General features: G+C 45.2%; 1 protein-coding gene across 1 annotated transcript; it reads right to left on the reverse strand.

Moving 5' to 3' along the window:
• Positions 1-1,856: 1,856 nt before the first annotated feature.
• LRRC55 (leucine rich repeat containing 55) lies at positions 1,857-9,284 on the reverse strand. The gene is made up of 3 exons (XM_053561424.1): positions 9,066-9,284; positions 6,622-8,163; positions 1,857-2,904 (listed from the first exon to the last, which is right to left on the reverse strand). Exons 2-3 carry the CDS (start codon positions 7,334-7,336, stop codon positions 2,669-2,671), a joined length of 951 nt encoding a protein of 316 aa, XP_053417399.1. The 5' UTR covers positions 7,337-8,163; positions 9,066-9,284; the 3' UTR covers positions 1,857-2,668.
• Positions 9,285-71,713: the final 62,429 nt, after the last annotated feature.

The following is a 71,713-nucleotide window of genomic DNA, read 5'->3' on the forward strand; positions in this document are numbered from 1 at the left end:
ATCTCAAGGGGCATTTGGTGTCCCGTCTGGTTCTAATCCTATGCAATAAAAAGTAGGTATCTTAAAATATATTAACTATATTTCAGTAAACAATAGTCCCTAAGAGATCATGATAGATGAATATGGTGTCCCTCAGTGGCAAGGCTTCCTGTTTTGTCAGGACTATTAATTCTAAATGTTCCTCTCGGAGCATTTGGCTGTCAGCTGCGCTGGGAGAGATCAGCTCAAGCCTTCTATCCTTGGTTGTCATGGAAGACAGCAATGCAAAGTTCTACTTTGGATGTCACGGGGCAGGGCTCTGGCCCAGATGTTGTAAGCAAGGTTCAAGGGACACAAGGCTCAAGTACCTCAGGTCTAGCAAAGTTGCTGAAGTCTCTTTTGGTTGACTAGCTCAGGGAAGTAAGGGTTACTTCTTGGAAGAAGACGTGTAATCCTCCTTCATTCCTTTCAGGCCGGCCAGAGCACTGCTGGAGCTGGGGGCGAGGCAGGAAGCCTCTGTTGTATTTCTCCTCCCCACCATCCCAGCCAGTATGTCACACTGCACTTTGACGTTCTCCTCTCAGCTGCAGGGGTGCTCACCTACGGTTTCCTTGCTCCCTTGGTATCTAACATAACACAGCAGGGCCGAAATAGAAGTGGTTAACACCGCTTCCTCTCCTGCTTCTCCAAAATCTTATTTTTTACATGATTGACCCCATCACCACCTGTTCTAATGCTTTATTTACACACTGTAAAGCAGGGGTCTCTGTTCAGATGTTACCTGTGAGGCCTCTGGTTCAGAGGCTATGATTTGCTCCACCTAACATGAGCATAGCTAAATCTGCACAGCAGCAGGGTTTGACGGCCCTCTGTTTTGCTGATCTACCAGCACGTTCGTGGCTACTAAATTCCAGGGCCCTCCAAGGCATTCTCTTCCCCAGGCACTCAGAAAAGCACTGGGAAGCTGAGCTGAGCTGCAGCCTTGCCACATAGGCAGGTCAGAGCCAATCCTGAGCTTCCGTTTTCTCATCTGTGAAACAGGATTACTGACATTCCCCTTGCCCCCCACACAGGGTTGTGGAAAGTCAAGGAGAATGATGCAAAAGTGCTTTATAAACTATCCAATGCTCAACAGATGCAGGGAAGGTGACCACAACGCCGATGACACTGACGATGAAGATGAAGATGACGACAGTGGTGATTGTGCTTTGCACATAAAGTTCCTTGAGTTTTGACTGACTGATTAGACGCAGTTTCCCTGAATGCAGACGCCTATCCCCTTCCTTCTAGGGTTTACCCAGACAACCTTGGCTAAGTTGCTCAGCTCTCCATGATTAATTCATCTGTAAAGTGGGCGCAATTAAAAACCACCAGGCAGTGTTGCTATGAGGACTGAAACAGGTGAGTCAGCAGTGCCCCAGACGAGCGTATGGCACTTCTACAGCACTACCTAAATTTGAATTTGTAACTTAGAGGGAATCGTGATGTTCCCCAACTTGCACGCGCAGACTTTATCTTGTTCGGTGAGTGACACGTGATTTCAATTTCTCTTAATTGCCTTGTCTGTGAAAAGGGAGAGGCCATGTTCACCTCTGGAGACTGTGGAGTGTGTCAAAGGGAACTGTCGGTGGAGAGAGCTGCTCACAGTGCCCGGCACTGGTGAGTGCTCGGTAATTAATGGCTCCCTCACCCTTCGGCTTACACAGATGAGTTGCTTAGAAGAAAACACAAACCCTCCTACAGTCCTGACTGTGGCGGCTTTGTCCTCCTTCAGCCCTGGGTACTGCCAGGCTATGGGTTTGTGCTCACAGTGCACTTTCCTGGGGAGAGCACCATGCAAGAACAGTCACATGACTGGGTTCCCAGGGTGGCAGGGCTCTTGTGCCAGTTTGCTGGACTTCCTGCCTCTCTCTGCCAAAGCCATGGAGGTGTCCATCCTCAGCCTGCTGCCAGGGGCCTCACCAGCAGGCTATGGCTGGTGGGCAGCTCCTGGGAGGTGGTCTCGCCAAGCAGCTGCTGGTGGAAAGAGGCCAGGGGGATGGCATGAAGGTGCCCTCAGTCCCTGGAGGCAGTGGTTGGCAGTGCTGAGGGTTGACAGTTTGGGCTATTGACAGTTTGGGTTAACTTGCTGAGGACAACCACACGCCTTCTATGCACTTAAGAGACGAGGAAATGTTCACTATTTTTCACACACCGTGCACAATCTGGCCTCCCTCTGTCATTTTTGGATGCCCTTCTTTGTCTACAGGGTAAAGTAGACATTTTTTGATGACCCAGCTCACACATCACTCCATTCCTGTAATGCTCTTGGACTTTGCTGGACACAGCTGATGGTCGCCTCTCTGGGCTTCCATAGCGATGTGCTCAGAGTGCCCATATACCTACCGTCTTACTGTGAACAGATTTTAGTAGATCTTTCTCCTCTACCAGAGGTGCACGTCTCGAGGGCTGGGTCTGGGTCAATTCCTCTGACACTCCCAGTTCTGTCTGACATGCGTGGTGCCTGGCTCAAAGCAGTTGTTCACACAACTTAGTTCACACTAAGTTAGTTTCTAGACTTTGCTTGGGCCACAAGTGAGACAGCCAGGGCACCGTGGAACCAGAGCGGGCAGTCAGGGAGGGATCCAGTGGTTAGTGGCAGCAGCTATGGGCAGCACGGGGGTGGGGGAACGGGAGGCCCCCACCCCTGTCAGATCTCTTCCTCTTCACTGGCCTTGCTCCAACGGTGGCAGCAGTTGGCTGTGATGCCCAGGAGGAAGTTGGTGGCCACGGAGGCGATGGAGACCACGAATCCCACAAATGCGATGAATAGGTAATCGTCCAAGCTCAGGGTCAGGTGGCAGGCCTTGAAGCTCTCCTCGGTGAGTGAGAAGAGCGGGGCACCCTCGACTTCAGGGGGGCCCCGGCACTCAGCCAGCTGAGAGTCTGCAACACAGAACCAGGGAGGGTGAGGCTCCGGGGCTGGGGGAGGAGCTCCCCACCCCTCCCGAGAGAAAGGAAGAAAGGAGTTTTTTCATGTGCCAAAAATTTTACTGTTCTTTAGTTTTCTCAATAGACCTAAGGCAAGCATCTTTATGTTTATTTTTACAAATGTGAAAATCACTGCATAAAGAGTTTAGCAATTTGCCAAATGTCCTACAGCCACTAGCCGTGGTAGATCTAGGGCTTTCGTGGGCCGACACTGAAGTCCTTACAATGGTCTCCCCACTGGTCTCTGGCTTCTGCCTTAAACCATTCAACCTGCTGATCCTTTCAAACCTCAAGCGCTGTCACATCACTGTGCCTGACACCCTGCTGTGGCTTCTTCCTGCCTTTGCACAGAGCAAAAGCCAAGGGCCTTGCCTGGAGATGGGAGACTCTTTCCCACCTCTTCCACTTTGCTCCAGCCATGCTGCCTCCTGGTCATTCTTCCATGACCCCAGGCAAGCCCCCTTTGGAGGTGGGCAGGGGGTGCTTCCGTACTTGATCCCATGTGAGGCAGCATCTCCCCTAAATCTCTGCACAGCTCAGACCCCCGCTTCCTGTGGGACTTTGCTCAATACCACCTTAGTGGTCACAGCCTTCCCTGTGACTCTATAAATAGCACACCTCCTTCCAGGATCCCCATCTTACCTACTCTGCTTTACTTTTCTCTGTAGTATTTTTTATTGTCTGTCTTCTCTCCTGGAATATAAGCTTCTCCTGCAGTATCCTTAGCAAGAGAACAGCATCTTGTCCATAGTAAACCCTCAATGAATCTTTGTTAAATGAGTACTGGACATCGTCCAGCTCCAAAGTGTTGGGTCTTTCTACGACCTGTGTGGCTTTTCTAGAGACACAGAACACAGAGTTAAGGGTATGGATTCTGGAGCTACCGGTCTGTGCTCAAATCCCCACCTTCACTTGTCACTAGTTGTGTGACTACAGATATGCTATTTAACCCCCCTGCATATAGGCGTCTTCATCTGTCAAATGAGGATAATTGTAACATGACCTCATGGGGTTGTAGTGAGGATTCAGTGAGTTAACACATGTAAATTATATGTTCCTGGTCCATGCTAAGCACTCTGGGAGCTGTTTTTATTATTGTTGGTTGGCTTCTCTGGACAGGTCATTGGTGGGGGGGGGGTCAGCTCTGCACTCAGGCTTCTGTAGGTTGGGGCTGTCCCCCGGTTGGTTACTGTTCTCTCCAGCATCTTTCCAGGGTCCCTTTTATAAATGCATGGTGTTGTCAATGTTCTCATCTCACTCTGCCTTGGAAGTAAGTGGCAGCAGGTGACAGTTCTGCCACTCAGTGCCAGGCACTAGCTTTAGAGCTACCAGTGGTTCCTTCCTCAGTTTAGTTGATAAATATTAATCAAGCTTTTTGTTAGATAAGTCTTTTTTTTTTTGCCTTTCTGGCTCTCATGTTCTGCCTCTATAGGAAGGAAATAATCCAACTAAATTGTCTAAGAGGTCAATGTCAAGAAGTTTTCTGGTGAATGAATACCTGGTGTTTAAATGCCAGGTATTCATTCTGCAAAGAGGGGCAAAGAATCAAATGATGGGTTTGGATGGACCTTTCTGAGAAATGGCTGAGCATCATTATCCTTAGAAGTGAGGGGCCAGAAGGAGTGTACAACCTTGCCCCAGTCACAGGCTGGGAGGTCTCTGCAGGCTGTGAGCCTAGGAATCGAGACCCTTCCCAAGCTGGGACCAGGTCCAGGGCTCCCCATGTGCTGCTGAACTCTGATGTCTATGGTGTATGTGAAGGGGGTAGTGGTGTGGGAAATGGGGAACTGGGGATGTGGGGACCCATCAGAGGAGCCCCCGAGGGCAATTGGCTGGGACTGCGCAGGATCCAGGATGGAAGGTGGGGGGCTGACAACACTCTCTGGTAAGTCTGAGCACCAGTCTTATAGCCATGTTGTATCCCAAGGGCTGGCTTCAGTCTCTTTTTGTGTGAATTTTTCCAAAGCAAGGATAATGGTGAGAATCTCATTAAAAAAAGGGGGAAGCAGCAGAGAAAGGCCTAGAGGGAGGAGCATAGCCTCATCTGCCTACACTAGCAGGGTTTTTCTGCAGCAGGATGCACTCTGGTGAGCATGGCCTGGTGTCAAATGTGCCTTTGGGCTCTGCCTGTGGCCTGCTTGCTCTCTCACTGTGGGCCTGTGGACAGCCACTGTTCCTTTTCGGACAAGTGTCTCGCCCATACTGATGTGTGAGGCTGCTCTAACGGGATCTTGAACCCATATTCTGCTCTCTGGGAGTCCAGGCTTCTTCTGCAGGTCAGCAGGGACCTCAGAAGTCACTGGGTGCTATGGCACCTCAGTTCCCGGAGTTTCCTTTCTGTCGCAAACGCATAGGAGAAGGAGGGCAGGAGGCCAGCAGGGGTTGGGCAGGTGGGGAGATTGTTCCAGGCAGCCTCTCCTCCTGCCTCCACCATCGCCCCATATCAGTCCCTAGTTATTTTGGTCCCAGAAAACCTCCTCCCACAGCTCTGTGGAAACACTAGAATCGTGACCCACAGCCCCCCCAAACTATTTTGGTCTTGGGCTCCCCACTCATCTCTCTGCTCCCTCCTGCCTCACTCAGCGTGTACTGAGTCTGGGTTCTGGGGAAGCCCTTGGGTGGTCCTCCCAGCGGTGCCACTGCTAGGCCCTAGTGCCCTGGACCGGAGCCCTAACACAGGAGACCTAGCAACTGGGGCCACACATCTGAGCATTGCCTGCCTCTGAGTCAGGCTCGGACAACACTGGGTGGGGACAGGGCCCATCAGACCTGTGTGATTTGGGCTCCCTCAGGCCCTGGCCCACCCTCCAGTTGGGATTGGCTGGTTGAGTTGCCATATCTTAGTCCTCCCAGCTCCTCACTGTGGGCCCAAACTTGGCACTACTCTGCTGAGTCCTTGTGGCCAGCCCAGAACTCCAGAAGTATTTGTTTGTCCAGGAGACAGCCAAGGACAGGCAGACTGCCAGGGCTTGAATCCCGATTTCATCACTCAGCAGCAGGTGACTTTGGGCAAGCTACTGAACCTCTCTGCACCTCAGTTTCCTCTTCTGTAGAGTGGCAATCTCATTAGGGTTCTTCTGAGGATAAGATAAAATATGGAATGTGGAATAGTGCCTGGCATAGAGTAAGTACTAACATGGTGTTAGCTATTACTGTGTAAATGGGAGTTTTCCAACACGTAGAACCCTTAAAAAGCAGCCTGGTCGAGTAGAACAGGGCTTGAAAGTCAAATAAATCTGCGTTTTATCCATGACTCTGCTACAGTCTAAGGGAGTCACTCTGGGCAAGTCCTTGCATTGCTCTAAATCTTACTTTCTTCACCTGTAAAATGGGGATGATAAAAATGGGAGATAAAAAGTAAGTATGCTGAGTTCTTAGGTCCTGGTGAAAGTGCAATCTACTCAACATACAATTGGCTGTTCTCTCCTGTTAACTATCTGTCTGCCTCATTCATTTATAAGCACCACAGTGGCAAGGAACTTACCTTTCAGAAATAAATGGGTCCCCAGGGCCTAGAATGCATTGCAAGGATCTGACAAATACTTTTTTGACTAAAAAAGCTGGTGTACAATAAGGCCAGCCCAGATCAGGGCATGAAGCAGGCACTCCAGAGCCCTTCTCTATCCCTCTTCTTTGGAGACTTTGCTTTGAACGCTCGGAGCCCTCCCTTACCTGCGGTGCAGCGCTGGATCCGGTTCCGAAGCCATTTCAGCAGGGGCTCCATGGTGCAGCCACACACCCAGGGGTTGCCGCCGATCTGCAGGGTCACCAACCCGGGCAGGCCCTCGAGGGCCTCGAGGCTGAGGAAGGCCAGGCCCCCGAAGCTCAAGTCCAGGTCTCGGAGCTGCACGAGGCCCTGGAAGGCCTGGGGGTGCACCCTCCGCAGCCACGGGTTGTGGCTCAGGTCGATGCGCACCAGCCCGTGGGCCTCCTGGAACATGTCGGCCGGCACGTGGCTGAGGTTGTTGTAGCTCAGATCCAGGTGTGCCAAGCGCTTGGCGTGGAGGAAGAGGCCCCGGGGCAGCTCTATCAAGGAGTTGTTACGCAAATCCAGCACCCGGAGCTCCATGTAGCACGTGAGGTAGCCGGGCGGCACCGCTGCGATGCGGTTGTGCGCCAGGCTGAGGTTACGGGTGTCCATGGGCAGGTCCGGGGGGACGGAGAATAGGCGCTGGCTGCTGCAGTCCACCACCTGGTTACGGCACGTGCAGAGGACCGGGCAGCTGCTGCTGCCTTCCGAGGGCATCACCCCAGACACCAAGAGAAGGGAGATCAGCAGCATGGCTAGGTGGGGGGGCCCAGGCCAGGGAAGCTGTGCCCAGGTGTCACCCATTTTAGGCAGCTGGCGGCAGCCGCGCTGAAGGGAGCCCATGGGGACTGTGTCCATGGAATGCAGTCAGTGACATGGGAAGGCAGCTACATCAGGGGCCTGAGCCCTTGAAGGTGGGGCTTCTGAGCGCCTGGCGTCATGGCTCAAGCCCTTCCTGGAGCCTCTGTGCACCAAAGGGCTTCCTGAGCTCCCCGAGAAGTCCCCCTCTGGAGCCCAGGGGGCTAGGAACCCAGGCGAAGTCCCCCAGGGTTTAAAATGATGATCAAAACTTGAGAAAGGGAGGGGACAAGGATGGGGCTGGACTGGCTGCCAGCAGGCCCTGGAAGGCTTCCTGCAGATCCGTTGTGTCCCTCCCAGTCATGCCTGCTGGGCGCTTCCTCTCCCTGCTATGTCTGAGAGACAGGAGGGAGGCGCTGAGGGAGATGAAAGGTGCCCTTTAAAGGTCCTGGCACTTCTTCTGAGAAAACTTAAGCCTTGCCTCAAGTCTGGGACTGATTAGGAAGCCAGGGTTGCACCTGGGTCTCCAGCGTTCAAGGTCTCAGAGGCCATTTCTCCTGGTGGCCCAGTGGGCTTGAGTCCAAAGGGGCCCATGAAAGGTGTTTTGGGAAGGCAGCCTGAAAGGAACTGAGTCTCCTCCATGGGGCTCCCAGAATCTCAGGAGTCCTTAGCCTCAGTGGCTGCTAGAATCCCCAGTGGGGGTCTTTGTTCTCCAGGGAGGGGAGGATCCCAAGTGGCACCTGCTGTCTAGGCCTCCAAGGATGAAAACAGTCTGGGTCCTGAGGTACAGGCTGGGGGTCAGCTGGAAGAGCTTTGGCTACTTCCCAAGCCAGCATCTCCTTCAGCACAGCTCTGCATTCATTCAGCAGGTCGGGGCCGAACTTGCCCTGTTAATAAACAAAGCACTCACAGAAAGTGGCTGCTCCACCACTTGGGCCCCTCACCCACGTCCCGGTTCCATCTCTCTCTCTCCTCCTCCTTCCTTCTTTGCCCTCAACCACAAAGCTCTCTGCTTGCTGTCTCTCAGGTGTGGGCCACAGTGGGCTCAGACCCCGGCCTCACACTATTGTCACCCACGAATCCTCCCCAGCCCGGCCTGTGCCATCCTTGTGGGTTTCTGTCCTGGGCTAGATGGCATTTTCTCCTTCTCCTCAAAGCCTCACCCCCATCAGCACCAAACACCCCACTCTTGAACATCTCCCCAAGAAAAATCTTCATATACACTCAAGCCCTTGGCACACCTCTCTTTCAAAGACTCTGAGTGCTCCTGTCTCTCTCACCCCCCCCACACATATATACCCCATTTTTCTGTAACTCCCCCATATTTTGCCCTGCCCTGGATGCAGGCCTCCCCAGTTCTCTCTCCAGCTGCCTTCTGCACTAGCACTCCTGCAGAGCCCCCTCCCCAGCTTGCCCCACCCTCTGTCACCCCCCCACACACACTCCCTGATCCCATCATCCTTTTCTGCAAACAGCTGCTCTCTCCTGCCCCCAGCTCGAGCCCACGCCCAGACTTGGCCAGGCAGAGGGACAGGAGGAGCAGTGCCACGCCCGGAGCCTCAGCTCACCGTGCACTCGCACACTCTGTGGCCCCTCTCCTGTCTCCTGCCCACCTGCTGTCTTCACTTGTCCTCCCCTCACCCCTTGGTCTGCCACTGCCTCTCTCCCCACTGCTTCAGCCTCAATCCCGCCTACTGGGAAATTACCCCAGCTCCCCTTCATTCAGACTCATTTTCCTGAGCCCCCAGGTACCCTCTACGCCCCCACAGGTCTTCATGAGCCTACTCACTCGGTTCCAAGGACACAGCCATCAATCTGCGGCAGACACGGGTCTCCCTCCCTCATCCTGGAATCCCGCTCCATCCGTGCTTGCTTCAGAGCAGATTGCCTCCCCGGTTCTTCCCCTCCCCCGGCCTCTCCTCCTCCATGTCTCCTGCATCCCAGGCCAGCATCTTCCGTGGCTTCCCGTCCTGTGATCCCTGCGCTCTTTCTTTTACCCAAAAGGGGAATCAGAGAGAGAGGATGCTTGAAGAAAGTTCACAGAATCAGAATGCTCCTTTCTGAAACTCAGCCGGTGCTGAGACTGCAGGGGTATGTGGCTTCCGCCAGAGCCAGGTCTTCCCCTCCCTCCCCCTCCCTCCCTCTCTTTCCCTCCCTTCATCCCTCTCCCTCCTCTCTCCCTTTTTCACTCCCCTTTTTTTTCCTCGAGGGCCAGGTACTGACGTTTCACTGTCTCTTAGCAACTGCCTCCACATCTCTGAGCAACAGGAGAACTGGCTATCGACCCCACCACTACAGGAGTGGAAGGAAGGATGCCCTTGGCAGAATTCATGTCCACTCACAGGCTCCCAGGGAAATGGCAGGGGGACAAAGTGGAGCGGAGAGTAGGGTGGGCTGGGCTGGACAGGGCCAGGGGCAGAGGAGCCGTCAGGCAGAGAGGGCAAAAGGGTCCAGCAGGGAAGTTGTAGGGTAGGGACCAGGCTGGGAGGGAGACTGAAGGGTATCAGACCTAGAAGGGGAAAATGAGAGATCTTGGAATGAGAAAGGGACTTAGTTGGGGGGGGGGGAGGATGGGGATACTGAAAACATGAATAAGGATGGAAAGAAAAAAAGAAGTGCACGTGACAAGTTCGCTCACTTTTTAAAAATTAGAGACACTTTTTGATTATTTTAAAAATAATTTTTGTTTCAAAATATCAGGGGGTACAATTGTTGTTACGTGGATGAACTGTACGATGCTGCGGGCATGGCTTTTAGCATGCCGGTCACAGGAATAGTGTATATTATACCCCATAGATAAGTTTTTAATCCCTCCCCTTCCTCGCCCTCCCCTTCTTGGTTTCCAGCATCCTTTACAGTTACACCACTTTATAGACCAGGTGTGTTGATCGTTTAGCTCCCGCTTACTAGTGAGAAATATGTGGTGTTTGCTTCCCCATTCCTGAGATACTTCACTTGTTCTTGTTACGTGGATAAATTGTATAAAGCTGTAGTCTATAATGGTTTCCAGTTCCATCCAAGTTGCTGCAAATGACATTGTTTCATTCCTTTTCATGGCTGAGTAATACTTCAATATATATATAATATGTAATATACATATTATATAAGAGGGTGCCAAAAAATGTATACACACATTTTCAGAAAGGAAAAAAACTGTATTAAAATTGTAATGCGGCACCTGTGGCTCAGTGAGTGGAGCGCCGACCCCATATGCCGAAGGTGGCAGGTTCAAACCCAGCCCCGGCCAAACTGCAACAAAAAAATGGCCAGGCGTTGTGGCGGGCGCCTGTAGCCCCAGCTGCTCCGGAGGCTGAGGCAAGAGAATCGCGTAAGCCCAAGAGCTGGAGGATGCTGTGAGCTGTGTGACACCACCGCACTCTACCGAGGGCCATAAAGTGAGACTCTGTCTCTACAAAAAAAAAAAAAAAAAAAATTGTAATGCTCTCTATATACTGATAACAAAAGATGAATATAAGTCATATTTTTGCCACCTCTTATAATTATATAAGTCAAATGTGGCTTGAGTATTAAAATTTTAATATAGCTTTTTCCTTTCTTAAAATGTAAGTACATTTTTTGAACACCCTCTATATGTGTATGTGTATATATGTAGATGTATGTATGTGTGTGTGTATATGTAAAACACATTTTCTTTACCCACTCATCAGCTGACAGGCATTTAGGTCGATTGCCTATCTAAGTTGGCTCACTTGATGGGACATATCCATTCAGTTGCAGCACAACATCATTTCTCTGGGTCTGAATATATTTTGGGCTCCAGTTGCCAGGTGACTGACTCAGGGCTTGTTAGAGACAGTCATAGGAGGTGTCTCCTGTTTTTTCTGTTCCTCGATTATTCCTAAGTCCTGACTGCATGAGCTCTCTGGGGCTAGGAAGCTTAAGGAGCCACTGGGATCCAAAGGGCCAACGGCCTGGGGCTCTGTGGACACTTGGATCCTGCAGCTCCTTCTTCTTTCTCCAGAATCCACAGACTCTGTCTGTTGTCCTGTCTTCAATTGTCCAAGTTTTCTATTTTCTCTACATTGTTAAAATGACTTTAGGGAAGGGTGAAAATTTTGCAACACCTCTTTTTTTAGCTGTCCTGTATTTTAAAAATTGGCACAAGTTCGATCAGAGGGTTTGGTCAAAGAGCTGGATTATTTCTTTGTTTTAATAAATATTTATTGAGCATTCACCCCATGCTGGGTACCCGGCCAGACGATAGGCTTACAGCCTCCTGGAGATTGGTATAGGCTCTTCTTTCATTTAGTTGATCTGTGCCTCTTGCATTTATCTATCTATCTATCTATCTATCTATCTATCTATCTATCTATCTATCTATCTATCTATCTATCTATCTTTGAAGAAGATATATTTTAAAGTATGGTATTGTAACACTTGTGTCAGATTTATATTACAATGGAAGTAGAATCACTTGACAAAGTTTAACTGTAAATTCGCAATTTAATAGTCTTTGAGGGGAAGGAACCCAAAAGTAGTCAAAAACAAGTGTGAAATTACCAAGATTCTGGGCATGTATAAAGTTCTCAGAATCATTGGCCATGTCTTCTCTAATGTGATTCTTTTTTCTTCTATGTTTATAGAAAGCCTGATTTCCTTCTGTGTTCTCTCGTATTGTGGTCATTTTGAATCTTTTATGTTCTACAAGGTCTAGTGCAGGGTAACATGGTAGCCTCTTCCTCAATTTTTATGTATTGAATTGACTGAGGTAAATGTAATTTTCACTACTCCCGTTACAGAAGACAGTGTCTGTTCAATCTCATTTGTGAGTTTAGAAATAAAGTATTAATCTTAACCCAGAAAGCACAACAGCACAACAAAATAATCCATTATAACCGAGGACTATTGGTGTCAGAAAAGGAGAGTAGCATTGCACTTTATTAACATGAACTAAAAAGTGGTAGAAAACATAATTATCTTACTAGAAATTAAGAAAGGTATTCAGCACAATTCAACATTTACTGTTGATTAAAGGTATGTTAAAAAATGGAAAAGAATGGAGAATTTCGTTCTTTTATGAAGTTTATGTTTACAACTAGACTCAATAATATGACTAAAAGCAAATATTAGTAGCAGTTTCCTTAAAAAGTAGGATTTAGGCAAGAAGGTCTCATTGTTATTTGGAACATCAGTTTTCTGATCTATAAAATAGGGGACTTTTTTAGGTGCATGAATCATTCTTATAAAACACTTAGAACAGTATACACTAACAAATGGGTTTGTTACATGGGTAAATAAAGTAAAACAAAATAAACAGCAGCATATAAAATTGCTGAAATTGTTATGCAGAAAGAAAGACAAATTGTACAAAAAAGGAAAAGTGAAGAAATATAATATAAAATATTATATTTGCAGATAACTTGAATGTATTCTTATGCAAAATAAGTTGTAAATTGAGATTACATGGTATCATTGCACACGCGCCTTCTATAAAAGTGAAGTTCAATGGGGCAGAAATATTTTAAATGACTTTTCACCTTTGATCATTCTATGAATCCTCTTTCTCCTCTTCCTCAGTTCTGACAAAAATATTAACATTGGGAACATTCCAGGAAATACTAAATAAAATTTATTATAGATCCTATGTACTCAATTTTGATATGAGGACAATTAATGACAATTAAGATTATGGGTGGGGAAAGCAGAAACAGGGACGGAGGGAGGGGGCTGGGGCCTTGGTGTGTGTCACACTTCCTGGGGGCAAGACATGATTGCAAGAGGGACTAACAATTGCAATCAGTGTAACCTGGCTTATTGTACCCTCAATGGATCCCCAACAATAAAAAAAAACAACAACTTTGCATTCAAAAAAAAAATAATAAAATTTATTATAGATTATCTTTTGCTTAAGAGACTTCACTCTAGGATTAGCAATTGGCTTTCTTTCACACAAAGAAAGGAAACTTGTGCCAGGTTGTTGGCTATTGTCTTTTGCAAAATGACTTTCTCCTGTTTGGCATCCTTGCAGTGGGAAGGATTCAATTTTGAGGCCTAGAAAAATGATGAATGATTATGTACCATGATCTTTTGGGGTCTCTTGCAAGTTATTGAAACTGTGATTGTTTTCAATCCATGAATGTCAAGGTTTTGCTCTACTGGGAAAATACACAGAAATCAATCAAAGCGTTGTAGAACGTAAAATGAGTTGAACAATTATTTTCATTATTATCATTTCCTGAACATATGCTAAATTAGTTGTGCCAGTGACAGAGAATCCTTAAACACATAATAATTAATTTAATCTACCACAGAAGAACTTAATTCAAGGAAAATTATGAAACTTTTGTAGAACGAGGATAGAGGGAGAAATGGAAAGCTAATCACTCTAGTTGGTGGAAAAGTTTAAAAATACGGAAGATGAATCTGCTTTCTTTATTATCATAACTCAATGAAGTAGTTAGCAAAATCTGATGGACTGGTTAGTGAAAGCTGTCTGGAGGAAACAATGGTAAGAATGCATAGATCATGTTCATAATTGTGAAGATGATGTTAGTGCTGACTGGAAATGCTTAAAAATAATGGTGATGGATTTTCCCAACTAAAACATTTAAAAAACATCATTGCAAAGTGAAAATCATTCAATGACATCATTCAGGATTTGTGCTTTGAAAAATGTCCACAGAATAGGGATAGACTATACCCTCTGGAAGTGAATCTCCCTACTAGAATATAGAATATGAAAAAACGGGAAACAAAAAAAAATATTAAAAGTAATCTCAGAATAAGAAACATTGTCGAGATATTAGCTGCATGCTTCATTTTTCTACATTGAAAAAAAATTCCCAAATGGTCCAAAGGAAGAAATAAACAATTAAAAAAAAAAAAACAGGAAGGCTCAGCTGCCATTGCACAGTGATTACAGCGCCAGCCGTATACACTGAAGTTGGTGGGTTTGAACCCAGCCCAGGCCTGCTAAAACAACAACTGCAACAAGAAATACCCAGGTATTGTGGCAGGTGCCTGTAGTTCCAGCTACTTGGGAGGCTGAGGCAAGAGAATTGCTTAAGCCCAAGAGTTGGAGGTTGCTGTGAGCTGTGACACCATAGCACTCTACCCAGGGTGACAAAGTGAGACTCTGTCTCAAAAAAAAAAAAAAAAAAAAAAATCGGGAAGAGAACTGAGTAGCATATTTATCCTAGCTGTGGAGAAAAGGTATTTTTCGGTGTGTTGAGGAGATGGACAATGTCATTAGTGGCAAGATGGCTCTTGTCAAACATGTAACATTGAAAGACAACAGGGTTTTAATGATCAAAAAATGATACAGAGAGAAAGGAAAGAAAGCCAATGGAAAAAATGTTTTGGACATAAATAATTTAAAAACACTTGCAAGATACATTCAGAAATGTTACACATTCTTACAAATTGATACAATACCTAAATTGCCCTGATGCAAATACAGAAAACGAAGCATTGTAGGTTCGATTCTAAGATGGGCCTTGTGGTGGATAGAATAGTGGTCCCCAAAGATGTGCATATTCTAATTCCTGAAACCTGCCCTATATGGCATAAGGGACTTTGTAGATGTGGTTAAGTTAAAGATTTTGAGATGGAAAGGCTATCCTGAATTATCCAGGTGGCTTGCAGTGTAAGGATAAGGATAAGGATTTTTAAAAGTGAAAGAGGGATCTGGGGTGGGGGGGAGTCAGAGAAGGAAGAGAAATGATGGAAACAGAGGTTTCCATAACAAAGTGTTATGATAGTCACTTTGAAGGTGGAGGAAGGGACCTGAGTCAAGGAATGCAGGTGGCTTCTAGAAGCCAGGAAAGATAAGGAAACAGACTAGGCCAGGTGACCCCTAGGAGGTTTCTGATCTTTAGCACCGTAAGATAATGAATTTATGCTGTTTTAAGCCACTAAATTTGGGGTCATTTATTTCAGTAGCAACAGGAAGCTAATATATCCCTGAAGATTGAGTTTGAGTAGAATCTGTGAACATGTTGGGATGCCACCCCTGTGGTTACTAATCAGTTGACTTCATGTTACCCAAATGGGGAACTACCAGGTGGACTTTACCTCAGCAGGTGAGTCCTTAACAGGACCTCGCCTTTCGCGAAAGGGTCTTTGACTGAACATTCTCCACCATTAGCTCCAAGGATGGAGGGGGCATGCGGGAAGACCTGAGAGTGGGGACTCCCATTGCTGAGCTTGACGCCTTCCACTTGCTACCCCTCTTTCTCTACCAGCAATTCTCTGTTTATTTGTCTTCTCTCCATTTCTAGACTGTGAGTGACTAGTGGTGGGAACTGTGCTTTGCTTGTTTCTTTTTCTCCAGTGTCTAGAATGTAGTAACTTCACAAGTAGTTGCTGTGTGGATTATGAATGAGTGAATTTGCTCAAGCATCAGGCCAACTGCACCTGCGGTTGGGCTTTCTTTGCTAAGAACCACCCTGGCCAAGGCAGGCTTGTGCTGGTTAAATGTCTATCTAGGGTCACTACTGTCCACCAGTAGGAGAGGTTTTTTTGGGCTGCCATAGAAAGGAGAAGTAGGTGTGAAGGCTAATACTGATAATTTCTAGCATGATGGGAGGTAGAAGCAGACCATGTTGTTGCTTTGAGGTCCTGTTGAGTGAGGTCAGATTTACTGTATTTACTGTATTGGAAGAGAGACAGGGGTCAGAGGAAAGGGACTTTTCCTTAGCTGACCAGAAAAGACTACCATGGGGAGAAAGGAACCAATACATGCTGAGTAGCTGTTGTGTACAGAGGGTGCAGAGAGGTGACTGAAATTCCACTTAACTAACACACTTTATTCACTGGAGCCAAGCTAAGCACTAGAGACAACATTTTTGCACAGAGAGAAGTGAAGCAGAGAAGACAAATCTTAAATCATTGAAAAGATACGAAGTGTTTCAAAGGGAGAACACAGGCTGCTACTCAGAGGTAAACAGCAGAGTTATCCGAAGGGAAAAGAAATCAGTTTGTGGAGGACCTACCTGCACACCCATGTTATTGCAGCACAATTTGCAATAGCAAGATACGGAATCAACCTAAGAGTTCACTGACAGATGACAAAGAGAAACGTTGTATATGAATATATGCAATAGAATACTATTCAGCCTTAAAAAAAAAAGGAGGAAATCTTGTCATTCTCAACAACATGGATGAACCTGAAGGACATTATGTTAAGCAAAATTAGCCAGGAGCAGAAAGACAAATACTGCATCAATCTCACTGATGTGTAGAATCTAAAAACTCAACTCCTAGAAGCAGAGAGGAGAATGGTGGTTACCCGGCCTTGTTGTGGGAAAAAGGGTACAATGGTTCGGTTAGACAGGGTGAATACATTCTGGAGATCTACTGCATAATTTTAGCAATAATAGTTAATAATGATGTACACTTCAAAATTGCTAAGAGAGTGATTGTAAATGTTCTCACCACAAAAATGTAAGTCTGTGGTGGGATGGATATGCTAACTAGCTTGATTTAACCATTTCATGATATATACATGTATCAAAACATCATGCTGTATGCTGTAAATATGTACAAGTTTTATTTGTTGATTTAAACAAATAACTAAATAAAAACCAAAAACTAAATAAAGCAAGGCTAACTTCATGAGGGGTGGTGAAGAAAGAGCTCCCTGGGAAAGCCACGCATTAGCCGAACAGATCTTATCTGTGTGCCTCTTTCACCCAGTGAGAGATGTTCTTTGCAAGCTCTTTGACTCTGAAGAGCATCATCCCTTCCTGTCTGGCTCCCTACCTATTCCTTCTTTAGTGGGTGTCTGTGGGGAGCTGAGCCCTTCCCCCCCCACTTCTGATGCTGTCCAGATGTGCTTGGCAGGCTCTTGACCCCCCCCAGCCAGGTCACGGAGCTGTTCCTATTACCGGCTACGGACTCTGAATCACACCTCTGACCCATTCATTCAGGGCAGATGTCTTCTCCCAGGCACCCTGAGAATTCTGGGAAGAGGATCTTGGGAGGGTGCCCAGATCCTGCCCTGGGATTTTCTGGAAAAAGGAGATCTGCAATGTTCAAAGAGGAAGAGATGAGAGGCAGGAATTGGGAAAAGCTGCAAGCGTTCTCCCCAGGCACTTGGGAAGTAAATGCTATTTATAGGATGATTGTCAATATGTCTTGCCAATCGAAGAAGCTTTGCCTGAGAATACCCTGGGATTGCAATGAGGTCCCGCCTGCCTTTGTGACCTATGCCCTTTTGCCTCCTATCTGTCTATGTGGATAAAGGTGAGCCACCTGTCTCTTGGGTCAGGTATAGAAAAGCCACCGCATCTGCCATGATTTATCCCTGCCTGTGTTTGTAAGGCCACCGTTGCTGATTTCTTGTTTCCTCAGCATTATTAGCCCCCTTGCCCAGGTGCTGCTGAATGGGAACCAGAAGACCTTGGTGGGAGCTGTAGCCCTGCCATTTCCTGGCTCTCTCCGCTGAGGACATCAGTGCATAGTGAACATTTATTCAGTGCCCCTTTGTGCCAGGTGTAAGGTTAAGTGCTTGTGTGGATCATTTCATCTTGTTCTATGGCAGCCCTATGAAGGGAGGTGTTTCCTTTTCCTTGATTTTTTAAAATCCAATTTTGCAGATGAAGACCAATCAAGGCTTAGATAAATTAGGTAACTTGCTGAAGGCGAGGCAGTAGGTAGGAGAGCCACGGCCGTCACTCAGGGAATGCTTGCTTTGTGTTCAGTGTCGTACCTGTGCCACTTTTTAAAATCCCTGCAATAATCTGAATTCTAAGCATAATAACCTCATGTTTTACACATATGGGGAAATAAAGGACTTAAGTAATAAAGAACTTAAGTAATTTGCCCAAAGTCGCACAGCTTGTAAATGACAGAGGAAAAACTTCAACCTAATCATTCTCCTGCCAAAGTCCCAGCCTATACTTTTTGAACTTCAGTCTTCTCCTCTGCTAAATGGGAATAATAATTCTCTTAGTTACTACATAGGGTTCAAAACAGGACATTTTCCTGTAGAAAGGGGAAAGGGAGTGGAGGTTCTCCTTCGTGATGAATGGCTCTGGGGGTGTGGATGTCTTCCAAGGCACCCCTTTCCATCTCTCAGTCTGCCCCAGGCCTGGTTTCTGCAGAAGATTGAGCCCGCTGTGAGCCCATGGAGACTAAGGTCTGGCACAGGGATGGTCTTTTTGAACCAGGTTGGATTTTCTTAAATATTCCAGAGGATATTAGATAAGCATAACATGGAACATGGCAGCCACTGGGGGCTCCTGCTTGATGAAGAGGAAGGCATTGCTCATAAGAAAAGATGGAGACTTTACCTGGATGAGTTGACACACATTCTTCTTAATCAAGTATCTCAAGAACGGAAAAAAAGTATCCAATGTACTCAATACTAATATGAAACCAATTATGAACAACTACACTCCCACACCAAAGAAAAAGCACAAATATGGTCTAGTTGAGGGGGAGGGGCGAGGAGGCAGAGGGAGGGGAAAGAAAGGAGAGTGATTGGGGGATCCCACCTAATGCTCACCACGTGAGGGTGAAGGGCTCAACTACAACCTGAATCTTACTTTAGAATGGAAAACAAAGTAACCTAAATATTTGCATCCTCTTATTAATCTGAAATAAACAAAACAAAAAAACAACAGGGAAAAGTATTGCTGAATCTACCCATGGCTAAAAAAGGAGAGATACTCAGGTGGCCTCACCACAGGGCAGCTGGTACAGCCCTGGGCCAGAACCCCTGGGCTGCTCCCTATCAGCTGTGTGGGCAGGGTTAGTCTCCCAAGCCCTCTGAGCTTGGGGGTCCCTCTGGGGAAATGGAAAAAGAGAATTGCTAAGAGCATTTTATAAGCTATTGAGCGCTTTGTACACATGATGCTAATTTCCTTCCTCCGAGTAATGAGTGAGGGATGCCGGGACTCTCAGTTGATAGGGTTTCATTGCAGCTCCAGGATCTCAGGACACACCCTGGCATGCAGGTCTGTCAAAACCTCAAGTAACTGAAGAAGCAAAAGGCGAAGGAGAAACAGAAGGTTCCACGATGGCTTCACTATAATCCCATGAACTGATCACCAACTGGCTATTTATTCACTCCCTCAATTGCTAATGCTTCTAGCACCTCCTATGCGCCTGGCCCCGGGGCTTGGCATTTCCAAGGAGGGGAAGAAAATCAACTGGTTTTGACTGGGTAGGAGTGTATGGTTTTAGGCGAGGAGGTAAGACCAACACTAACTCAGAATTATTAATTGTGGAATTCGATTCCCAGGCAAGCTGGATGGGGGAGGGAAGTGCACAGGGTCTGAAAAGGGAAACAGATGGAGGAGGGAGAGTAATCAGGGAGGCTTCTGGGCAGGATCCGGGCTTGAGAGGGGCCTGAGAGGGGCAGGGAAGGTGGCGGCGGCTGCAGTGACATTCCCTTTCACTCCATGTTGTGTGGACGTTGCCATCATCCCATCACTAAGAAGCACCAAGTGCTGACTCTGTCCTAGTCTCGGAGCCAAATCCTTTATGTCCTGGAAGCCTCTTGCCCCTTTAAGACTGACACCATCAGGGACAGGTGAAATAAAGTGTGTCCAAGCCTCCTACCTACTTGATGACAGTGTCTGATTCTACCTGATCTTTCGGGTAGACTACAAAGCTGTACATGGCGGGTTTCATAGTGGTGTGAAACACTCGTCCACCCGGACTGAGAAGGGAGGGGCAATGGAAAGAAGGATGGGGCCTGTTAGGAGCAGAAAAGAATTTCTTTCCTACCTATTCTTTTGTTTTCTTTCTCTCTAGGGGGACTTGGGGCCAAGACATTTTTGCCCAAGAGGTATCTTTTGCCTGGGGAGCTGGGAAGGACCGGGCTGTGGTGGAGAGGTGGAGGCTGGATGCTTGAGGCTATCTCAGATTCTGAATCCATAAGAGAGAGAGGGGCCCAAGGCTGTGTTGTGGAGTCCTTGGTGCCTGGAGGCGGGAGGAGGGCCTGTAGCAGGAGCCAGCCCCATAGTTATGGTGTGGCCTTTCTGGGGGAATGAGGGCATAAAAGGCAAGAATCGACCCAGCCAAGCAGGGCCAAGCCCGGCCAGCCCTGGGAAGGGGAATAAGCAGCAGACCACCTCCCCACCCCCAGGCCAGGCTGCAGAAGTCCTGAGCTGAGAAATCAGGCACTGCCCAGCTCGCCTTCACATTTGCTGTGGGGGCGTGGGGTAAACCCTGTCCCCTTGGGGGTGGGGTGGGGGGGGTTAGTTTCTTCATCTAATAACATGAAGCTTTTGGACCAGATCAGTTCTGCATTGGTTGGGTGACTCTAGAGTTCTAGTAAGGACAATGACTAAGCATTCGCCATGCTTTTACATGACATTGAATCATTTTCTTTGATGGGCTGATTCCCTACGGCCTGATTACTGATTACTTGGCTCTGAAGTCTCCTGACCCAACCTACATCAATAAGGAGTAGGAGAGAGGATGGAAATCTCCCCACCGCCCTGGGGAAGTGTGGACCCATAGGGCTGGGGTGATGGAGCAGCCGCTGCCTGCATCCCAGAATAGCTGCAGCCCTCCCGGCATCTGCCGTCCTGGCTGCAAACTCCCAGCGCATTGGCTGCTCCCTCTCTCTGCCGTCTGGCAGGGACTGCTTTCCAGGTTTTTGTGGCAGCGACTAAGCAGCTTTCCTTGTGAACTGCAGCATGCTGGCTTCTTTCTCCAAGTGGCTGGGATCATCACAGCAACCCTTCTCTGGTTCCCTTCGTCCTGCCCCCCTTCACCTTCCTGATTGAGGACAGAGGGGTAGTTTAGGATGGTGGAAAGGGGCCAGGGGTCTTAAGGTCTTTCTATAGACTTGCTATATAACTGAGTACAAGTCTAAACTTCTCTCATGGCTTCAGCAACTTACCCTGTGAAATGACAACAGTCAGGCTCTGGTTCCACTGCTGCTGACCAAGCAATCAACAGAGGTTCACAGATGGGTCCCTTTTGCTTGGAGAGTGCTCAGACCATACTGGTTGTCTAGTATTTGGAATATCTCCTTGGGGATAATAATGCCCAGGCATTCACACAGAACTGCTGTGAGAATGCAGCAGGGGTAAATAAAAGACAGGACCAAGTGCTTTGAAAACTGTGAAGCCATTATCAGGTATCTAATGCATCCATCTGTCCAGTACCTACTTGTCTCTTGCATCTGGGAGATAAATTTCACCTTAATTTCCCACTTATTCATCTTCAACCACAGAGTTCAGTTGGAGCTTCCAGGCCTGGACATGTCTTCCTCTGGTTCCAGTGACAGGTTAGGAAATGTACAAAAACAAGCACGCCTTCTCAGAGCCAATCCCAGGCAGGACCCAGACCTGAGCAATAGGAACACACATGTTTTCACTGTGGTAGGAGTTCAGGGATAAGCATGTGACCTGAGTTGGACCAATCAGATGATTTCTCTGAGATTATTCTCACTCGCATAGGGGGGAAAAGTCCCTTCTCTTCTAGGTTATGAGTTTGGAGGCTGTGATTCATGGCTCTCTTTCTTTCTCTTCCTTCTTTCCTTCCTTCCTTCCTTCCTTCCTTCCTTCCTTCCTTCCTTCCTTCCTTCCTTCCTTCCTTCCTTCCTTCCTTCCTTCCTTTCTTCTTTCCTTCCTTCTTTCTTTCTTTTTGAGACAGTCACTACTTTGTTACCCTCCGTAGAGTGCTGTGGCGTCACACAGCTCACAGCAACCTCCAACTCCTGGGCTTAGGTGATTCTCTTGCCTCAGCCTCCAGAGTAGCTGGGACTACAGGTGCCCACCACAATGCCCGGCTATTTTTTTGTTGCAGTTTGGCCAGGTTCGAACCCACCACTCTCGGTATATGGGGCTGGCACAACTACCCACTGTGCCACAGGTGCCACTCTCTTTCTTTCTTTCCTTCCTTCCTTCCCAGAGGAAGCCTGTCTGGACAGAAGAGAATCCAATCAAGCAGAAACAAAACCAGATCAGCGGTGAAGAGGGTCTAGATGGCATCAAGTCTTGGCTCTGTCTTATCTCTCATGCCTTCACTCCTACCACATCTCCTTAAGGAGGACTAAAGAGCAGAGAGTGGCAGGTATGGGGTGCACTTGCACAGTTTTATCTTGGTGATTGGGAGGAGGCTTTTCTATTAAGGTTGAGTATGATCTTAGATCTGAATAAAAGGGGTAAGCCCAGTAAATACTTACGGGAAGAGGGAATAGAAAGTGTAAAGGCCCTGAGACAGAATGGAGCTTGGCTTCTTTAAAGAATAGCAAATGCACCCGGGGTGGTTGGAACTCTGGGTGTCTCAGCTGTGGAGTTACTCTCCGCCTGGACTAGAGGTGGTTCTGGAACCTGAGAGGCACCCTCACAAGCTTTAGTGCCTGTAGCTTCCAGAGGCTACAAAGGTTAGAGACCAGCACTGAGTCCTTTTCTTTTTGGTTCTGTATATCTGTTAATACAGAACAGTATACCACCTTTTCTCAAATTACCTGCCTCTAATAATTCACCTAGGCTCTGTCACCAACTACTGTTTCTGCTGGGATCCAGAAAAAGGGAGCAATTCTTTGTGGCTAGAGTAGACAGAAGAAGGTCAACAGAACAGATTTCTTTCATTACAATTGCTGAGGTGTGACATTCCACGAACACATGCCAATTTGTTCCCCGTGTGTTTGTTCCTTTTCTTCATTCATTCGACAAGATTTTATTGAGTATCCGATATCTGCCAAGGTAGATAGAAAGGCACTGAATATACAAAGATGAATCAGTCACGGCTTCTGCTTTCAAGGATCTCAGTGTGGGGTGGGTGTGGAGGAGGCAGCCACGTAAACAGATAATTAGAAAGAAACACGGCAGGTGCCAAGACTGAGGTAGGAAGGCAGGGTCGCTGAAGGGTAGTTTTACTGAGAAGAGTCAGGGTAGTCTACATGGAGGATATGGCCTCTGCACTGGACACCGAAGACCCAGGGAAGTTTTGGTAGTGGACAACAGTGAGGAGGGACGACACATATTAAGAGTATGCAGTCATGGGAAATGATAGGGTTAGGAAGTGGCAAACATTCAGTGTAGTGAGTTTTAAGACTTGGGGCTGGGAGATAAAAAAGAACATGGGGGGTGGTTGCGGTCAACCTAGTCTGCACTGGGTATTGAGACGTTCAGTTGATTTGGAGAATCACTGGAGATTTCTAAGTAAGGGAGTAACATAAACAGATTAGATGGCTAAATTGTATAATATGATGATAATGGGAGTTTGTCTGAAGATGGCTAGTCCCTTGGGCTGAGACAGAATTACAAACTCAGATGCCCACAGGGGCCAGCAGATGACATGGAAGAACAAGGAATGCAGGGGGCGGGTCACGTGGTCTCTGTTCCCTCTACGCTGGGCAGCTGCTACTCAGTCAGCTCTTTTCCCAGTGGGAACTCAGGGCCAGGGCTTCTGAGCTTTCAAGAGAAGCCAGAACTCCAGATCCTTATGTAAAAAATTTTTCACCATTTTTAAATGTTGGCAACTAATTTAAATTCTACAAAACGTGTGTGGGCCAAGTATAGCACATCTGTCAGCCTGATCTATGAGCAGGCCACTGGTTCACAACTTCTGGGTTGGGAAAAGCATTTTGTTTCTTCAAAAGAGAGATTGGAATAGTTTTGGAGCCAATAATTTGTGGCTGGAATGACCTTCTTTCATTCTTGTTCGTGAAAGTTCCTAATCTTCTCTTAAGGTTCAATTTAATTCTCTAATGTGAAGCTTTCTTCATCACCCCGCCTCCACACCCTCTGAACACCCCCAATGTTTTCTAAGCAGTCATTCTGTGTTTGGCGTCTCCTGCGTCTTTCACATACCCTGATACCTGAAAAACAAAAATAAACGTTGTGAAGCAGTAGAGAAACCAGGGCCAAAAAAGACACAGAATTGTTGATGAATGGATGAAACCAAGACTTGTGGGAAAACTGGATGAAGCTGATAATATAGGTCCTCACAGGCTGCCGTAGCTTCCTGGTAGCACCATGTCTGGGACAGGAAGAAGTGACTGGATCTGAAAGGAAAGATGGGATGTTCAAGAAGAGGTAGGACTTTGAGGGCTTGAAAGAAGGCTCAACACTGTGAGTTATGAAGGACACTTTTTTTTTTCCTCACTCTGTTGCTCAGGCTACGATGCAGTGAGTAGTGGTATCATCACAGCTCACAGCAACCTCAGACTCCTACATTCAAGCTGGGATTACAGGTGCCTGCCATAACACCAAGCTAGTTTTCCATTTTTCGTAGAGATGAGGCCTTGCTTTTGCTTGGGATGGTCTTGAACTTCTGACCTCAAAAGACCCTCCTGCTTCAGCCTTCCAGAATGTTAGGATTACAGGCATGAGTCCTGGAGCCTGGCCAAGGGCATCATTCCTAAGTAGGGTGGGCACCATTCCGAATGTGTTATCACATCTGCCTTCAGTTACCACTGATTTCAAGACACTTGAAGACAGACCCGGGCGATTTCTGTGAAGGGTGTAGTGGACGTCTGCTTGCTTTTGCTCTCCAACTTCCTTTCATTCTTCTCTTGGTTTCTCCAGAGATCCATCCTTCCCCAGGTTTTGTTACATGTTTTTCTTACTTGAGGGCTGGGCATGAGACCCAGGCACGGCTCATCAAGGCTCCTTATTCCCTGGACACAGTGGTCAGTGCCGGGGTGGTCACAAAACTTGATTACGGTCAATGAGAATCAGGTTCAAGAATTTCCTTGAATTGCTGAGAAAAGGGGCATTCCCTCTTTCACTGCTGGATTTGAACCTGGGAGGAAGAGGTTTAGAGCAACGGACAGTCACCACAGTAGTCTGAGAAGGAGAAGATGAGAGTGAGAGATGGAGAGAAATCTGAGTACAGATGGTACCAGCTGAGCCACTGAATCAAACTGCACCTAAAGCCAGTTCAATCTAGACGTTTTTGTTATAGTAGTCAGTACTTTCTTTCTTCCTTAAACCAATTTGAGCTATGTTTCCATTTGTCAGTTGCAACCAAAAGGGTCCTTTAACCTCAGTGAAAGACATGAAGACATGAAGAAAGACTCCCATCAACAGTCATTAACAGTTTGCAAAACATTTTTACACCCATTACCTTGACTCTCCCAGCTCTCCTGTGAACTTGGCAAAGCAGGAATTATTATTCTCAAAACACAGAGTAATCAAGGCTTAATGAGGTTAGGATTCAGAGTCAGGTGGCTGGGAATGACAAGATAAAAATCCTGTTCTTTTGAGTCTGGTTCCGGAGTTTCTCTGCAATGATGATGTTGTGCTAAATTAAACTCCGGTAATGCTGAACTAAATTACTCTAAAGTACCCCTGGAAGTAGCCTCTTAGAGTCATAATTCATGCTGGGTAATTACAAAATAACTTTCTCATTATTATTTTTCTACTTACATACTTCCAAGGGGAAGGGTTGGTGATAAATGTCAGGGTTGGGACAATTTAGGTAATTATTTGGATGTCTTATTGATGGATACTTTTATTATGATGCTGCTATCTGAATGCTCCAAGCCTCGTCTTGAAATCAACAAAATGAGGACCTTCCATTTCATATCTCCCACACAAACCAAATTATTTTATAAAGAAATTGTTGAGAGCCTTCCTCATGCTACTCCATCTTTCTGGAATGCTCTTCCCACCATACCTATCTAGTTCCTGCCCACCCTTCAAGTCTTCAGTATTTTATAGTATTTTTTCTTCCTTACCCTCAGTTCTGTGCATCTCAAATCATGTTATATTCTTCCTAACATTTTCCACAATTTTTAATTTTTTAATAATTTGTTTTTGTTTTCTTTTCAACTGAATGTCCAGCAGTGTTTAATTTTCATTTCTCTTTCCCTAGCCCTTAGTTTAGTGCCTGGACTGCATGTAGTAGCTACTTGCTAAAGATTTGTTGAAGGAGTGAACTGATGAATTAGTGGCTCGCTGAAGAATATCCTGTGAGCCCATGGAAATGTGCGTGGGGCAGTGAGGAGCCTGGGTTGGAAGATTGAGCCTAGTGAGGCTGGGCTGGGTGAGGGGAGATGAATCCCCAGAAAGGTGAATATTCTATGAAATACAATGGGAGAGGAGGGAAGCAAGGTGCCAAGGACCAAACCATAGGGTGTGGAAAAGGCATGAGGAACTGGCGAAGCCGGCAGAGGTGACTGGAAGCCAGAGCATGGTTCAGGAAGGGAAGCGGGTAGACAGCAGTGTTTTGTACCTCCACGCAGTGCCAGAGCACCTGATTCACACCTGACTTACTTCCCAATTATTTTTACCCTGCTTGTAGCATTTGGCAGGTTTCCAAGTGGCAGTGTGATTTTGTCTGCTGCCTGCAATTCCCACCTTTCCAGGTTAGCAGGAACGGTCCTCTGACCTTGCCAGCGGAGGTCACACCTCTCAATTTAGCTCGGTTTGCAAATGTCAGCTGAGATGCTGCCTGCTTTCTCCACTGGATCTTCAAGAATATTCACAGGAGGTCAGCCTCCCTGCCCCACTCATAGCCTCTGCTCCCTCAGGAAGCAAAAGCATCTGCCAGAACCCCCACTTTGCAGCCCACCTACTTGGGGATCTTTGCCAGACTTTGATATGGTTGTGATGAAGGGAATACCAAAGTGATTTAAGGGAGGAGGCTTAAGGCTAAGAAACTAACAAGGTGACCAGAGACAAAACCGAGTCTCTGTCATTCTCCCGGACCGTGGTCTCTAGAATCTCAGGAGCCGAGTTCATCACACTTCTGAGAGTGACGCCCACCTGGGTTGCTTGTCACCTTTTGAAGGGACAAGTCTTCTGCAGATGGCCTCATGTTCATGACAGCTAGAGATTGTAATACGTGAGTGCTTACAAAGGGCTCTGTACTGTACTCTGCTTTTTATATATGTTCATTTTACTCCATCTTCTCTGGAATTCTCCAGGTTGTTATTATTGGCTTCATCTTGGAGACCAGAAAACTGAGGCTCAGAGAGGTGGTGAGGTCACAGAATGCACAGCATGGAGCTGAGAATCAAAGTCAGATTGTGGCTTTTCCTATTCCTCCACCCCATGCTGGATACCTCACTAGTTAATGGGGGCCAGGCCAGTGCCTGAATGGCAGGAGAGCCACCGCCCATTGGGACACAGTGGCAGTCTGTAGTCCCTGCGGCTGGAGGGAGCAGACTTTCCCCATCACATCCTCTTCTCTGCATCCCTCGTAACCCACTCAGGGTTCCTGCTTCTGATGGGGGCAGGGAGCTTCCACTTAACGACTTATCTCCTTAAAGGAAAAGAATCTTACTCTCCTGATCATAAAAAGCTCAAACAGAAAAAAAAAAAAAATAACAACCAAACAAACCCTATTTTAAACAGAGTTTAGCAAATTCTTTGCCCTTTCCCAGGGAGAGCTGATGCTTTCTGTTTTATTAAGCGGGGGTGGGGAATATCCTCTGTGACTCAGATGAGGAATCGCCGCCACCCACTCCAGAGTTGCCTGCCCTCCTTGGCCACATCCCAGCTGCAGCCAGGACAACGAGGGCTGATCAGTGAGCCAGCAGGCAAGTGGTATGACTGGGGAGAGGAACACCTTCCTCCTAGGCTCTTCTCAGAAGGAAAAGGCAATGAGACCACATTGAACAACAACAACGAACCAGGCTTTGGCAGTGGGACGGGGCCAGTCACCTCCCATCATTCGTTGGCTGCATCATTCGTTGGCGCGAGGGGAATGGCTCGGAAGCAGGAATCCAATTAGCAAGCAGCGCTGGGAGCCTGGCTTCCACCCCTCTTCCTTGTCTGTGTGCTCTAGGCAATGCAAGCTCCCCTGCCTCCTCTGTCTGCTATCCATTGCACTCCACCACCCAGTTCCTTTAGGCTGCTAGGATGGCCTGTGCAACACATAAGCAGGCCCCGGGCACCACTGTGTCCCGCTCTGGGACCACCCTTTAGGCTGCATCTGAGCTGCCTTTCACTGACCTCTTCTAATGCCACCTACCCAGTTCTGCTGCCATACCTACAAACAGCACGTTTGGAACCCGGTATCCTCTCTACTGTGGCTTTTTCAGCTTGGGTTTCTAGGCTTTTCTGGGGGGTCCCTTTATCTTTATTACCCCATCGAGAAAGTGAACACTTCTTGTTTTTTAAATTTTATTTTTTTATTTTTAAGGCTGGAGTTGCCCAGGCCAGAGTGCAATGGGGTCATGCTAGGTCACTGTATTCTTGAGTCTCAAGTGACTCTACTGCTTCTGTTTCCTGAGTAAGTGGGACTACAGGCGTGCACCTGGCCAATTAAAAAATTTTTTGTACAAATACGGTCTTGCTCTTTGCTCAGGCTGGTCTCCAACTCTGGGCTTCAAATGATCTTCTTGCCTTGGCCTTCCAAAGTGCTAGGATTACAGGTGTGAGCCACTGTGCGTGACCCAAATGGAACAATTATAAATCCAGTTGAAATCCATCCACTGTTTCTGTAGCACCCTATTCTTTCTCTTTTGAGTACTTATCTGGCTTGTAAATACTGGCTCAATTTCTATTTTTCCCAATACACTGCAACCACAATAGTCACAATGAAAACTAATATTTATTGAGCGCTTACTATATGCCAGCAGGGTGGGGACACTGTGGCCTCCTGATTTCAAGATTTCTCTTTTATAAGCACTAAACAAAGGAGGCAAGAAAAGCTTCATCTCTCTCTGACACATTCCTATTAATAAAAAGATTTGTTCTGTAAAATTTGGATTCAGTCAAAAGACCGAATGTAAGGACCTGCAGGGCCACCTGTGACCTTAAGGCTGTAGGTTCCCCTCCCCTGCCTGTGTCATATGCTCTGTGTATGTGGCTTTATTCAAGGTAACAACTATGTGAATTAGGTGCTATTACTCTGATTTTATAGATGGGGTGTTGGAAGCTCAGAGAGGGTAAGTAACTTGCTCGAGGTCCCAGTTAGCAACGAGGCCAGGGACAAGGAAGGAGGTGAGTATCTGTTTGCTGAACAAATTGGAGAATGAGACTCTGTGTTTGTGGCCAGTGGGTCGGCTGAGGGTGGATACACTGGGCAGGGTACTGGCCAGGGGGTGTCCTGCTGAGGAGAAGTGAGGATAAAGGAGAGGGGAGAAAAGAGGTAAGCCCCAAGTAGGGGAGGAGCAAGATGACCTTTAGATCCTTTCCAGCTTTGAGAATCTGACCTTATTGTATAAATCTTAAAGAAACAAATGAAAACCTTTGCGAAAATGAATCATATTCTGGCCCCAGCCCTATGCTGATATGAATAGGAGCTGAGCGAACTGTCACGTTAAAGCAGTAAATGTCAGGGTCGGTAAAGCCTCAAACCCTCTCAGTCATCCAGGAATGCTGTTAACAACGGCTGGCATTTAGGGAGGCTTACCACACATTAGGCAAGATTACAAATCCTTTGCATGCATAAACTCTGTTCTCAGCACAAACATACGCAGGACTGGGATGCTAGTCAAGCAAAGCTGCAGTAACAAATTAACCCTGAGTTCTCTGTGGCTTTACACAAGAAAAGTTTGTTCCTTGTTTTCTTAAAGTTGTAAGGAAATTGGGACATTTTTTTTTTTACCTCCCCTGTCTGCAAGGTGACCTCCAAGGATGGTGTGGTAAGGAAGGAGATGGACAGTGGGGCAGGGTGACAGGGTTGTTACTTAGCTGCCCAAGAACCTGAAATGATGTACTATTGCTGGTGCCTTTTGTGACAGTTTAATGAAGAAACACCTGAGGCATTGGGAACAAGTCTGTCGCAAAGCAAAGGCTCAGTAGATGCTATTGGGGATGGTAACGATGATCCGTAAGACCACTGAGCACAGCTGGGGAAAGGGGAAGAAGGTGGCATCTCACACCAGCTAAGCCTTCCTTGGTTGGAGCTATCCGGGGCCTGTCAGGAGGGCCAGCCAAGTCCAAGTGTAGAGGCTATCCCTACCAGGACAGTGAGTGGATCAGCTGCCTCTGCCCGCCCTCTGCCAGGGTCTGGGCTAGTAATACTGCGCTAGCCCAGGTCATCTCTGTGCCTACTTCTCTGCTGTGGCTAAGTATCTGATCGATTATTCTGGTCCAACATCTTTCTACCCATCATCTATGAATCTCTATCTTCCATCTCTCTATCATCTATCTAGCATAGATGATAGATACCTCCTCTCTGTGATATATCTAGTCTATCAATCATCGTCCACTTCATCTATCATCTATTATTTCTATCACTTATTATCTATCCATCTACCTCTCTCCTACCTCATCTGTTATCTACCTATCTATTGTCCACCTATTTACCATCTATTTGTCTATCTCTATCACCTATCTAATCTCTCATCTATCTCATCTATCAGTCATCTGTCTCATTTATCAATTATCTATCTATCTATCTATCTATCTATCTATCTATCTATCTATCTATCTATCTATTTGGGGGTTGGAGCCATTCACGAATTTCTGATGACCTCCTGCCCTGCCTGGCCCTTGTAACTACCCATAGCCGTGATGCTGGGAGCCATGTAATTTGGAAGATCGTCTGCAGTTCCCTGTGGTCTCCTGGAATACCAGTGGCTGTGTGCATGTGCTTTATGTCATCTGGCTGTCAGGACAACCAAGCTGTTTCTTTCCCCTGTCCTCTCCAGTGATGTCTTCCTTCCTTTCCCCACCTGTCCAGTTGCTTCTTCACTGAGTCTGTCTATTCCAAGGATCACAGAGATGGGAAGGCACGAACATTCATTTAGAGGCAGATTTGCAGAGGAATTGCAAGCCTGGTTCTGAAGTCAGGTCTACTCTTGCTGAGTGACATCAGCCAAGTGACTTATGTCTACGTTTTTTTAATATGAAAATAGAGATAATGATGTTATCTAATTAGAGGGCTCGTGAGAAGATTCAATGAGGTAATCCATGTAAAGTGACTAGAACAGTGGGCAAAATATGGTGAAAATACATATTAGCTGCAATTTAGAAATTTATCGAATTTCTAATCCAAACCTATCTGTCGTTAAGGCTTCTGCTTTCCCACACTATCACTCATCATAAAAGTATCCCTTGATGAAAAGCCAATCTGGGCAGACTAACTATGATATTTCTCTGCATTCTGCTAAATTCACAGGGGGTATTGGAGAAGGGTATTTTTAGGAGGCATTACTGAGAAAGCTAGCAGGTGGCCAGATGGTAATGGCAGAAAACACAGTCCCTTCTGTTTACAAGAACAACTGAGTGGCATTCAGGTGTGTAATAAGATAAAGTACATTTCTAGAGACATAATATATGGAATCTTGCCAGGGAGTGCCAAGTCTGGGAGAAGAGCAGACCATTGTTCTCCATCTTCCTCCCTAGCTGGTCTGTGCTCTGCCTTAGCTGGGACATCTGGGAATTCACCCCCACCATTTTGAAAGCTCGCTTCCAGAGGATGGTCGTGAGGTCATGTTGGATGATACTCCCCTGCGATTTGTCTTCCTAACGGTGTCGACTCCTTCTCCTTTACTGAATCACTGGTAGTGCTAGAAAATCAAATAATGCCACTGGTGATAATATCTCTGTGGGAAAGAGAATTCCCTTGGATTCCGAGCTTCTCTCTGGAGTCCCATCCTTTGGCTGTTGATTTATTGATTTTCCTTATATATCTTGAGAGGGTGTGGTAGATCTAGTGGGCATTTTTCCATTTCTTGACTGTTCAGCATTCATTGTTTTCCCCAAACTTTCATGGTAGATTAACCTTCTACCACTATCTATGTGATTTGGTGGGAAAGTGATTCCCAAAGTTTATCTACTGTTCCCAGGGAATCCAAGGAGGGCAAGTTACTTCTTTCTTAGTCCAGGGTGTGGGGGACTCACACCTGTAATCCCAGCATTCTGGGAGGCTGAGGCAGGAGGATCTTGTGAACGCAGGAGTTCGAGGCTGCTGTGAGGTATGAGTGCCTGGGTACCAGAGGGATACCCTGTCTCTTAAAGAAACAGAAAAGTCTAGGGTGGCGCCTGTGGCTCAGTCAGTAAGGCACCGGCCCCATATACTGAGGGTGGCGGGTTCAAATCCGGCCCCAGCTGAATTGCAACCAAAAAAAAAAAAAAAAAAATAGCTGGGTGTTGTGTCAGGCGCCTGTAGTCCCAGCTACTTGGGAGACTGAGGCAAGAGAATCACTTAAGCCCAGGAGTTGGAGGTTGCTGTGAGCTGTGTGATGCCACGGCACTCTACCCAGGGCCATAAAGTGAGACTCTGTCTCTACAAAAAAAAAAAAAAAAAAAAAGAAACAGAAAAGTCAAAGGAGTGGGCATGTGTCAACCTCCAGCCTAACAAACATTTCTTTCCCGAGGCTTTAAATATTTGGTCTATGACAGGGGGCAGAGAGATGGTTGAAGAATCTGTCTTTGAAGACTGACCTGGGTAATTCATGGGCAATTCTAGGCTGGGTTCCTGCACTGGCATCTCCCTAGGGGCCACTTTCCATTTTGATTCATTTAGGCTGCAGGTTGTAAACTTAATACTTTCACCTTAGCTATGTGAGGTGGCAGAGTGAAGGACAAGAGAAGGATTAGGCCAACGGGGTGTGCACTTCTCTCCAAAAAAAGCCCTGGACGTCCTGGGTTTTAAGTGTAACCCAGCATCGAGGAGAGCTGGTATTCTTAATCTTGTTTGAAATGTCCTGTGAATACCAGCATTTTATCATCTCAGCCATATCCTGTAGAATTCTCCTTGTTTCCAAAAGAGGCCTCCAAATCCTTTGTTGATCCTATATAGACCCTTTGGTCTAGGGGGCATTTTTTTGGGTGAGGGTCTTACTGCACTGACCAGGCTGGTCTCACGTTCTTGGACTTAAGCAGTTCTTCTCTCTTGGCTCCCTGTGTAGTTGGAACTCTGGGTGCATACCACTGTGCCTTGCTATAATATTATAATTGAAAAACATTTTCTAGAGATGGAGTCTCACCATGTTTCCCAGGCTGGTCTCCAACTCCTGGCCTCAAGCGATCCTCCTGCCTTAGTCCCCTAAGTAGATGGGATTATAGATTCCTGCCACTGCACCTGGAAGATCAGAAAAGAAAGTCTCCCCAGCAGAGGGAGCACAGGCCCCTGATGTCTAGGCTTTGAGATGGGCCCAGGCCCAGGTGTTCCCTCTCCCTCTCTGTGAAGGGCACCAAGCTGTCGTCATAAAATGATATCAACATGAGTCCAAAGAGGACCTTCACCCGAGGCCAGGAAAGACACTGATTGCTGTGCTGTGAGCCAAGAAGGAAGCTCCTGTAACAGAGTACCTGCAGACAGCCCAGGGCTGGTGTGGTGGCTCTAGGGCCCTGGGCACCTGCTCCTTTTATGTTGTTGCTCTGCTGTCCTCGAAATGCACTTCCCATGTCGTGGCTAAAGTGGTGGCTGCCTCAGCTCCCACTACCACGGGACTCTTTCCAGCGAGCAGGAGTCAGAGGAGGGAGAGCATACTTCTTCCCTTTAAGGGCCTGACCCCCTGGCTCTTGCTCACAAATCACTGGCTTCAATCCAAGCATTTGGCCACAGTTTGCAAAGAAGATTGGGAAAGATAGTGTTTAGCTGGGTGGCCATGTGTCTAGATAAGACATCTGTTTACAGAAGAAGAAGAGGCTGGATCCTGGGGAGGCACCCAGCAGTATCTGCTGACCTAAATGTGCATGCCCCAAATCACCCTGTAACCTCCCCACTGTCCCGTCAGAGCGAAATGTCCAGGGCTACTCTGTGCTTTTCATACCGAGGAAGGTTCAAGGACCTGAACACGTTCTTGCAGGAATCTCTGAGGGTAGCGCTTCTGGTACTAGGCAGGCAGAGGAGGTATTTTCTGGCAGGGACTCTGGAGCGCTCCTCCTCTCTTCCCACGGGGGCAGTCCCCCGCTCTTCCCTGTGAACATCTTCTGTCTGTACTAGAAATTCTTTCCTTCAGCCAGGTTTGAACTCAGACACTGTAACTTACCCCTGTTCTAGCAAAGGCAGCCCTGAGCAGAGGCCGCTGTCTTTGTAAACCTCCCTAGAGAGGCGAGGTTTCTGCTTTGTTTCCTGCCACAGCCCCTTCCCCCTCAATGCCCGTGGCTTCTCATTCTCCTATTTCTACCTCTCATCCTGTGTCCTCAGGCCACTCTTGGGGGAGCCAGTCCCCAGGCTGTGCTGGGAAGGCAGCACCCTGCATCCTGAGAATTGGAATTGAGCGACGCTGAGACTGTGTCAGTGGTTGATGGACTGAGAGGTCACATGGAACTGGGGTCAGGGCTCCTGGTGTGATAAACCAAAGCCGTGTGTAAGCCGCAGGGTCTGGGGTACAGCAGAGGCTCAAGTAACTCCCAGACTGGTCTGCTCTGGGATAATGCCGCCAATATGCAGGGGGCTGGGGAGAGTCAGTGTGGCTGGCGGGAGGCGTCTCTCTCTCCTGGCCCCATTCCACATGCTCGGCTCTCCGTTACTGCCTGGTCTTGGATGCTTGTTGCCATAGGATAGTGGGGTAGGTGGGAGGGTGAACGGTGGCTCAGACTGCTCTGGGTTCAGATCATAGCTCTACCCATAATGCCATAACTATAGGCAAGTAACCTAACCAAGTCAAGCCTCAGTTTCCTCACCCATAAATGGGGATTCTACGAATATTTATTTCATACGGCAGCTTGAGGATAATGCAAGTGACAAATGCATAGATTACCTTGGGTAGGTTTTCCCTCCCTTCCTCCCTCCCTCCCTTCCTTCCTTTTTTGCCTTCTTTCCTTTCCTTCTTTTTTTGCACTCACAGTCAGGATACATCTGAGATGTTTGCTTAATCACTTTTCCTGCCAACCCTCTTTGAGATAAGAGCTTGTTCTAGAAATTAATTTATCGAAGTATTTACCCAACTTCCAGAGCCCCTGGCCCACTATCTTTCTTTCGTGCATGAGAAAACTGAGGCCTCCGTGGCCAAGTGGCCTGCCTGGCAGCTGCAGAGTGGATGCTGGCGCCCTGCTGGTGCTAACTCCGAATCCAGCACTCCCTCCTCCACCAGCACCCGGGACACCCTTGCTGCATGGTCGGCTGGACCTTCCTCTTTCCCCATATGGGAAGCACCAGGGGCTTGAAGAGCCTTCCAGAAGCCTGTGCTACCGAATTTTTATTCCTTGTCACATGAAGAGTTGGGACCTTCTGACCTCAATATGCAAAGAGATGCTAAACATGTAAATCAGCAGCTCTCAGGTTCATAAAAATAGCTCAGCAGTGCTGCTCCCTCCTCCCGCCTCATCCCGCAGCTGAGCTCCCACCCCTGGTCCCTGCCTCCTTTCTTTTAACTGCTTTTCCCTTCATTCCAGGCCTTCCCTGCCTCCCTCCCTCCCTCCCTGCCTTCCTGACCAGGCCGCGTGGATGCACAGATGGGGCAAGGCGCCTCACTGCCCACTGCAGCCTGGGAACACAACGGGTTGATGTTATTTTGCGGGCACCAGGTTCCTTTGGATCCTTGGGTGCCTGTGTCAGGGTGGCGGGGAAGGCTGGGAGGCTGACGGTGTGGACCATGCTGTGAGCTTTGGAACTTTTGTGTGGCCTTGGGCAGGTAACTCCACCTGTGTGGGTCCCAGTTCCATCAACTCTAGAAAGTCAACAGTAACAGCCTCGACCTCACAGGGTTGTAGGAGGAGTGCATGAGGCAATACGGGACCTAGTCTGGAGAGATCAGGCATTCATGTGTTCTCAAAGCTCTCAAAACTACATGCGGTGGCATAGCAAGGCTGGGGAGTAAGCGGGCAGGGGGGCAGGGCTGTCTGTGCAGCAGCTTCTGAGATGACATGTGGGTGGACCAGCAGGCAAGCACAAGCTCTTTGGGGTCAGACAGACCTGGCCTTGGGTTCTGTCACAGCTGTGTGACCCCGGGCCTTGGGGCCTCCACCTGCAGACTTCAGATGCAGAAGTACTGATTTTGTGGCTTCCCTGAGATAAGCATACTCAGGGCTTAGCACAGAGGTTGGCAGATATTATTATTATTATTAGGCATTCCAGGGTGTAAGGTTTAATTTAATAATAGTTTGATAACTTTCTGCAAAGAATGACTTGCCTGGAATAGCATTTCTCAATCTTTTTTGAATATCATTCCTCTAGGAACTATTTTAAGTTTTTTTTTTGCTTCTAATCTCCTCCTCCTATAAATTTTTATTTCCTCAAATATACTGTATATTTGTTTGTGTACTATGTGTGTATCTGTGCTTTATACAAGAGAAGATAAGTGTTTTTGCTTGTCAGATACCACTTTTTTGCCCTCTTGATGCGATATCGCATCCGCTGAGAATGTTTGTATCACATCAGTGGTTCTCAAACAGAGTCGATTTTGCAGCCCTCACCCCCACCCCAGAGAACATTTGGCCATCTTTGGAGGCATTTTTCATTGTGTGTTGTTGAGGGGGGTCATGGTGCCACTGACATTTGGTGGGTAGAGGCTGGGATGTCACCAAGCATCCCACTATGTGCGGGAAAGCTGCCCACAAGATAGAATTATCCAGCCCCAAATGTGATGATTGAGAAACCTTCCTGCAGGGTCTGCTTCCTTCCCTAAGAATGCTCAGGAGGGTATTTGTATCCTAGCGATGAGACAGGTGGAAGATACATCAGGAGGTTTCTTTCTTTTTTCTTTTTGTCAGTGTGGGTGAAGGTAGCTTTTTAAAGGCCCTGGGCGAGGTCACATCTCATGAGTGTTGAACTTGATCTAAGGCTGATTAAGTATCATTGCTTTGGCCTTTTATTTTATTATTATTTTTTACATATACAAAAAAAAATAAAGCTTTTGTCATTTCTTCTCTGCCTTCATTTAAAAAAATACTATAATTTTGAGAGTCGTGTTTTAAGCAAAGTGGCAGGAGAGTAGAGGACGAGACCCCTTCCTTGAAGGAGACCATGATTTAGTTAGGGCAAGACCAATTCTTAGATAAAAATGGTGCTCACTAACAATTACTATGCACTACTTACACATCGGAGATTGTGTTACGTACAGCATTTTATACACATATGGATTAGCTTATGACATTTTCTGACAATCCTATGAGGCAGGCTCTATGGCCACCCTCCTCCCATTTTACAGACAAGAACTGTTAGGCTCAGAGTAGTTAAGTAACTAGTTCAACATCACACAAGTAGGAGGCACGGGAGCTGGAGTTTGAAGTCAGGACTTTAGGGTCCTGCCCTCACATAGTTGACATGACTTTATACTGCCTCCTAACTCTTCCACGTGACAGAGCAGGCTTTGATACAGTGCTCTTGGATTCCAGAGAGGGCGATGGTGACAGCAGGAGAAACCAGGCCTGCCTTCCTGGAGGAGGCATCCCCAGACAGGACTGGAAGCACAAGCAGGATTTGGCACAAGAAGACAGGGCTGGTGGGAAGCCTCCTGTTAAAAGGGGACAGCTAGAGCAATGGCATAGAAGTAGGAAAATGCCAGGATGCCAGGAATTATCTTCCCGAACAGTCATCGGGCCACGTAGGAGCCAGTGCTGCCAACATATTTTGTCCCTGTTTTGTAGGTCAGCTTGAATAATTGCCAAAAAGGACCTGATGGTAGCTGCAGGTAACCCCATGGCAGTACTTCCTAATTAGGGTTTCTCAATTTTGGCACTGTGGACCTTGGATATGTCTTTGCTATAGAGGACTGTCTAACTATATCCCTTCCTTCTAACCACCCCTCTGCCCAAGTTGAGATAACTAAAAATGCCTCTTGACATTGCCAAAAGTTTCTGGGGCAGGGGTGGCAAATTAACCCCTGGTTAAGAACTACCATCTTCCCCATCCTCTTATCTTACCCTCCCGTGTGTGTGTGGGGGGGTGGCATGGACTGGGGAGGCAGGAAACCCGAATTTTCATACCAGTGAGTTAGTACTGCGTGACTTTTGGAAAGGCATTTCCCTCTCTGGCCTCAGTCTTCCACCCCAAAAGTAAGGCAGCAGGGAGCACTTGATGGTCTCTAGCACCTCAGGTCGGCTCCAGCAGCGTGATCAGAAGCTCTAGCCCTGTTGCTGCTCCATTATGCAGTGTCCCGACACTCAGCGGAGGCAGCTGGCTCTGTGCCGAGCAGGTGTGTGAAGGGCTCTTGGTGTCACTTTCCACAGCAACGCCCAGGTGACATCCCTAATCATAGTGGGGGAGAGTAGCACTTGGGAAGTGGCAACAAGCTGTTTTTGGTGTGAAAAAATGATTAACACCAGAAAACTGGCCAAGTGGGGCTGCTGAAGTCATTTCCTGAGGTCCTGACAGGAGACATCTGACCCTCCCATTTCTTTAGAGGAAACTCAGTTCTTGCCTTCACTTTTTGTCCTGGGAACGAATCAGATGTTACAGTTGAGGGGACTGCCTCTGCAGGTTTTGTGAGGCTGTGGAGTTTAGGGTCATGGCAGACAACTGCAGGTTGGAGTGCAGAGAGGTCCCTCCCGTGTCATGTCAAGAGCTGTTGTACTGTGTTGAAAGGGTGGGAGGATCTACTGGGGATCCTCCGGGTGGGGTGGGGGTGGGGGGGCGGGAGTCAACTTTGTGACCTTGGGAAAGTCAGTCACCCTCTCTGGGTCTCAGCCCTGTTATCCGTTGAAAGTTGACAATAGCAGGCCCTCCCTTCCAGGATTGCCAGGAGGAGGGTGCGAGTTAACACAGGGACATGACTGCTGGGTGATCAGTGTGTGCAAAGCCTCTGCTACAGGTCCTGTTGGGCAGGCGCTGTCCTTGGCCTCCAGTGATGCTCAGAGAGGGGCATTCCTAAGCTCCGCCCTACACATGAGGCTCAGGGGGTTAAAGCCACATGCCCACTATCTCTCAGTTAGAAAAATGGTTCAAGCTCCAGAGGCAGGATTCCACCAGGGGCTGATTCCAAACGCTGTGCACAGGGTTGTGTGCGAAGTCAGGGGCTCTGCTGCTACAAACGGCCTCTGCCTGAATTCCGAGAGCCTGGCACTCTCTCCCCCAGCCTGTCCGTGGGAGCCTGGACTTTTGCTATCCTCTTTCCAGAAGCCAAGAAAATAACAGTGTGTGTGTGGGAGGGATGAGCAGATAAGGGAGGTGTGATGCCGCAGGACATCTGATAAGGGCTGCAGAGCTGAAGGGAAGCAGACTGGGGCTCTGGGGTGGGGAGGGCAAGATAAGAGGGTGGGGAAGATGAAAAAGAGCCTCTGGGAGCTGGTGAGGGAGGAGAGGAGCAGATGGGGGTGGGGTGAGCCTGGCCTGTGGGCAGCAGATGTAGATAACATAGCAGAGTGGGGCGGAGGGAGACAGACAGACAGGCAAGCGTACCGGGGCCTCTGCTCCCAGACGCCCAGGCCTGTCTGTGGTATCTGGCATGATCTTATTTTCTTTATTCTGAAAGTGAGCCAACGGCTTTTCCCAGACCCAGACTCTGTGGAGAGAGGAAGGTGCTCTCAGGAGGCCTGGCCTGGCTGTAGGTCCCTCAGTTTGTCCAGTGCCAATGACTAAAGGCACTGGCCAAACTCCCTCCTGTCTCCGCTGTCCAAGGGCGAGTTCACTGTCTCCTCCCTCCCTCCCAACTTCCTTCCTTCTTTCTTCCCTTGCTCATTTCCATCCATTCAGCAATTCCACTGCTAAATTCCATTTCAAGTTCTGGGACTATACTAAAATTTGCCGTATGTTCTGATAGGTGCGGGCTCAATATTAGCAACCAAATTGAAAAATAAGGTGCTTTGTTTGAGATAGCCACACTGCCACAACGAGAATGGAATCGCATATAATGACGGAGAGTGATGGGGCTGGTCGCGTCGGGTTGGCTGGTCAGAGCCCGCTTTTGTGAGGAGGTGGCCGTTTAGCTGGAACCCGATGATAAGAAGGACGAGAGACTATGGGAGGGAGAGTATCCGAGGGCAGAGGGAGCAGTGAACACGAAGGTCCCGAGTGGGCGTGCGCATGGCTTTTCACACGGAATCATCGTGACAGAGGCTGGGGAGCTGGAGGGGAATGGTGCACGCAGAACCTTGGAGTTTTCAGGGTAAAGTGAAAGGCTGTTGGGACTTCGCTGGGACGAGGCTCAGGGTGCATCCTGTGCACAGAGGGGAAAGAGCATTCGACTGTCAGCTGCCACTTCTGACTTCCCTCCTGACATACACTGACCGTGGTGGGTTGATTCTCTGTTCTGGGCTTTAGTCCTCACTGTTTGTGAGCCAGGAGACTGAGACCCAGGGGTCCCTCAGGTCCTCAAGTTCATGGATGTCGGAGCAGAGCCAATGAGAAGCACCCCGTGAGCCCCCAGCCTCCCCCCTTCCCCCTGGTTTTGCCACAAGTTCAAATCTTGACTCTGCCATGACATTTGTATGTAACTTTGAGCAAGGGGCTTAACTGAACTTCAGCTTTCTTGTTTGAAAAACGTCAATGATAATAGTACTTAGCTCACGGGGCTGTTATGTGGAAGGAAAGGAAATACTTATGTAGAGGATTTAACTTAGCTCCTGACAAATAATAAGCTGTCCTTACTGATGCCAAGGACTCCCAGCTCTTTACTTTGAGGTTAGAGTCACCTCCCAAGCATGGCCCAAATGTCCACCTATTGATTGGTCATTTCTATTTGAAAACGGATGCCCCATGGGCTTCTCAGCTAAACATGGTCAAAATCAAACTCATGCTCCTCCGACTCTCCATTTCCTTCCTCATCCTCTTCCTCCTCTTGGGTCCCTTATCTTGGTCCGTGGCACCACGATTCTCCCAGACACTCATCCTCAATCTCAGAGTTATCTTACACTTCTTTTCTCACATCCAATCAATCACCAAAGCCTATCACGGAAACTCCATCAAGTCTCATCTTCGTGCTTCCCTGCAAGCTTCCCTTATCCCACACCTAGACGGCGGGATAATCTCTCACTGGCTTCCTGCTTTGTTTCTTCCTTTTTGGCCCTCATCTTTGCCATCCATCACTACTTTCCAAACACTTGGCCAGAGTGACCTGGACACACATCTCTAAGAAAGTCACTTTTCTGCTTAAAATTCTTCAATACCTTCCCTATCCACTCCAGGCCACAAGATAACACCCATCGCCCTAGCCTGTCTTTGAAGTCATTTAAAATGTGATTCAAACCCACTTTTCCAGGGTCTGCCATCACTGCCACTAACTCACACTCAACCTAATAATGCTTGTCTTCTCAGTCTTCCTCAAGTGTGGCTCCCTTCTAGAGAACCTCAGTTTAAGTTTTTCTCCTCTTCTTCCAGGGCTGCTTGTGCAAATTCATCCATTCTTGGCATCTGAACTCCAAGCCTTCCTACTGTGGGGGGAGAGGGGAAACCTGCTCTTTGCTCTGGAAGGTTTGCTGAAAGATTAACTCACAATAAGGCTGATCAATAAGAGAAAGAGATTTATTTATTGTGTGCATGGGGAGAATCACAGAGGGATTACCCAGGATCCCAGTGGGGTCCACAATTTCATGTACCCTCATTTTAGAGGGGAAGGGAAGATGAGAAATATAGTTAATTATGTTTAGGGGCAATGAATTGTTACTAGGAGGGATGAATAGATACTTGGGAAGAATGAATGGATGGGGAAAAACAGATTGACTTGTCAATGATTCTCTTGAGAAATTAAATTAACCCGAGAGACAGGTATTATATTTAAAATAATTCAGGCCAGGTCTGTCTGGTTGCATTTTTGATCTCCTGCAATATATTGACATAACAGGGAGGAGAAGGGAAGTCAGTTATTCTTTTTGATCAGTCTAGTTTTCATGAAGGAGGGAAAACCCCTTCCAAGGCCTGTTGATCTCTAAGGGCCTTTAAATCAAAATACTCTTTCTAGCAAGGAGCTAGTTACATTTTACGGTGAGGTTTCCTGAGCTCCTTTATTACCCTATGGATGTTTATGCCCTGCCCAGCTAGTGGATCTCACTTATGTATTAGTTTATATTTACATATCATCTTCTTTAAAAGTATCTACAGATTTTCTTGAATCCTTCCGTATTCATTCTCCACCCTGCTAGACTTTTGAGTTCCTGGACATAGGGGACCCTGTCTTGGCCATCTTTATATTGTTGATGAGACATAGTAAACAGATTTTTGAATTTTTTTTTAAGAAAGGAAAAACAGGGCTGGGCATTTGTGGCTCAGGAGGATGAGGAGGGTGGATTGCCCGAGCTCATGAGTTTGAGATCAGCCTGAGCAAAAGCAAGACCCTGTCTCTAAAAACAGCTGGGCCTTGTGGCAGGCACCTGCAGTCCCAGCTATTCAGGAGGCTGAAGCAAGAGAATTGCTTGAGCCTAAAAGTTTGAGGTTGCTGTGAGCTGTGACACCATGACACTCTAACAAGGGCGACAGAGTGAGACTCTGTCTAAAAAAAAAAAGAAAGGAAAAACTATATTTAAATTGTCATGCTCAGCACATACTCATAAAAAAAGATGAATATAAGTCACATTTGACCACCTCTTGTAATTGCAAAAGTTGCATATGACTTGGGTGTTACAAATTTTTCTTTTAATTATTATTATTTTTTATTGTTTGGGATTCATTGAGGGTGTACGTAGTTTAAGAAGTCTGGTAAGTCTCTCAAACCGCATAGAGCTAAAACAGGACCCCTAGTTTCACCCTGCCCTGCCCTTGTCCCGGTTTCTGAACAGCCATCTGCTTCCTCTAGTCCATCACTGAGTTAGTTCTACTTTCAAAATCCATTCCAAATTTTCCCGCTTTTCTCCACTTGAACTACCACTCCTTTCTTCTGGATGCCACAGTGACTCCCAGTGGTCTCCTGGCCTCTGTTCTTGCTGCTCTGTTGTCTTTTTTTTCCTGAAGTTTTAAAATGTACATCACATTATATCACCAACTGACTTGGAAGCCTCCAGCGACCTCCCCTCACATGGAGTAACAAGTGGGTATCGAGCTCCGGTTTGCAGTCTCGCACACCTGCCTTTCCCATCACATCTCATATTGCTCTTCCTGATGCCCACAACGCACCTTCAGCCTCACTGATTACTTCTCCAGGGTACCAAGCTTGTTTCTACCCCAGGACCTTTGCACTCTTACCTCTGCTTATACAACTATTCTCCCTGATCCTCACATGGCTGTCTCTTTAAGTAACTTAGATTTTAGTTTAAATATCATTTCCTCAACTTGATTACCTACCCAGGCATTCTATTGCATCACTCTACTTTAAATTTCTGCATTTTATGTATCACTATCTGATTAAAATTATTATTGTTGTTATTATTTTTTAGATCTGGGGTCTTACCATGTTGCCCAGGCTCATCTTGAACTCTTGGGCTCAAATGATCCTCCCACATTAGCCCCTCAAGTGGCTGAGACCACAGGTGCATGGCCACCGCATCTCATTGAAAATTATTATTATTTTTACTTTGGCTGTGATTGGAGTGATTGGAGTGATGAGTCTACAAGCCACGGAATGCCAAGATTGGGAGAAACCACCATAATCTAGAAGAGGTGAGGAAGGATTCTTCCCTGGAGTCTTCAGAGAGAGAGCATAGGCTGATCTCTTGATTTGGATTGGATTTCTAGCCTCCATAATTATGAGGTAATAAATTCCTGTTATTTTAAGCCATCCAATGTGTGATACTTTGTTGGAACAGCCCTATGAAAATGATAACAAGGTTCTGAGGCTTTGTTCCTTATCTTTCTTCAATATAATTTTTCTTTTTTTACTTCATATGGAGTCGTTTTTATAAACAATATCCTTAAGTTCACTGATTTCTTTTTTCTGTCATCTAAAATCTGTTTTTAAACCTCCTTAGTGAATTTTTCATTTTTGAAAGTTACTGAAAGTTATGAGTCTAGAATTTTATTTGTTTCTTTCTAATGATTTCTATCTCTTTATTAAGATTATCAACTATCAATGTCATTCCTTCCTTCCTCCCCTCCCCTCCCCTCACCTCCCCTCTCTCTTCCTTCCTTCTTTCCTCCCTCCCTCCCTCTCTCTCTCTTTCTTTCTTGTCTCTCTCTCTCTCTTTTTGAGACTCTGTCATCTTTGGTAGAGTGCCATGGTGCCATAACTCACAGCAACCTCAAACTCAGGCTGGTCTCAAACTCCTGAGCTCAAGCAATCCACCCACCTCAGCCTCAGAGTAGTAGGATTACAGGCGTGAACCACCGCACCAGGCCCAGGATATTTTTCTTAATTCTTTAATAATTGTTTCCTTTAGTTCTTCAAGTATACTTGTATTTTATTTATTTATTTATTTTTTAAGATTTTTCTACTAACTCCAGCATCTGGGCCCACTCAGCGATCATTCCTGCTGATGGATTTTTTTTCCTGAGTGTGGATCATGCTTTCCTGTATCTTTGCACGTCTGACAATTTTTGTTGTTGAAAAATGGAGAACATAGGTAATATATTGTAGCAATTCTGCATTGTGATTTCAGCTCAGGATTGTTGTTGCTGCTGCTAGTCTGTTTGTTTAGTACTTACCTGAAACAAACTGGTGAATACTGTCTCCATTGTGATGCGGGGCTACTGATGTCTCTCTTTAGTTTTAAAAATTTCTTGTGTTTATTTTAAAACTGGCTTCCCAGGGGTTGCTTTGTTTCTATATGGGTAAGTGGTCAGCAGTGTTTGATCACAGTTGCGCCCAAACATAGTGTAGCAGTCTTTTTTATTATTGCCGTGTTTCACAAATTTAGTGGTGAAAAACAACATACATTTGTTATCTTACAGTAGGTCAGTGTCCTCTCTAGGTCTTCCTGGGCTAAAATCACAGTGTTAGCAAGGATTCATTCCCTTCTGGGAGGCTCTAGGGGGAATCAATTTTCCTCACCCTTTTCCAATTTTTAGAGGTTCAGTGGATCATTAGCATTTCTTAGTAATGATATTTTAAATTAAGGTCTATCCATTATTTTTGTAGACATAATGCTGTTGCCCGTTTAATAAAGTATAACATAAACATTACTTTTATATGCATTGGAAAACCAAAAAATTCAGGTACCTCATACTTTACTGTGATATATATTTTATTGTGGTCTGGGAACCAAACCTGAAGTATGCCTGTATATATTAAAAACCCAGATGTAATTTAGCCGACAGTAAACTTTTTGTTTTTTTCTTATAGATCTACATTTTCATCTTGTATCATTTTTCTGTAGCTTGAATAACTTCTCTTAGCATTTCTTTTTCTTTCTTTTTTTTTTTTTGTAGAGACAGAGTCTCACTGTACCACCCTCGGTAGAGTGCCGTGGCGTCACACGGCTCACAGCAACCTCTAACTCTCGGGCTTAGAGCGATTCTCTTGCTTCAGCCTCCCGAGTAGCTGGGACTACAGGCACCCGCCACAACGCCCGGCTACTCTTAGCATTTCTTATAGTGCAAATCTGCTGACAGCAAATTCTCTCACATTATGTTTACCCCAAAATAACTTTATTTCACTATAATTTTTGAAGGCTGTTTTCACAGTTTATATAATTTGGGCTGAAAAATTTTTTCTTCTTGCATTCTGAAGCTGCTGTTCCCTTGTTTTATGCCCTTACTTGTTTATTATGAGCAGTGAGTTGATATTTGTATTGTTTCTTATTTTTTTCTTTGGCTGCTTTAAGATTTTTCTTTGTATCTTTAATTTTCAGTAGTTCAATTATGGTATGCCTATGTATGGTTCTTTTTTGCATCATTTTTGTCTGAGGATGGCTCAGTTACTTGGATCTATAAGCTGACCCCCCTGAAAAACAAATTTTGGCTCGGCACCCTGTAGCTCAGTGATTAGGGCGCCTGCTAAACAGCAATGACAACAACAACAAAATAGCTGGGTATTGTGTTAGGCACCTGTAGTCCCAGCTACTTGGGAGGCTGAGGCAAGAGAGTCATTTAGGCCCAAGAATTTGAGGTTACTGTGAGCTGTGATGCCACAGCACTCTACTGAGGGTGACACAGTGGGACTCTGTCTCAAAAAAAAAAAAATCAAGTTTGGGAAAAATTGGTTACTATTTTTTCAAATTTTGTTTTCTGTCTACTCTCCTTTTTTTCTCTTCTCCGTGGCTTCAATTATATATACAGGATGGATATAAAGTTCGTGTGCAATTTAAAATAGTTTCACATAGTAAATTGCTCACAAACTTTATGTCTACCTTGTATATCTACCTGTTTACTATCATCCCATAGGTCACTGGGATTATATACTGAGAAAACATGTTTTCTCTGTGCCTGTGAGTTTTTTTTTTTTTTTAGAGACAGAGTTTTACTTTGTCACCCTCAGTAGAGCATTGTGATGTCATAGCTCACAGCAACCTCCAGCTCTTGGGTTTAGGTGATTCTCTTGCCTCAGCCTCCTGAGTAGCTGGGACTACAGGCACCCACTACAATGCTTGGCTATTTTTTTGTTGCAGTTTGGCCGGGGCTGGGTTCAAATGTGCCACCCTCGGTATATGGGGCCGGCACCCTACTCACTGAGTCACCCGCACCACTTGCCAGTGAGTTTTTTTTTATTTCAGGTATAATACAGTGAGTTTTTGTTCTAGAATTTCTATTTTTACTACTTTCCATCCTTCCACTGTGATTTCCTAGCTTTTCACTCATTATGGTTATCTTTTCCTTTAAGTCCTTGAACATATTTATAAGAGCTATTTTAGAGAGCTTGCCTACTAATTCTAACTATCTGGGTCATGTTGGGATCTGTTTTGACTAGGGGCTTTTTTCTTGATTATGGTTCATATTTTCTTCTTCATACATGTAGCAATTTTTTATTATCTATTGACTTCATTCATTTTGGAATAAAATATCATATAGCATCTATATTAGCATTTTCATTATAAGGTAACAACTTTTGTTGTGTGAAGTAGTACAATTTTTAGTGAGTCTCTGGTCCTGTCAGGCTTGGTTTTATTTATTTGTTTATTTATTTATTTATTTATAGGGTGGGTCCATTTCAGTTTTGACCTTAGATCTAAGGTCTTATTTATAAGGACAGGCTTTTTTCAGGTCTTAATCAAATGCCTAAAATTCAAGCAATTTTCTTCCACTTTAGTATCTTTATTCAACTCTTATCCCCTCAGTAGACCATCTTTTCTTGGTCCCATTGAGATTTTTCCTGTGCAGACATAGCTACATGCCACTTAGAACCTTCCATGAGTCCCCACACAGATGTCTAGGGTACTCCCTCTGCACAGTTATCTAACCCTGAAAATTCCAGATGTTTCAGCTGAACTGAAACATTTAGAACTCCCACATTCCCCTTCTTAACTTGTTGAGATCTAGCTTTTTTTGAGTTCCACTTTCCTGCACCAAAATAAAGAAGGACGTCCAGTTTGAGAGCAGAGGATCGTGGTCTTACAGCTCCTAGAGCACAGTTCTGTGATGCCTATTGTGTAATGCCTCATATATTTTGCCCACTTTTATCGTTGTCTTCAGTAGAGAGGCAAGGTGAAAATTTTCATCCTATCTTTTAAACTTAAACTTTAACTTAACTTTAAACTTTTAACTAAACCTAGTTAAAATACAAGTGATCCTTTTGTCTCAGCCTGCCAAGTAGCTAGGAATACAGGCACCTGCCACAACACCCAGAGTCTCGCTCTTGCTCAGGTTGGCCTTGAACTCCTGAGCTCAAGCAATCCACCTACCTCGGCCTCCCAGATTGCCCAGAAAATATCCTTCAATAACATCCAGGCACTCCAGTGCCTAGAAGAGGGTCCTAATTGAGTAATGAATAAATAAATCGACTGCAAAAAGTAAAAGTATCATAGGATTTGAATTGAAGAGGAAAGCATCCCTTCCTTTTCCTACCCTCATCCTTCTCTGAGTTAACTGTTAGTATTTCTTATATATTCTTTTTTTTTTGTGGTTTTTGGCCGGGGCTAGGTTTGAACCCACCACCTCCAGCATATGGGACTGGCGCCCTACTCCTTGAGCCACAGGTGCCACCCTTCTTATATATTCTTTCAGAATTTTTCTATGCATGTATGATTGTGTATGTGTAAAAAGTTGTCTTGTCATTTCCCCCTAAGTGAATGGGGTCATACCACTTTACTATTCTGTAGAGTGCCTTCTTTTTAAAAAAAAATTTTTTTAGGCTCGGTGCCCATAGCACAGGGGTTACGGCACCAGCCGTATACACCGAGGGTGGAGGGTTTGAACCTGGCCCAGGCCAGCCAAACAACTGCAACAAAAAAATAGCTGGGCATTGTGGTGGGTGCCTATAGTCCCAGCTACTTGGGTGGCTGAGGCAAGAGAATTGCTTAAGCCCAAGAGTTTGAGGTTGCTATGAATTGTGACACCACAGCACTCTACTGAGGATGACACAATGAGACTCTGTCTCAAAAAAAATTTTTTTTTAAAGCATATGTTCAAGCATCTTCCCATAGCAGCACATAAGACTTTCTCATTCTTTTTAAGAGCTTGTAATTTTCTGTAGTATAGATACAGGCATACCTCTGAGATACTGCAGGTTTGGTTCCAACCACCATAATAAATGAATATTGTAATAAAATAAGGCATGTGAGTATTGGTTTTGCAGTGTCTATAACAGTTATATTTGTACTATATTTTAGTCTATTAAGTGTGCAATAGCATTGTGTCTAAAACAGAATGTACATACCTTAATTAAAAACATTTTATTGTTAAAAAATCCTAAGGATCCTCTTAGGATTCAGAGACTCACAGTCTTTTTGATGATAGAGGATCTTGCCTCAATGTTGATGCTGCTGACTGATCAGTGGGGTGGTTGGTGAAGGCGTGGTGGCTGTGGCAATTCCTTCCAATTACACAGCAATAAAGTTTGCTGCAGCAATTGACTGTTCCTTTCACAAAGGATTTCTCTGTCGCAGGTGATGCTATCTGATAGCATTTTACCCACAGTAGAACTTCTTTTGATATTGGAGTCAATTCTCTCAAACTCTACAGCCGCTTTATCAATGAAGTGTATATAATATTCTGAATGCTTTGTTGTTATTTCAGCAGTGTTCACAGCATCTTCACCAGAAGTTTCCATCTCAATAAATCATTTTCTTTGCTCATCCATTAAAAGGAAGTTCTCATTCATGAATGTTTATCATAAGATTGCAGCACTTAAGTCACATCTCCAGGCTTCAGTTCTAATTCTAGTTCTCTTTCTGTTTCCACCACATCTGCAGTGACTTCTTCCACTGAAATTTTCAACTTTTCAAAGTCATCCCTGAAAAGGATGGAATCAGCTGCTTCCAAACTTCCATTAATATTGATATTTTGACTTCCTCCCACGAATCATGAATGTTCTTAAAAGCATCTAGAATGATGAATTCTTTCCAGAAAGTTTTACTTTGCTCAGATCCATCAGAGGAATCACCATTTATGACCACTATAGACTTATAATTTATTTCATAAATAATAAGAAAATCGAAATTACTTCTTGCATGGACTGCAGAATGGATGCTGTACCAGCAGGCATGGAAACAACATTAATCTCTTGGTATATTTTTATCAGAGCTCTTGGTGACTTGGTGCATTGTCAACAAACAGTAATATTTCAAAAGGAATAATATATTTTTTCTATGCAGCAATTCTCCACAGTGGACTTAAAATATTCAGTAAACCATGCTGTAAACAGATATGCTGTCATCCAGGTTTTCTTGTTCCATTTATAGAGCACAGGCAGATGCGGATTTAGCATAATTCTCACAGACCCTGAGATTTTCAGAATGGCATATGAGAATTAGCTTCAACTTCAATTACCAGCTGTATTAGGTACTAGCAAGAGATTATAGTTAGTCTGTCCTTGGAAGCGTGGAAGCTAGGCACTGACTTTTCCTCTCTAGCTATGAAAGTCCTAGCTGGCATCATTTTCCAATCAAAGACTGTTTCGTCTTCTTTGACAATCTGTTGTTTAGTGTAGCCACCTCCATCAATTATCCTAGCCAGATGTTCCGGATAAGTTGATGTAGTATGTCAGTACTTGCTCTTTCACCTTGCACTTCCATGAACTAACCTCTGCTAGCTTCAAGCTTTTCTTCCGAGTTTCCTCACCTCTCTCAGCCTTCACAGAAGGGAAGAGAGTTATCGCCTTCTCTGGATTAGGCTTTGGTTTAAGGGAATGTTGTGGCCGGTTTGATCCTCTGTCTAGAGCACTAAAACTTTCTCCATATCAGCAACAAGGCTGTTTTACTTTCTTATTATTTGTGACAATTTTTTTTTTTTTTTTTTTTGTAGAGACAGAGTCTCACTGTACCGCCCTTGGTAGAGTGCCGTGGCGTCACACGGCTCACAGCAACCTCCAACTCCTGGGCTTACGCGATTCTCTTCTCAGCCTCTCGAGTAGCTGGGACTACAGGCGCCCGCCACAACGCCCGGCTATTTTTTTGTTGCAGTTTGGCCGGGGCCGGGTTTGAACCCGCCACCCTCGGCATATGGGGCTGGTGCCCTACTCACTGAGCCATAGGCGCCGCCCTTTTCTTATTATTTGTGTATTCACTGGAGTAGCACTTTTAATTTCCTTCAGCATTTTTTTCTTTCTTTTCAAAACTTGGCTAATTGTTTGGCACAAGAGGCCTCGCTTTGGTCTATCTTGGCTTTCAACATGTCTTCCTCATTAAGCTTAATCATTTTTAGCTTTTAATTTAAAGTGAGAGACATGTCACTCTTCCTTTAATTCCAACAAATTAGACACCATTACAGGGTTATTAATTGGCCTAATTTCCTTTTTATTGTTTCTTAGAGAATAGGGAGGCCCAAGAAGAGAGAGAGAGGCTGGGGACCAGCCAGTCTGTGGAGTGGTCAGGACACACAGAACTTTTATGGAGTGAGTTCTTCATGTTATGTGGGTGCAGTTCGTGGTACCCAGAAACAAGCACCCTAGTAACCTGAAAGATCACTCACCCCAGATCAGTGTAACCGATACAGTGATAAAAAGAAAGTTTGGAGATTGTGAGAATTGCCAAAATGCAACACAGAGACACAAAATGAGCAGGTGTTGTTGGAAAAATGGAGCTGACAGACTTGTCCTCCCTAATGTCACCACAGACCTTCAATTGGTGAAAAGCACTTGTCCATGAAACAGAACACAGTGAAGTGCAGTAAAACAGAGTTTTACCATAATGTAGTTCAGCCATCCCCCATTGGTCTACCCATTTTTCTTAAAGCTACTCTAGATTAGAAAACTAAACCTCGCCTGATAAACAGGCATCCTGGCCTTTCCTCAGACAGAACTCAACTTCCTGTGTTGTCCTTGCATTGGGTAGCTCCCGTGAGCAGGGCTCACATCCTCAATACTCTGGAAACACTGTGGTGGAGTTTCTACCTGTGTATTTAACAAATAACTGCTGTATAAGGTGGGTGGTAGCAGGTGGCAGAGAGGAGCAGAGAATGGGAAGCATGAGAGAGGGAGAAAGAGGGAGAGAGGGAGAATGCATTGAAACACACTGGTTTCTGGCTTGGTGGGTGTGGGAAGGCTTTATGGTGTTGGCAGGATTTGAATTAGATCAGGAATGGGGAGGAGGTGTTTTGAAAGACGCTGTTCTGGTTGGAGAGAATAGTAGGGAGAGGGACATGAGGCAAGAGTCTGAATGGGGACGAGTGACTGGATGTGAAGGGAAGCAGGCTGGGAACAGGGGGCAGTGGGTGCTGAGCACCAGTCCAAGGAAAGAACAAGGCCTGAGGACTTGCATAGAGTTTTGTTTATCAAGGGCTTGTTGTGAGGTTCAAAGGACTGGATTCACAGCATCTTTCCTAACTCTTAATTAAGAGAACAGTTCAATGCATATTTTGAGCAAAAACTTCCTTCCCTTTCCTTCCACTTTTGTTATCTGGGTCCATTTCCCTCCTTTGTCCTCAATTCCCTGTTCTAAGGTGTCTGGACTGAGGCTGACCGCAAGCCCACACTGCCTCCCTGTGCCTGGTTTGTGCATAGCACTCAGTGTATTGGCTCCCCAGTGGTTGGAGGGGAGAGGGGTGCGTGCACTCTGTTCTCTGATGCTCACCATCCACATTCACTCATGTTTTTCAGGTGGGGAGACTGACTTCATTGGCAATGATGTCAGGATGTGCAATCGTGTTTTGTTCCATTTACAGAGTCACACCGAGGGGAGGGAGAGGGTTTGTTTGACAACCTGCTTCTACAGCCTGCTGGGCTCTGGACCAGGGCGTGATGCACCTGTTCCTTAAGCTGTCGTTACCTTTTTGACTAAAGGCAATGATATCTTTTTCCTCTCTACTTTGATCTTCACCCTTCTTTCTAATTTCAGTGAGAATTTCTGAGTCCCTGGAGGACTTGGTATGAGAAAAGCAGGACGGAAAAGAAGGAGTCAAAGCTATCCCTGTCTCACAGGGGAGCTTGCTCACGTTCAAACCTCCCTCACTGCCTGGAAGAAGTCCAATGTCTTCACCTGGACTCTCAGGACCACCAGCATGTGGCTGTACCTGGCTTTCTGGTCTCAGCTCTTGACTCTTCCCCCCGTGCACCCTGTGCTTCAGTCAGAAAGCATTCCAAATCTTTGCACACGCTGCTCCCTCTGTCTAGAAAACGTTCTCCCATCTTGACTATGGCCTGTGTAACTTCTAGAGAGCTCCTGCATGCCCATCCAGACTCAGGTCCAATATTCCACCTGAGCAGGCCTTTCCTGAGCCTGACTCCATCACACCTTCTCCAGAGTGGGGTGATTCTTACATGTCTCATCCCCGTGTCTCTTGTGATTCAGTGACCGGGCATACTGTAGGTGTTCAGTGAATGCTCGTGCGTGAATGCATGCACTATCCCAGGTCCACAATTTGGGAGGTTGCTAAGACAGCAGGTGGATCGTGATTTGAGGCAGAAGGTGAGAGAGAAGGTTGGGAGCAGGTGCAAGATTCACCTTCACCCCCCAGCGTACCCTTGCCTCCCTCACTGATGCCCAGGAAGAGAGACACCAAGCTGGGCTCCTGCGTCTCCATCTCCCTGAGTTTACCTGTGTATCACTCCACCTGCCTGGGATTGACTTTGGGAGCCAAGAACCCTGGATCTTGTTAAGCCCCTGGGTGTTTTTCTTTCTTTCTTTCTTTTTTAATTATTAAATCATAGCTGTGTACATTAATGCGATCATGGGGCACCATACACTGGTTTTATAGACCGTTGGACACATTTTCATCACACTGGTTAACATAGCCTTCCTGGAATTTTCTTAGTTGTTGTGTTAAGACATTTATATTCTACATTTACTAAGTTTCACATATACCCTTGTAAGATGCACCGCAGGTGTAATCCCACCAATCACCCTCTCTCCACCCTTCTCCCCCCATCCCTCCCCTCCCTTTCCCCCTTCCCCCTATTCTTAGGTTATAACTGGGTTATAGCTTTCCTGTGAAAGCCATAAATTAGTTTCATAGTAGGGCTGAGTACATTGGATACTTTTTCTTCCATTCTTGAGATACTTTACTAAGAAGAATATGTTCCAGCTGCATCCATATAAACATGAAAGAGGTAAAGTCTCCATCTTTTTTTAAGGCTGCATAATATCCCATGGTGTACATATACTACAATTTATTAATCCATTTGTGGATTGATGGGCCCTTGGGCTTTTTCCATGACTTAGCAATTATGAATTGGGCTGCAATAAACATTCTGGTACAAATATCTTTGTTATAATGTGATTTTTGGTCTTCTGGGTACATGCCTAGTAGAGGAATTATAGGATTGAATGGCGATCTATTTTTGGATCTCTAAGTGTTCTCCAAACATCTTTCCAAAAGGAATGTATTAATTTGCATTCCCACCAGCAGTGTAGAAGTGTTTCCATTTCTCCACATCCACGCCAACATCTTTGGTCTTGGGATTTTGTGATATGGGCTAATCTTACTGGAGTTAGATGATATCTCAAAGTAGTTTTGATTTGCATTTCTCTGATGATTAAAGATTATGAGCATTTTTTCATATGTCTGTAGGCCATGCGGCTGTCTTCTTTAGAGAAGTTTCTCTTCAAGTCCCTTGCCCAGCCTGCAATGGGATCACTTGTTCTTTTCTTGCTTATAATTTTGAGTTCTCTGTGAATTCTAGTTATTAAACCTTTGTCAGAGACATAACCTGCAAATATCTTCTCCCATTCTGATGGCTGTTTGCTTGATTTCCTTACTGTGTTCTTGGCTGTGCAGAAGCTTTTTAGTTTGATCAGGTCCCAATAGTGTATTTTTGAAGCTGCTTCAATTGCCTGGGGTGTCCTCCTCATAAAATACTCACCCAGACTGATTTCTTGAAGGGTTTTACCTGCACTCTCTTCTAGTATTTTTATAGTCTCATGTCTTAAGTTTCAATCTTTAATCCAGTGAGAGTCTATCTTAGTTAATGGTGAAAGGTGTGGGTCCAGTTTCAGTCTTCTACAGGTTGCCAGCCAGTTTACCCAGCACCATTTGTTAAATAGGGAATCTTTTCCCCACTGAATGTTTTTAATTGGCTTGTCAAAGATCTAATAACGGTAAGTAGCTGGATTGATCTCTTGGTTCTCTATTCTGTTCCAGAAATCCACTTCTCTGTTTTTGTGCCAGTACCATGCTGTTTTGATCACTATGGATTTATAGTATAGTCTGAGGTCTGGTAGCGTGATTGCTCCTGCTTTGTTTTTATTTCTGAGTAATGTCTTGGCTATTCAAGTTTTTTTGTGATTCCATATAAAACGAAGTATTATTTTATCAAGATCTTTAAAGTATGACAGTGGAGCTTTAATAGGGATTGCATTAAAATTGTATATTGCTTTGGGCAGTATTTACATTTTAACAATGTTGATTCTTCCCAGCCATGAGCATGGTATGTTTTTCCATTTGTTAACATTTTCAGCTATTTCTTTTCTTAGAGTTTCAGAGTTCTCTTTATAGAGATCTTTCACTTCCTTTGTTAGATAAACTCCCAAATATTTCATCTTCTTTGGCACTACTGTGAATGTAACAGAGTCCTTAACTGTTTTTTCAGCTTGACTATTGTTGGTATATATAAAGGCTACTGATTTATGAATGTTGATTTTTGTAACCCGAGACGCTGCTGTATTCCTTGAACGCTTCTAAGCGTTTTGTGGTAGAATCCCTGGTGTTTTCCAGATACGCAATCATATCTTCTGCGAAGAGTGAAAGTTTGATGTCTTCTGACCCTATATGGATACCCTTGATCACCTTTTCTTCCCTAATTGTGGTGGCTAAAACTTCCATTACAATGTTAAAGAGCAATGGAGACAATGGGCAGCCTGGTCTGGTTCCTGATCTGAGTGGAAATGATTTCAATTTAACTCCATTCAATACGATGTTGGCTGTGGGTTTGCTGTAGATGGCCTCTATGAGTTTAAGAAATGTCTCTTCTATACCAATTTTCTTAAGTGTTCTGATCATGAAGGGATGCCGTATACTATCAAATACTATCAAAAGCTTTTTCTGCATCAATTGAGAGAATCATCTTTATTTTTTAGTTTATGTGCTGAATTACATTTATAGATTTATGTTTATTGAACAAGCCTTGAGACCCTGGGATAAAACTGACTTGGTCATGATGTATAATTTGTTTGATGTGTTGCTGGATTCTGTTTGTTAGGATCTTGTTGAGTATTTTTGCATCTATATTCAGTAGTGATATCGGTCTATAATTTTCTTTTCTTGTTGGGTCTTTTCCTGGTTTGGGGATCAGGGTGATGTTTGCTTCATAGAACATGTAGGGTAATCTTCCTTCTTTTTCTACATTTTGGAACAGGTTGAGTAATGTGGTACTAATTCCTCTTTAAAGGTTTGGTAGAATTCTGACATGAAGCCATCTTGTCCTGGGCTTTTCTATTTAGGGGGATTTTGTATGGTTGATGCTATTTCAGAACTTGATATGGGCCTGTTCAATGTTTCCACTTGATTCTGGCTAAGTCTTGGAAGGTGACATGCTTCCAAGTATTGGTCAATTTCCTTCAGGTTTTCATATTTCTGAGAATAAAGTTTCTTGTAATATTTATTAAGGATTTTTTTAATTTCTGAGGAGTCTGTTGTTATTTCATCTTTGTTGTTTCTGATTGATGAGATTAGAGATTTTACCCTTTTTTTCCTGGTTAGGTTAGCCAAAGGTTTATCTATTTTTTGACCTTTTCAAAAAACCAACTTTTTGATTTATTGATTATTGATCTGTTGTATAATTCTTTTGTTTTCAATTCATTTAATTCTGCTCTAATTTTGGTTATTTCTTTTCTTCTACTGGGTTTGGGGTTGGAATGTTCTTCCTTTTCCAGTTGCTTGAGATGTCCCATTAAGTTGTTAACTTCCTCTCTTTCCATTCTCTTGAAGAAGGCTTGCAGTGCTATAAATTTCCCTCTTAGGATTGCCTTTGTGGTATCCCAGAGGTTCTGATAATTTGTGTCTTCATTGTCGTTTTGTTCCAAAAATTTGGCAATTTCCTTCTTAATCTCATCTCTGACCCAGCTATTATTCAGCATAAGGTTATTTAGCTTTCATGTTTTTGTATGAGTATGCAGATTCCTGTTGTTACTGAGTTCAACTTTTATTCCATGGTGGTCCAAGAAGATGCAAGGAATAATTTCTATTCCTTTAAATTTACTGAGGTTAGACTTGTGACCTAAGATGTGATCAATTTTGGAGTATGTTCCGTGGGCTGATGAGAAGTATGTGTATTCAGTTTTGTTGGGATGAAATGTTCTGTAGATGTCTGCTAAATCCAAATGTTGGATGGTTAGGTTTAAATCTAAGATTTCTTTGCTCAGCTTCTTATTGGAGGATGGATCCAACACTGCCAAAGGAGTGTTGAAATCTCCAACTCTTATGGAGCTGGAGGAAATCAAGTTGCTCATGTCTGTTAGAGTTTCTCTTATAAATTGAGGTGCATTCTGGTTGAGTGCATAGATACTAATAATTGGAATCTCATTATATTGAGTATTACCCTTAACAAATATGAAGTGACCATTCTTATCCTTCCTTACTTTTGTTGGTTTAAAGCCTATTGTATCTGCAAATAGAATTGTAACACCTGCTTTTTCTGATTACCATTTGCCTGAAATATGGATGACCATCCTTTCACCCTGAGTCTATATTTGTCTTTTAAGGCAAGATATGACTCTTGTATGCAGCAAATATCTGGCCTGAGTTTTTATATCCAGTCAGTTAACCTGTGCCTCTTTAGAGGACAGTTTAAGCCATTCACATTAATGGAGAATATAGATAAGTCTGGTAAAATTTTGGGTATAGAGTTTTTCGAAAGTCCAGTGGACATTTTTAATCCTTTTGCCGCTGTGGAAATTGCAGTTTGATCAAAAGTTTCTGAGTGAGTTTACTTTTGTGGTAGAGGATTGGGCTGGTCATTATGGAGGATAGGTCTGAGAATATCCTGAAGAGCTGGTTTGGTTATGGCAAATTTCTTCAATATATGAATGTCATTAAAGTATTTAATTTCTCCATCATAAATGAAACTCAGTTTAGCTGGATACAGGATCCGGGGTTGAAAGTTGTTTTGTTTTAGGAGATTAAAAGTCGATGACCACCCTCTTCTGGCTTAAAAAGTTTCAGCAGAGAGATCTGCAGTCATTCTAATATTCTTCCCTTTGTAGGTAATTGATTTCTTGTGTCTGGCTGCTTTCAGAATTTTCTCCTTCATATTAACTTTAGTGAAATTAATTATGATATGCCTGGGGGATGTCTTACTGGGATTGAGTCATGCTGGGGTTCTGAAACTGTCTGCTATCTGAATTTCAGAATCTCTAGGCATGTCTGGAAAATTCTCTTTCATAATTTCATGGAGAAGGGACTCTGTGCCTTGCAAGGCCACTTCATCACTTTCAGGGATTCCAATGAGGTGGATATTCGCCTTCTTCAAATTATCCCAGAGCTCTCTGAGAAAATGATCCATTTTTGCTCTCCATTTCTCTTCCTCTTTGAGAGTTTGGGAGCGTTCAAAGGCTTTGTCTTCAATGTCAGAAATCCTTTCTTCCGCTTGCTCCACTCTGTTACTGAGGGATTCTACTGTCTTTATCAAATCTTTGAGGGCCGCAAATTCTTGCTTCAGTGCATCAAAATCTTTGGTGCTTTTGTCTTTAAATTGGTTAAATTCTTGAGACAACTTTCGAATTTCTCCTTGAATTTCTAATTCTGACTTTTGAATTGCTCCTCGAATTTCTAATTCCAAATTTTCCTCGATTTTATTAATCTTGTTTGCTATACCGATTCCGGAATCGATTTCTGACACCATGGCCAGCTGTTTATGAATGGGATCTTCAGTTACATCTGCCATATCTTTCCTTGGGGGGTTGATCTCTTCTTGTTATTCATTTACCCGAGTTTTTCTGCTGATTCTGACCCATGATTGTTTTCACCATTTGATTTTTCCCCTGGAACTTTGTCGAGGACCCGTACAGTGCTATGGCCTGAGAAACTGGGAACCTATTTGGTGTGGTGGGGCTAAGTTGTTCTGTCTTGTTTTCAGCTTGTCTCTGTTCGACCCTAGTTAAACAGTTACTCTGGGTTGACATCTCAGCTGTGGAGAAATACCAGCAATTAAGTCACCCTGCCCCCTACAGGCAACAATTTGAAAAGTAAAATCAAACCTTCCTACAACCACACACCCAGGGCACCACCAGAATTGTCCACAGGCGATTGGCTCAGTTTAAAAGTTCCAAATCAATTGTCTCAGTCAGCACCTGTCTCAGGTGGGAGAGTTAAAAAGGTCTCTGGCAACTGGATTGCAGGGGTCTGGTGACTACTCAGATATGGCTTGCTCCAGTGCTCCATGGAGTCAGGAGGACCCACTCAGCAAATAGATCAGTCTGGGAAGGTTGATGCCTCCTTCCCTACCTTGTACCTCTGTCACACCCAGTCACTGATAGTCCCGCAGGGCTTCGACCCAGTTGCCTGTAGTGAACAGATACTCCAGGAGTTTGCACCTGCCTGAATCACAAGGAAATTTATTTCTGCTTAGCCAGGCCACTGCGCTCTGCCTCTATCTAGCAGGGGGACATGAGGCCTGACACCCTCGTGCGCTTGATGGAGGCTGGGGGGTGTTCACTCAGTTCCAGGCCCACCCCTGATTGATGTTACTGACAGAACAGAACAGCTTTGTGGGAATTTGTTTCTGTCCCTGCTAAATTCCCCTGCAGAAGGAAAGCTGTTTTGAGTTCCCAGAGCCTGCGCCTCAGGCCCTGTCTTTGTTCCTGCAGGTTTGTATTCAGTTACCTGTCAGTTTTAGCCTCCTGTCTTCCTTTGTCTATAGGCTGACGATTTCCTGAGGGCCGAGTGCATCTTAGGCTCAGTAAAGTGGTCCTCTGGGTCAGCCCACCGTGGGAACTTCCCGGCTCTGTGCATGCGTTTCTAGTCCCCGTGCTCCACCCAGGCCGGTACTGCCTCAGGAAAACGCTTTCCTCACGGGGCCTGCGTTTCCGTCCCGGATCTGTTCTGTGGTGGTTGCCACCTGAGTAGATGCCCAGCCTCCTCTGGTTGCCCAGGGACAGGGGGTATGGCTTCAGAATATCCAGGAGTGAGCCCTATTGTTGCCAAAAGATGGCTGCTCTTTTGGGCCTCGGGGCACCGCCTGTCCCATGTGGTTCCCTCTCAGCCAACCATCCTTTCCTCACTCCCATGCCCCAGAGTCAACACTGACCAGCTGCAGTTTAGGCCCTGTCCACACCCCTCGAGAAATCACCCAAGAATCTGGACTTCTGGGGGACAGGCCTCCAGACCTCTGAGTGAGAGTGGAGGGGAATGCTGGGAGCTCAGATTTGCATGTAGAGAATATATATAGTTTTATGCCCAGCAGGAGAACACCGTGGCACTCTAGTGGGGGAGGTAGGTCCAGTTTTTAGAGGGTCTCTCCTGTGGAGTGTAGTGGGAGGACCTTTGAACTCTGTTCGTTTGTTTGTCGAGCTGTTCTCATGGGGTGGAGACTCCCGTCTGCTTGGTGATGGATTTTGTACCTTTTGTTTGTATCCTTGTGGTCGCAGCTCGCCTCAGCAGGGTTGATGTGCATTCTTCAACCTTCTTTCTTGGTGCAGCTCTAATCCACAAGGTTACTTGCTAAATTTCTGTCCTTTAACTCCTTCTGGATGGGAGCTTCTGTGGAAAGCTGGCTTCAGTAAGCCTACTTGTCTCCGCCTCTGAGTGTTTTTCTTGTTGAGGTTTAAAGATCAGCTTCAAATCCAGGATCTACTGTTTATTTATTGGTGTGGAGCCTTAGACAAACATCTTCACCCCTTGGAGCTTGTTTTCTCGTTTGTGAAATCAATGTGATATTTTTTTCTCTGTGTGTCTTAGCTGGTGTGTGTGAAAACCATATCCAATCGTGGGTAAGAGAGAACATCCTAGAAATGTTGCAGAGAATTATTAGAGTGATGATAATTGATAAAAATAAATGCATGGAATATTGCTATTTCTTTTATTCTTTCATAAGAGCTAAGGCTATGGGGAAATAATCACTTTGGTGCCAACATGTTGAATCAACTAGAAGAAATTAAGCCTATCTTTAGGGCTTCTTATTCTCTCTTAACAATAAAACAAAGCAGGCTGGATTCTGGATCTGGGGAGCTCCTGCATGGCATGGCACCCTAAAGGCAGTGTAGTCTAATGGTTAAGAGGATGGGGATTGGAGTCAAATGATCTAGGTTCAAATCCAATCTTTGCCAAGTAGGTAGCATTAATTCAGGAATAGCTTAGTCTCCCTGTGTCTCCATGTTTTTCTAGTAAAATGGGAATGATTTTAATAGCAGTACTTATCCAGTGGGCTTGTTTTGACAAGGTGCAGCAATCCTTGTAAAGCCCCTGGAAGAGTGTCTGGCACACTGTAAATGTTAGCTTGGATCATTTCCTCTGTTAGCTTCCTGTTCATAGGGGTTGGCAGTTTTGCTTTTGTTCTTATCTTGAATAAAATAATGAGGCTCCATAATGACCAGGCAGAGGGCAAGGAAAAAACACCTAACAAAAGACGAACTAGTGACTGAAGATGGGAATGATTTTTAGCAATTCTCTAGTTGAATTCTCTCATTTTGAAAATGGTGAAACTGAAGCCCAGGTTGGAAATATTTGTCCTAATGTTATATAACAAACTCAGTTCAATTTGTTTGCTCTTTCCTCATGCCTGTAATACGCCAAGCATTACCTGCAATTCTGTGGATGTGTGAATGAATAACAAACGGTTCTTGCCTTTGCAGAATATTTCCCAAAATGTCTAACACAAAAAATAAAGTTATCATGGTTAGAATTTAACCCAGAAAATGCTAGATTAAAAAATGAACAAAAACAAAATGAGCCAAGTGTTTGCCTTGTTCTTTGCTCATCTCTGAGGGAGATCCCAAGAGCAGTGTGGTCTTTTGTTCCCTGGGAGCCCATCTGGTGGGATTTGTGCTCTGCGGGAAACCCTATGCAAATGTGTCTCTGGATAGAAGTTCACAGAGCATTTTGGGGTGGAGGATATATGAAAACAGAGGTATGAGAAGTTCTTTGGTGATGAGGCCAAGATAGGGTTCACGCCAGTGCTCAGGTGGATGGCCCTTTAAGGCACAGAGCCCTGTCCTCTGCCTAGTGTTTCTGTGTAGGTGAGATCTCCTTCTGAGGAGCACTTAGGAACACTCTTAATCAGCGCATGATCACACACATTTTAGGAATTGCAGTCAAGCAACAGAGATGTTGGAAGAAGACACAGCAAGATGAGACCCAGATGGAGACAGGGCAAGAGGAGGATGCCAGCTCCCATGTACTGAAGTCTGCTGTGTGCTTAGCCCCCTTTTACTTGTTCCATTATCGATATTTACACATTCAATTCTCATGCCAATTATTTGAGGCAAGTACTATCAATGCTCCCATCTTAAATACAAGGGAACAGACACAGGTATTTCAGTGACTTGCCCAAGGTCATCTAGCAGGGAAGTGGAGGAGCTGAAATTTGAATCTGAGCAACTGGCTCCAGTCTGGTATTGGAACCATGGGCAGGAGGAGGGCTGCTTTGGATGGGATATGCATTTCTCCTGGCCTGTGTCCTATGCACAGGCATAAGCCTAGTTATTCAGGAAGTCATACCTGTTTGGTGCTTTGATTTGCCATTGTGGTCACAAATATCGAGATGGAGGGATTCAGCTTGGGATGGACAGTGCAGCTACCTGTGTGTTGGGGAGGGGAGAGGGCAGATCCTGCCCTCTTGTGTCTGCCTTTCCCCCAGCCCAGGGATTTGCTCTGACAGCACCTTCTCCCTGTTTACTGCCTTCTCCTCGCTCAGTATTTTTTTCACAGTCACTGGAGGCATTTCCTGCTATACACCTTTTTTTCAAAGGTATGGCCACCCATTTGTGGATGTTCCTGAGAAAAGTCATGGCTACTTGAAGGTGGAAGCCAGTTCTTATTTATTCCCCTGGATTTCTCACGTCAGGGCTTTTGCTCCATCATTACTGCTAAGTGAATAAATGAGTAAATTCAGAACCACTGGATACAGGCAATTTAAATACACCCTCCTTCAAGTCGAAATACCATATGTGGAAGTCAGTTAGGGCTGTTCACCAAATATTTCCATCTTCCCACCTTCCAGGCATATGATAAATGGCATTTCTTTACCTTCTTTGAAATCAGATATGACCGTCTAACCTGCTTTGGGAAATGAAATGTGAGTGGAAGAGTTCGGAGTGTTTCCTCTGGGGAAAAGGTTTAAGAGTCTCTTTGTAATTTCTCTGACATAATGATGGCAACATTTCAGATGGGAGCTACGCCACCAGCCTGCATCTCAGAGTGGCTTGGAGCAGAGCCCCTGTACTGACCTCCAGCAAACTTGTAGCCCAGGCAAGCAGCGAATCTTTGTGATTTAAGCTACTGGGATTTTAATGCTTTTTGTTTTCACAGCAAAACCCTAGCTCACCATGATGGATGTACCATACAAAATCTTTTGGCAGAGGATTCTGAAAATGAACATCCGTCTTGCTAACCATGAAGAGCTCAAGTTAGAAGCAAAGCCCCACTGTTATACGTTCAGAATCCAGTTTTAAGAATAGTGGGGGAGTAGAAATAGAGCCATAAGTGTTGAGCACTATGAGAGGCTGAATGGAACTGGAGGGGCGGGGAAGGTGGTGGGGGCAAGGATGACAGATGAAGAGGAAGGTGGATGGTAGTGTGCAGAGGTCACAACCTGTGGTTGGTATCCTACTGTGATCCCATAATGTTTTTTAAAAATTTTGCACTAATTGCTGTTATTTAAAAATCCAGAGTTTTGACATCTCTAGGAAAAAATCAGGAGAGCCGGGTAATGTAGTAAGCTACTCCTTTAGACAATACATATAGGCTGCAGCTCCCTACTGCCCGTGGTTAGGCCTGCTTCATTTATTTCTTTACCAGTCTGATCCTGGAGCTATAGAATTAGGGATTACTGTTATGATTTGGACTTGGAACACCTCTTCTCAATCTACTTTATAGCTATTAAGTGTTATTAGAGGTAAAAAGAGTACAATTTCCTCCTCTGGATTTTGAGAGCAATTGCTCTTTTCATCGCTAAGACAAGATTGTCTTATGGTGCATTTCAGGGCCTAACAGAACGAAGACTCACAAGGCTTTGATAGACCTTGGCACACATAAGACAAAATGATTCTGGGAGGTAAGACTCAAGATAGGAGTAATCAAAACCAGGAGATTTTAAAGGTAAAAATGGCTTTGGCCAGAGCAGATTGGCAGGTCTTTGGTTCTGGCTGTTTGCAAACTGGTCATGCCCATTTTCCCCTTCTGCAAATGTGCTAGATGCAAGGAGGATAAGGGAGACCTGCCACAAGAGAAAGTGGAAAGTGGGCAAGGAGGATTGTTGCAGAGGTTTGAGCATGGAGGAGAAACTTATATAAGGCTTCAGAGGAACTCTTTGGCGAGATCGTTTCGGCTCAGTGGATGAAAGAAGATGTGGAACAAACACGGGAGAACAAAGGCAGTAGAAGAAACCCAGGCGGGATCGGCGGATAAGTCAGGGCGAGAAGACAAAGGGAGCTAAATTTAAACAGTAGAGAAAAGATGCCTCAGCGGGCCGGGAGCAGTCTATAAATACTGTAGAGGCAACAAGCTCCAGAAAGAAAGGAAGGATCATTCACTGTCTCTCCAGATGTAGGACAGAGACAGGGGCCAGGAGGAAGCTGAGCTGGCGTCAGGCTGCTGGCCCCGGAGGGAATAAAGAGATGTTTGTATTGTGGCAGGACTGGGGCATGAGTAGGACCTTGGCTCCTGGGCAGCTGCTCACAGTGGGCTTGCCCCCAGACTGACCCTACCCAGGACACTACAGAGACCACCAGGCCCTTGCAGGGCTGTGTCTCTGCTGACCCAGAGGGAGTCCTTTTGAGGGGAAGAAATCCAAATCATTTCACTTTTCTAGCTTTTGTCTTTCCTCTTCATGAAGTGGGGATGGATAATTGCTGCTCACCAAACAGTGAAGTGTGAGGATAAAATGAGATTTTGTATGTGAAAGGGCTTTGGAAGCCTTAAGACCTAAAACAGATGGGAGAAATTTGCTGTGTCTGAGAAGCACCTGCCTTTGTTTTCACAGCCCGTGGGGGAATTGCTACGGGGGAAGAAAGGTTCTCCCTTACTGCATTCTCCATTATGTTCTTTCTTCAAACATTTTTTTTGATGTACTACCAGCCCCCTTGGCCCTGGAAATATGTCCCTGAGCAGAGCAGAATCCCTGCCTTTAAGAAGCTAGTGGCTCAAAGGGAGAGGTGTGGGTAGAGGTAGCTGAGGAGGACAGGTGCCACTCAGGTGGGAGGAAGGGCAAGTGCCAATGCGTAGAGATGGGAACAGCATAGAGTGTGTCAGGGAACTGCAGATGGTTCAGTGAGGGTTGGAGAATGGGCCGTGTCTGCTGCACAGGGGTATGAGATAGGTTGGTGGGGCACGCAATGCTGTGTCTGCAGTGACTCACCGTCTGGGTCAAGGGTCCATGTCCTGTTGGCAGAGGGGATTCATCAGGAGGGTCTGAGGTATGGGAGTGCCACAGTGACAATTTATTTATTTATTTATTTTGCAGTTTTTGGCCTGGGCTGGATTTGAACCCGCTACCTCTGGTATATGGGGTTAGCGCCCTACTCCTTTGAGCCACAGGTGCCGCCCAGTGACAATTTCACTTTAGAGAGTTCTCTCTGAGGTCAATGTGGATGAAGGACTCAGGCCAGTGGCTTGAGTAGAGCACTGCTGCACCCCTGCTACACATTTATGTGTATGTGTGTGTGTTGGGGTGTAGTGTAGAACCTTGAGCCACCAGGACTGACGGGGAGGAGTAAAGGGTTAACTTCAGGGCTGAGCTGAAACTGATGGGTGAAAGTGCTAATTAGCTGATGGCAAGTGTCCAGGAAATTGCTGAGATTGTGCTTCCTTGCTTAGGCTGAAGATAATATACTGCTTCCACCTCATATTCATCCTGGAAGGAAACACCACCCTAGGGCTCTGCTTCCACGACTCAGGAGCAGGACCAGGTGCCTCCCGTGTCCCTTTCTTCTGCTTGTTTGCAGTTGTGTTTGAGAAATGGAGGGGGTGGGCAGGGTAAAACAATGGCATCATTAACATTGCCTGCAAAGAGGATTTCATGGTGGAAGAAAGCCCTAAAGATCACGTGCAGCAGATAGTGTTTGGAGGGCTTTCCCAGGTCCCAGTGTCTAATCCGAGAATCACCTTCCCACACATGCGGAAATGCTGCCCTTGCGGTCCCCATCCCACACGTGCAGAAATGGACTCTAGTAGCTGTGTTTAGGACATATTCTTCCTTCTCTAGTCATAGCTAACTGGCCATGGGTGGACACCTGTCTCAGGAAAACCAACCCAACTATATCCTTCCCCCCAACCCAAAAGAAAACTTAGAATTTGGGTATAGAGAGAATAGTTCAGCTTGCTGTGTGTCTTGACCTTCCCAGATGATTCAGGGCTGAGGTCTGAAGGGGCCATCTTGGGTCATACAGGACATGAGCAAGTACAGCAGGGAACGTTCATTTGTGGAGAGGATGGATTAGAAATAAATTGAATCACTGTGCAATGGAAGAGAGTGAAAAAGAAAGAGAAGGGAAGCAAGAAAAAAAGAAAGAGAAAGAGAAGAGAGGGATGGCCTTAGCTCCCAAATGACTTTTGACTTTGGTATTTCTGCCCTTGGTCTCCATAAGATACTCCCATATCCTTCCATTTAAGTTAGTTTCAGTAGGTTCTTTGTAACCAAACTCTCAGAAAACAACTAGTCTTGTTCCTTCAAAGTCAAGAGAAGCTGCATCTAAAATTTCCAGACCGTTTTTTTTTTGGAAATTCTGTGAAAGATTCTGTCATGTGCTTGCTTTTTTTTTTGTCATGTGCTTTCTTGTTAACACTTCCAATATCTTTTTACTCTTCTGGTTAGAAAATCCCACTCAAGAACCAGTCTAAATGTCTTTTGTTAGATTTCAAGGCCAATGGCTTTTGTTCTATGATAGATCATTTCTTCTTTGTTTTCTTCCCTCATTTTTTTTTCTTTGCAGGAACTTGTTCATAGTATTTATGATTCCTTCCTATTGAACAGAGAAAAAAATTCTTAACCTACTCCAAAAGTTATCTGAAGAAAATTAAGAGGGAGAAGCCATGGGCATTTGAACTATTGGAAAAAAGTGATGTATAATTTCATTTTGTTTGGAAAATGGTACAATATTTTGAGAAAAAGAAATCAGCTGGGACTCTATCATCTTGGTTGAAGAACCAAAACCATAGTGCTAAGTTTGTTGCTCATCAGCTCTTCCTGACATTTTTGCAGCAATTTAGAATTTAAAGATATTTAAGAGATTCTGAAAAGATAGATTTCTCAAACTGAGACATCCTGGACAGTCAAGGATTTTTTCCCCCATACTTCCCAGGAACTTTCTGTCTGTCTGGAGAATTTCTGTTTTCCAAGAGTTTTGGTAGAGAATGGGTAAGAGCAAGGATGTCAGATCAGACTGGTTTCACAGGCTGGCATCATCTCACAGTATCTTTGACCAAGTTATTTAACCTTTTAGCTCCTGTTTATACCTTAAATGGGATAAAGGTAGTCCTCATTTATATAGGAAAAACAATTCTTTCCTTCTATATCTCACCCAACTCAACACTTCCCAGAACATTTCACTTTTGACACCAGGCTTGGCATTGGGGTAGACACTCCCGGGGCTCTGTCTGCAGGTCCAGCCTGGCTGCTTTGAGGATGGCACCGTGGTGAAGAAACTCTGGTCTACACAGTTTGCAAGTTAGAGAATCCATAGATGACAAAATTGGTCTTGCCTATAGAGCCACTTGAGTTCCTCACTCACCAGTCATCTGACAACCCTGCAGGACTGTGGGGTTGTTTGGTGCCCCGTGAAGTTCATTCTCTAGACCCCCTTTGCCCTTTATACCTCCCCCTGTGATTCTTACTTTGTCCTAATCCCTCTTGTATTTTACCTCTATCTCCCTTTTTCTGTGTTACTCTCTCAGATGGATAGACATATATATAAATGTGGACAAATGGGCTGGCATAGAGTTCCCGTTGTTATGACAGGAATAGGCACACCAGTTTTGTGTGCTAAGAAATGCCAGACTCCAGTTAGAGTAATAAACGTACACACACACACACACACACACACACACACACACACACACACACCCTTTTCTAACAAAAGGGAAAAGGCAGCAGAATGAAGAGCCATGGACTGGTGGAGAGATGCCAGGGCTTGGCCACTACCATAGTCGTGGAATGACTTTCTTGGCCTCTGCCCCAGAGCTGTGGCTCCTGCCTCCCCCTGTCAGGACAGCAGGACAAGGCACTGAGGGTTAATGCTCCAGCCTGAGCACATTGAAGGGCTCTAGAGCAGATGCCAGGAGACTCAGGGTCAGTCTGCTGCTCACTCTCACCCAACACACCAACTTCCCAGTATTTCCATGCCCACTCTCCTTTGGGCCAGAACTCCCAATCTCATTATATCAGGGCTGCAACTTTGCTTTCCTTCTCTTAATCAGCTTATCCCTCTTCCCAAAGCAGGTGGACTTCTGTCTTCTGCTGTTGTGGACTGAATCATGTCTCACTAAAATTGATATTTGAAACCCTACTCTCCAATATGACATTATTCAAAGAGGGGCCTTAAAGGGGGTAAATAAAGTTGAACAAGGTCATAAGGATGGGTTCTTATCCAATAGGACTGGTGCTTTTTTTTTTTTTTTGAGATAGTCTCACTCTGTTGCCCCCCAGGCTAGAGTGCCATGATGTTGTAGCTCACAGCAACCTCAAACTCCTAGACTCATGCAATCTTCTTGCTTCAGTCTCCTGAGTAGCTGGGAGCATCTTCCTGTAGGCATCTTCCTGTAGGCATCTTCCACAGTGCCTGGTTAGTTTTTCTATTTTTTAGTAGAGATGGGATCTCACTCTTGTTCAGGCTGGTTTTGAACTCCTGAACTTAAGCAATCCACGCAGCTCAGCATCCCAAAGTTCTAGGATTATAGGTGTGAGCCACTGTGCTGAACCTATGACCCAGGGGTGCTTATGCAGTGAGAGAAGGCCATGTGATAACTGAGAGAAGACGGCCATCTGTGAGCCAAGGAGAGAAACCTCAGAAAAACCAACCCTGCTGGCCTCCAGAACTGTGCAAAATAAATTTCTGTTGTTTAATACACCCAGTCTATGCTCTTCTGTTCCGGCAGCTGAGCAGAGTAACACACCTGAGCCCTTGCTGCCACGTTCCTTGACACTGCTTTCCAGCTTGGACCCTTGTTTACTGACTGCTCTAAGGCAGGTTATTTATTTAGTTTAGAAGAAAGATGTTCAAGTTGGAAGTCCTGCCTGTGTTGGCCCTGCTGCTTACTAGCTGGGTAATCTTGGGCAAACTGGAGAACCAACCTCCTAATCTTCATTTCATTATCTGTGTGACAGGGTAATAATTCTTTCCTTAGAAGCTCAAATGAGACAGAAGTTGGCTTGGTACATGTCGGTATTAATAATATTAAAGTAAAGTTACTAAATATTTTGGTTGTTAAATTGCTATAATAATACCTCAGATAAATAAGATGCATATAAGGCAAGGGAGAAAATGCTTGTTATACATGTTGTGTTTGGTGCACAGTCAGGCTTACTAGTGGTTAGGTTCCTTTCCTATATTCATCCTATTGGGTTGGTTTGTAGCCACTGTCTTCTTGGTGCTGACCCACTGGATGGTAAAACCTGTGGATCCACCTTCCTACTGCTGGGTTAGTTTCCTCCTGCCCTTGCCATCACGTCTCTCTTCCTTGTGTAATGTTCTTCCTCTTCATTACTAGCTTGTTACTGTATTTGAATACTTTTTATTTAACACATTCATTTTATTTCTCCCCATTGGACCACGTCATGAGGACCTGGTACACTGTAGACACTCACTCTAGATTTGTTGAATGAGTGATTGAATTAGTGAATGGTGGGTGGGTAGGGGTAACTTCAGATTCCAGTGGGTAGAAGGAAAAATTATGTATCTTGGGGGCTACAGACTCAAGATCTACAACCAAGAGAACAGGATTCAAATCTCAGCTCTACCACTGGGATTTTGACCCATTTGTTTGGGTGCGAGGATCAAGTGAATAAATACAAGTGCAGAAAATGCTGCCTGCAAAAGCCTAATAGACACAGTTAGCACCCTTGAAAAATGACAGAGAAGTTGGTGGGAAGCAGTAATGGGGAACACCCATGACTTTTCTTGATTATTTGAATGGGAAAGAGATGAAAATTAAGCAAATAGGCAGAATAATACAAAACTAGGATTTCCCCTCTGTGTGAGTTAATTCTCATCTTGACCTTGCAGTTCCACTGGACCACTTTCAGGTCTAGAGAAGGACTTTTGGGGCCAACATTCCTTCCTAGAATAGTTTCATGGGAATTATCAGCTCTTAACATTGGTATTGTTTATGACAGGTGGCAAGGCCCTTCTACCTGCCTCTTGCCTGGTTCCTTCCATCCCAGACAGATGAGGAGGAAGCTCTTCTTCCAATTTTATCTATGAGGTCAGCAAGGCTCCCAGCAGGTCACCACTTTCTTGAGATCACAGAGGTCCAAAAGTAAAGGCCAGACTGCAAACCAACCTCTCCCCTAACCCTAGTCTTTACATCAGAAGTCTCTCTACTGCCACACACAGGTTAGTCAGAATGGAGTGAGGAGGAAAGTGCAAATAAAACCCAGTCTTTTATCTTTGTGTAAGTGGTACTTTGTTAACTCCTGGAAAAAAAATCGGTCTTTCACGTTTGTAGAGATTTAGGTTTCTGTTATGTGAGATTGTAAGAGTTACCATAGTCTGTGTGGGAGCTGAATTTTATGCCAGGGAGGATGATTAATTCTAAAGCAATTGGAAAGCTGAATGTCTCTTTTAAAAGAGAGACGCTGATCTAGGGCAATAATTGGCTGGGTCCGAATATTGAGTGCTCCCTTCAGATAAGACATGTGTCCTTGAGTTTGCCCTAGTTCCCTCTGCTGCATCTCTTATATCCCAGGTGACAGGCCTCTAGAGAATTTAGTTGTAACACTTGGAATAATAAAAAATAATACTGCACTTGGATTTGAGTGCCAGTTCTGATGCCAAGACCTTATAGTGGTGTTGGGCAAATCTTTAAGCTCATTAGAACTTGGTTAATTATATATGAAAGGAAATACAATAGAACCTCCATAACTGACCACCTCCCTACATCGACCACCTCCTTAAGTTGACTGTAAACCAACCTCTCCCCCACCCCTAGTCTTTACATCAGAAGTAAAGGACACTACATGTTCTCATTCCTTCTGTTGACCACCTCCGTATGTCAACAAGTTTGTTACAGTCTCTTGGGTGGCCAACTTAGTTTACCACATGAAGGTGTTTGGAACAGCTGACGTGTTCATCAGTCTGCTCACTCAGCTGGTGTTTATTGAGTACGTGCATCATGCTTATTGCTGGAGAAGCACTAGTGGCCAGGACAGATACGTAGGTCACTATGAAATTCGTGAGACAGACTGTGTTATGGTCCATTATTTCACTTCCAAGAAACACGGTTGACAATGTCCCTTCTGATTCACTAGAGCAAGTTTCAATTTGCTTGGCTTATCTGTGTTGCTGGGAGGGCTTTATTTGTTTTCATCTGCATGGATTTTACATTTCTTAGCTTTTAGGTATCTCAAAACTTCTGTAATGAAAGTTTTGTATTACCTACTGGAGAAAACAGATAATTACTTATAGTGGGGAACTATAGGGTGCTATGAGGAGGTGCTGCAGTGACATCTTACCCAGGCTGGAGTTCCAGAAAAACCTTCATTCAGGAGGATGTGAGGTTTAAATTGAGACCTGCAGGATAAGCAGCCACGGGCAAGGGAAGTGTAGTGTCACCGGCAGAGAGGACAGCATGTACGAAGGATGGAAATGAGAAAGCAAGGCATGTTTGAGAAACTTAAAGGAATGTGACGGAGCTAGAAAAGGATGGGAAGTGAAAAAAAATTGGAGCTGGAGTGATGAAGAGAGGCCAGATTATGAGGGGGTTGGAAGACTCTCGAGGCCAAGAAGTACTGTGGTCGGTTTTAGTTTAGGACTTTTTATTTTGAGACTTCAAAATAAAAGCTCATGCCTCTTTAGCTGTTCATGAAGGAGAAGAAGCAAGTGGAACGTGAACAGGTCCAAAGTGTCAAGATACAAAGCCTTTCCCTACGAGTAAATATGAACGGGTTTTGGTGTCATGGGTGACAAGGCTTGACACAGAGTCTGTGCTGGAGGGCTGAGGAGCTCAGGGAGGAGTCCTCTTGAGCAAACCTGGGGTCTGTATTTATTATCATAAAATAGGAAGAAGTAGACAAAAGCTGCTTTGCAAACATCAGCGCTGATAGGGAGGACATGGAGAAGATCAGATAGAATGTCTTCC

This window comes from Nycticebus coucang, chromosome 14, assembly GCF_027406575.1.
Source record: "Nycticebus coucang isolate mNycCou1 chromosome 14, mNycCou1.pri, whole genome shotgun sequence".
Classification (NCBI taxonomy): Eukaryota; Metazoa; Chordata; class Mammalia; order Primates; family Lorisidae; genus Nycticebus; species Nycticebus coucang.

Coding starts and splice junctions, on each gene's coding strand:
- LRRC55 (XM_053561424.1), bottom strand. CDS start 7,336: ATGGACACAGTCCCCATGGGCTCCCTTCAGCGCGGCTGCCGCCAGCTG. Junction 2,905..6,621: donor GATCCAGCGCTGCACCGCAG/GTAAGGGAGGGC, acceptor TCTGTGTTGCAG/ACTCTCAGCTGGCTGAGTGC.